Genomic DNA, 72089 nt, shown 5'->3' with positions numbered 1-72089 from the left:
TCAGCATCATGTGATAACTTGTTAAAATTAAAATTCTCAGGCTCACACCCAGACAACTGAATCAGAAACTTTGTACATTTCTCCAAAAATTACTAAAGGTAATCTTTCATAATAAAATGTAAGTGCACAGCATCATAAGTCATATGAAATTTTAAATATTTCTTGGCAAAAACAATTCTATTGAATTGTAATGATGGGTCATGAAACATGTAATTTTGCAATAGAATTTGAAAGATAAAAGCATTACAACAATACTGTTAATAGGCATATATACCTGTAACAAAAATATAATTTTAAAAGGACACATAAATATATTCAGTTTTTTAATAAAGTGAAGTCAAGTTGATACTCATACAAAGTATGAGAAGAAGATTCTTCATTTTTAGAATTTTTTGTTGGCAAATGCAAGATTATAAAATTCTGATCAAAACAAAACTTGGATATCTGAATTAACTCTAAATATTGCAACTGTAGGTAGTCTACAGGATATACTAAATCTAAGAACAGACACATACTGAAAGCAAAAGGATATAAGAATGACACATACAAAAGTGATCGAACAAAACCTGGGCTTTCTAAATTATAGTACACAAAACATAGTTTTACGACAGTTATAGGATATAGAAGACGTTTTAAATTAAAAAAAAAAAACTTTAAAAATAGGCAAAGAGAGAAAAGGACCCTTTCCCTAGGTTCTGAATTAAGAGTAAATACATTCGCTACGTACTTCATACTTCCCAAACACACAAAGAAAACACTGAGAGGGTTGAATGAAAACAAAGAATCACTGTCATACTAAGAGACATCAATCCCCACTTACTGAAAAGGGAAATACAGTGAAGCAAAATGGTAATTCCAAAGCATAATACTTTGAAAATATTTTGAAACTACTCTAGACTTATAGAATCCCTGTTCTTAATCACAAGTGGGATATTATGCTGGTTAGATCAATTTTATATATTAAAACAAAAGTTAATAAATATTTAAGTGATAGTTATTTTGTAACCAACATGGAATAAATATTTGAAATCAAAAGTGGTAGGGATTTTCAAAAATCCCTAAATATGTGTCAGTTGATTAAACACTCTTGGGCATGCAGTTGTTCAAAGTTGAAAGATTACATTTAATGATGTTTATATTACTTAAAGTTAACTAGAGGCTCCATGTAGTATTCATCAACCTCCCATAGTTATTTTTTTTTTTTTGCAGAGAAATCTATCCTTTAAATTGTATGAATATCCCCCGCCCAAACACAAATAAGACTATTTCCCTGCTAAAAAAATATACTAAATGTTACAGCATTCAATTGTGAATGCAAACATGGAGTCAGGTAGATGGAGTTCTTAGTGAGGGTGGCAATAAGCCCTCACATCAATGGCAAATTAGAAACATTGCACACCAGTGTTGTTACATTGTTATTCAACAGAGCCATCATGGGGGACACAAACCAAATATCCCTTGAAAAGAACGATGAGCCATATTGGAATATAGAAACTATAGAACTTTGAAGTCAAAGAATTTATTCTAATTATATATTTTACAAAATATATGTACACTAGGTTAACTGAAATGTCACAGAAAGAATACTCCAGAATTCTATGAACATGACATCTCTAAACTAAAAAAAGAACCTTTCTGAACAAAAGAGAATAGTTTTGTGATGAGGAGACAGAAATGAGCCCTTGCTTCCTAGGCATTTTTTTTTTTTGAGATGTAAACTTTGTGGAGATATATTGCATAACAATTTGAATTACTGTTACTGAACTGTATATTTAAAATTTTGGAGACAGAAGGTTTTATTTTGAGATTTTGATTACAATGAAAATTATAAGAAAGAGAATTGCAACATTTCTCAAAGCTACATTTAAAATAAATTGGACTTTATCCTATAAATCAGAACAAGCTCATCAATATACAAATGATGAGAATGCATGTAATCTCAGCTACTAGGAAGTCTGAGGCAATTGAATTGCAAATTCAAGACATCCTCAAAAACTTAATGAAAACCTCTCTCCAAATATGAGTGAAAAGGAGCTTGGAGTGTAGTTCAGCATGAGAGTATCACTTCCATCAATCCCCATTACACTTATACATAGAACACTTCAATTTCTACGTACATGGGCAGAATGAAAAGCCAATCAAGATATAATACAAAAGTCATGGACAAAAGAGGCTTAATATTTATACAAGCAAAAGCACATATAATATTATTGGCAATACAAATAAGAATCATACATATCTTAGTTTGTGAAGCATTTAACTGATATGAGGAAACCCAGTCCTTAACAGGGAACCTACTGTATAGAATTAAAAAAAAGAAAAAGAAAACAAGCAAATTGTAAATATCTACCAATGTATTATTTTACAAATCCTCTAACTCAAATAAAACTTACACCATCTCTCGAATCAGCAGTCTTTGTCCAACTTGACATTCATTCCATAGCAGATAATTTCACAGAATATCCATTACACATATCAGAAAGAACACTGATAAGGAAATTTTAGTGAAAAAAATGTACAAATAAGATTAGAGAAACTGACTTATGATAGTAATGTATTACAATCGGTGGACCTAGAGGTCTCCAGAATTGTGCAAACTTTCCTGCAAATAATGGAAGAAGGGCTGGAGTTGGAGAGTAGTGTTAGAGAGCTTGCCTAGCATGTGTGAGTTCCTGGGTTCAATTCTCAGCACCATATGGGGATAAATAGGAAATTCATTAACAACTAAAAATATTTTTTTAATTATGGAAGAGCTGTCAGATAATATGGACACTCACAAGGCAAGGGGACTGTTTTGTTGTTAATTTGAATATATGCAGACATTACTGGAGAAAAAGCAGGATACTACATAATTTTAAAGCACAAAATACAGGACAGGTTTGTCTAATAACAAGAGAAAGAATTCAAAGCTTCTCAAAAATATTTTCTGCTGGATAATTTCTCAATGAACCTTTTTAAATATAGGCTTCCTCCCCTACCTCAACTATGTCCTCTGCTATATGCGGACCACAGGATTTGACATCACTGCATTCCTCTAAGTCAACCATATGTCAAGTTAAAGATATATATCACACCACCAAAGGAAAACATTAAGGATGAAAATAAACATCATTAACATTTTCTTGTCAGCACCAAGAACTACCCATCTTCTTTATTGAAAGCATAAATCTGCAACACATTCTTGTGGAGAAGTTCCCAAAAGATATACTTCAAGGGAAGAAAACTAAATAATGATAATTAGGAATTTTGAAGGAAAGTCATGCTCACCCACAAAGACTAGGTTGCTGTAGTTCTCCAACATCACTTCTCTATATAAATTCTGCTGAGCAGGATCCAGGCATTCCCATTCCTCCTCAGAGAAATCAATAGCCACATCCCCGAAATTCAATGGCTCCTGAAACAAAAATTGTTAGATCAGTAGAACATGGACCAAACCACTATTCAGGTTTTAATTTGAATTAAGAGTTTCTAGAACTGACTGTCATGTAGGAGAGTGACTTTAATTATGTAATAAGATACTTTCCATTATCTAATTCAGAGGAATATACATGAGTCCAAAACCAGTATATATATATTCCATATCAGAATGATGTGAAGGATATATACCATAACCCAAGCACTGAATAAAAGCCCAATTCCTAACTTTTCTGTCATCAGTGAATGTAAAATTTGGCAGACATTCCAGATGCAAATCAGACTTGTCAAAGATATTCTCACAAGGAGATTGTGCACAAGGGAGACAAAAAGACTGGTAAAAAAGCTTTTGAAAACAGTCTGGTTCCTATTCTCTCTGCTTTCTATCCATGAGATAGATTGAGATCCCCAATACAATTAGTTTCAAGTATCATCCATGACACAGTCCCAATGTGTAAAATATTCATAAAATATTAATGTTTGGAGACATGTAAAGTGACACTTCCACCTTGTGAAAAGAGAAACTTGAAATATTTCAAGTTCTATAAGCAGTTCAATGAGTGAATCGATTTGGTAGAATAGAATGAACAATAGGTTACAGAAGACTTCAAGGAGGAGATTAAAAAGTTCTTAGAGGTAAACAAGAACATAGACACAACGTATCAAAATCTCTTGTACACTATGAAACCAGTACTAGGAGGAAACTTCATTGCATGGAGTTCATTCCTTAAAAGAATAAAAAGTCAATAATTGAACTCATACTTCATCTCAAAGCCCTAGAAGAACAAATCAACAGCAAAAGCAGTAGAAGGCAAGAAATAATTAAAATTAGAACTGAAATTGAATTAAAAGAAACAAAATTAAACCTTGACAAAAAATTGGTTCTCTGTCAGACCCCTAGCTTTGCTAATGAAAAGAAGGAGAAAGAAAATTCAAATTACCAGTATACATGATAAAAATGGCAATATCCCAACAGACACTACAGAAATAGAGAGGATATTTAGAAATTATCTTGAAAATGTATACCCCAATAAAATAGAAGACATTGAAGGCATCAACAAATTTCTTAAGTCATATGATATGCCCAGATTGAATCAGGAAACATGCACAATATAAACAGACCAATATTAAATGATGAAATACAAGATGCCATCAGAAGCTTATTAACCAAGAAAAGCCCAGGCCCAGATAGATACACTGCTGAGTTAAATAAGACCTTTAAAGAAGAAATTAAAAAATACCAATATTCTTCAATTTATTTCAGAAAATACAGAAAGAAGCAGCACTTCCAAACTCATTCAATGAGGCCAATATCACCCTGATCCCCAAAGCAGGCAGGGACAAATGAAAGAAAGAAAACTTCAGGCCAATATCTCTAATAAACATAGATGAAAAATTATGAATATAATTCTGGCAAATTAAATACAAAAACATATTAAAAAGGTCGTGCACCAAGAACAAGTGGGGTTTGTCCAGGAATACAGGGTTGGTTCAACATATGGAAATCAATAAAGGTCATTCATCATATCAATTGGCTTAAAAATAAGAATCATATGATCATCTCAAGAGACACAGAAAAAAACATTTGACAAAATACAGCACCCTTTCATGTTCAAAAAATTAGAGAAACTTGAGACAACAGGAACATACCTCAACATCATAGTGGCTCTCTACATTAAGCCTAAGGCCAACATCATTCTAAAGGGAGAAAAACTAAAGGCATTCCCTCGAAAAACTGGAACAAGACAGGGGTGCTGTCTCTCACCATTTCTATTCAACATATTTCTTGAAACACTGGCCAGAGCAATTAGACAAAAGAAATTAAAGGAATAATTACAGGGAAAGAACTTAAAATAGCACTATTTGCTGAAAATACGATTCTACACCTAGAAGACCCCAAAAGCACCACCAGAAAACTTCTAGAACTAAAAATGAACTCAGCAAAGCAGCAGGATATAAAATTAACACACATTAAAAAAGGCATTTCTGTATATCAGTGACAAAGCCTCAAGAGGAAATAAGAAAATCTACCCCATTTACAGTAATTTCAACAAAAGAAAACATAAGATACTTGGGAATCAACTTAACGAAAGAGGTGAAATATCTATACAATGAAACCTACAGAACCCTAAAGAAAGAAATCAAAGAAGACGTTAGAAAATGGAAAGATCTACCTTAGTCTTCCATAGGCAGAATTAATATTATCAAAACGACCATACAACCAAAAGCACTATACTGATTTAATGCAATTCTGATCAAAATCCCAATGACATTTCTGATAGAGATAGAAAAAGCAATCATGAAATTCATCTGGAAAAATAAGAATACCAGAATAGTTAAGGCAATTATAAGCAGGAAGAGCAAACCAGGTGGGTGGTATCACTATACCAGACCTTAAACTATACTACAGAGCAATAGAAACAAAAACAGCATGGTATTGGCAGTAAAACAGGCCAGTAGACCAATGGTACAGAATAGAGGACACATAGACCTACCCACAAAATTACAATTATCTTACATTAGACAAAGGTGCCAAGAACATGAATTGGAGAAAACATAGCCTCTTCAAGAAACGGTGCTGTGAAAACTTGACATCCATTTTCAAAAAAATGAAATTAAAACCCTATCTCTCACCATGCACAAAACTCAACTCAAAGTGGATCAAGGACCTAGGAGTTAAACCAGAGGCTCTGCATCTAATAGAAGAAAAAGTAGGCCATAATCTTCATCACATGGGGCTAGGCTGCCCCAACTTCCTTAATAAGATGCCTATAGCACAAGAATTAAAACCAAGAATCAAAAAATGGGATGGATTAAAACTAAAAACTTTCTTCTCAGAAAAAATCTGAGGTGAACAGAGAGCCTACATCCTGGGAGTAGATTTTTACCCCTCACACATCAGATAGAGAACTAATATCTAGTATATAAAGAACTCAAAATGCTAAGCACCAAAAAACCCAATAATCCAATCAACAAACTGGCCCAAGACCTGAACAGACACTTTTCAGAAAAGGATGTAGAATAATCAACAAATATTTTTTAAAAAGTTCATCATCTCTTGCAATTAGAGAAATGCAAATCAAAACCACTCTAAGATATCATCTCACTCCAGTCAGAATGGCAGCTACCATAAAGACAAACAACAAGTGTTGGCAAGGATGTGGGGGAAAAGGCACACTCATACACTGCTGGTGGGACTGCAAATTGGTGCAAATAACATGGAAAACTGTATAGAGATTCCTTCGAAATTTGGGAATGAAAACATCATTTGACCCCACTATTCCTCTTTTCAGACTGTTCTCAAAGAACTTGAAAACAGCATACTACAGGGTCACAGCCATGTAAATGTTAATGGCAGCACAATGAAGAATAGCAAACTGTGGAGCCATCACAGATGCCCTTCAGTGGATGAATGGATAAAAATATGGGGCATATATACACAATGCAATTTTACTCAGCAATAATAAAATCATGGCAATTGCAGGTAAATGGATGTTATTGTAGAAGTGAAGTTAGGCAAATCCAGAAAATAAATGTGGAATGGTTTCTCTGATATAAGAGGGCTGAGTATAGTGGGGTAGGGAGGGGGAGCATGGGAGGAATAGATGAATTCTACATAGGGCAGAGGGGTTGGAGGGGAGGGGAGGAGGCAGGGGATTACCAGTGATTGTGGATTGTGATGACACCATTATCCAAAGTACATTTATGAAGAACCAAATTGGTGCCAACATAACTTATATACAACCAGAGATATGAAAAAATGTGATATTATATATATATATATATATATATATATATATATATATATATATATATAAAGAGTTGTATTGCAGAAGGAAATGGGTACATATATAATGGCATAAATTAGCATGAATATACTTTCTATACAGAGATATGAAAAATTGTGCTGTATGTGTGTAATAAGAATTGTAATGCATTCCACTGTTGTCATGTATTTAAAAAATAAATAAGTTTTAAAAAAAGAAATGTATTGAAACCCATTGGGGACAGTATAAGCCTACATGGCTATATATCTTAAAAACACAGAGTTGGAAGGGAAGATGCATGAACAACAAGAGAAACCAAGAAAGAATATACCCCAAACAAGGATGCTACATTATTAGAATCCATGGTCAGAATAGCAGGATAAATGGGAGAATGTACATAATTTTCTGTGAATTAAAGGATGATATGAGAGAAAATACAGGCAGAAAAGGATTATTTTGATAAAGAGTTACATAAGCAAATACAGAAAGCATAATATTCCTTCAGTGAGGAGATAGAGATTTTGAAAAAAAAAAAAAACAAATACAGAGATCCTTGAAATGAAGGAAACAGTAAACCAAATTAAGAACCCAACAGAATAGATCACTTGGAAGACAGAACCTCTGACATTGAAGGCAAAATATATAATCTTGAAAAAATAAAGTTGACCCCAGTGAAGATGGTAAGAAACCATGAGCAGAAGATTCAAGAATTGTGAGATATTATGAAAAGACCAAATTTAACAACTATTGGGATAGATGAAGGCATAGAAGTCTAAACTACAGTAATGGACAATCTATTCAATGAAATAATACCAGAAAAATTTCCAAACATGTAGAGTGAATTGGGAAATCAAATACAAGGATCAAATAGGACACCACATGAACAGGATCACTACAGGTCTACACCAACACACATTATAATGAAAACACCTAGCATACAGGAGGAGCAGAGAATTTCAAAAGCCACAAGAGAAAGGAATCAAATTCCATATAAGGAAAACCAATCAGGATCTCTGATTTCTGAACTGAGACCCTGAAATCTACAAGATCCTGCAACAATATAAACTAAGCTGTGAAAGAAATGGATGCCAACCAAGAATCATACCCAGCAACATTAAATTTTGATTAGCAATTTGATTTTGATTCAGATGTTATTTTATGACAAAATGAAAACCTTCCATCATACACAAAATTAAAAGAATTTACAATGAGAAACCTGCACTACAGAACATCCTTGGCAAAATATTCCATGAGGAGGAAATGAACAACAATAAAAAATCAGAAGAGGGTAGTATCACTCTAAAGGAAAAACCTATGAAAGAGAAACTGACTTAGTTAAATACCAAAAATAAACAAAAATAACTGGGAATACAAATCTTGTCTCAATAATAACCCTGAAAGTTTAATTCCAACTCAGCAATCATAAGACAGGCAGATATGGATTTAAAAAAGACCAACAATATGCTGGCTCCAAGAGACTCATCTCATAGGAAAAGACAACCACAAACTGAAGGTAACAGGTTGGAAAAAAAATGTATCTCTCAGGCTGTGGCTGGGACTGCGGGTCAGTGGTAGAGCACTCCACTAGCACATGTGAGGCCCTGTATTTGATCCTCAGCACCACATAAAAGTAAATAATAACGGTATTGTGTCCATATACAAAAAATGAATATAAAAAACCTAACACTCACATGTACTGTGGAGGCAAGCAGCGGTTTCCATTCTTATATCAAAAAATGTGGAATTCAAGTGAAAGTTAATCAAAAGGGATAAAGAAGGACACTACATACTGCTTAAAGGAACCATACACCAACAAGACAGAACAATTGTAAATATACACACCACAAAAACAATGGAACATCCATGTTCAAACAGACTCTTCTCAAGTTTAAGGGCCAAGTAGACCACAAGACAATAATTCTGGGTGACTTTAACACACTTTTTTTACCACTGGATACATCTTCCAAACAATATCCAGACAGAAACTATAGAACTCATAATACAATCAACAACTTAGATTTAACTGAGATACATAGACTATTTCATCTTTCAACAGGCGAAGACACATTCTTCTCAGCAGCAAATGGATCCTTCTCTAAAATAGATCATATGCCATGCCAAAAAGGAACTCTAAGCAATACAGAAAAGTAAAGATACTACCCTGCATTCTTTCAGATCATAATGGAATGAAATTAGAAATCAATGATAAAAATAGAAGCTACTCCTATACCTGGAGACTAAATAATATGCTAGTGAATGAACAACGGTTTGCAGAAAACATCAAAGAGGAGATTTAAAAATTCTTAGAGGTGAAGGAGGACACAGATACAACATATCAAAATCTCTGGGACACTATGAAGGCATTACTAAGAGGAAAGTTTATTGCATGGAGTTCATTCCTTAAAAAAAGGAAAAGTCAAATAAATGACATAAAATTACATCTCAGAGCCCTAGGAAAAACAATTAATCAACACCAAAAGCAGTAAAGGACAGAAAATAATTAAAATCAGAGCTGAGATCAATAAAATTGGAACAAAAGAAGCAAATAAAAATTGACAAAGTGACTGGGAATGGAACCACCATTTGACCCAGCTATCCTACTCCCTGGTCTATACCCCAAAGGACTTAAAAACAGCATACTACAGGGACACAGTCACAATGTTTTTAGCAGCACAATTCACAAGAGTTAAACTGTGGAGCCAACATAGATGCCCTTCAGTGGATGAATGTATAAAGAAAACGTGGCATTTGTACACAATGGAATATTACTCAGCAATAAAAGAAAATAAAATCATGGCATTTGCATGTAAATGGATAGCATTTGAGAAGATAATGTAAGTGAAGTTAGCCAAATCCGAAATAAGAAATGCTGAATGTTTTCTCTGACATGAGGCGGCTGACTCATAGTGGGGTAGGGAGGGGGAGCATGGGAGGAATAGATGAATTCTATTTAGGGCAGAGTGGTAGGAGTAATAGGGAGGGGAAAGGGATTAGCAAGGATGGATAATGATGTCTATTATATTCCACTAAAGTACATGTATGAACACACAAATTGATGTCAACATACTTTATATACTGAGATATGAAAAATTGTGCTGTATATGTGTAATAAGAATTGTAATATATTCCGCTGCCATATATTATTAGTTTTTTTAAAAAATTTCAAAATGAAAAGTTGGCGCTTGAAAAACAAATACATTTGATAAAATTATATCCATGCTACTTTAGAGAAGGGGAGAAATACTCCAATTACTAAAATCCATGGTGAAAAAGGAAATATCACCATGAACACTAGAGAATTACAGAAAATAATTAGAAATTATTTTGAAAATTTGTACTGCAATAAAACAGAAAATATTGAAGTCATCAACAAATGTCTAGAATCATGTGACTTACAAAAACTGAGTAAGTTAAACAGATCATTTTCAAGCAATGAAATAGAAGACACCATCAAAAGCCTACCAACCAAAAAATAAATAAATAAAGCCCAGGACTCAATGGATACCAGACCATCAAAGAAGAACTAACACCAATACTCCTCAAATTATTCCATGAAATATAAAAAGAGGGAGCACTTCCAAACTCACTCTATAAGGCCAATATCTCCTTGATTCTAAAATCAGACAAACACAGAAAAGAAAGTGTACTTCAGACCAATACCACTAAAAAGCAGAAGCAAAGATTCTGAATAAAATTCTGGCAAATCAAATACAAAAACATATCAAAAAGATGGTTCATCATGATCAAGTGGGATTCAACCCAGGGATGCAAGGTTGGTTCAATATACATAAATCAATAAATGTAATTCATCACATCAGTAGATTTAAAGATAAGAACCTTATGATCACCTCAACAAATGCAGAAAACGCATTTGACAAAATACAGCACCCCTTCATGTTCAAAACACTACAAAAACTAGGGATAACAAGAACTTACCTCAACATTTTAAACACTATCTATGCTAAGTCTCAGGCCAACATCATTCTAAATGGAGAAAATCTGAAGGCATTCCTGCTAACATGGGAAACATGACAGGGATTCCTTCTCTCACCCCTTCTATTCAATATAGTTCTTGAAACACTGGCCAGGGCAATTAGACAGATGAAAGAAATTAAAAGAATATGTATAGGAAAAGAAGAACTTAAACAAGCACTATTTGCTGATAATATGATTCTGTACCTAGAAGACTCATATAACACCATTAGAAAACTTCTAGAAGTAGAATTCAGCAAGGTAGCAGGATATAGAATCAACACCCACAAATCAAAGGCATTTCTGTATATCAGTGACAAATCCTCTGAGAGAGAAATGAGAAAAACTACCCCATTCACAATATCCTCAAAAACTAAAAAGAAACTTGGGAATCAACAAAAGGCGAAGGATCTATACATTGAAAACTATGAGACACTAAAGAGAAATCAAAGACCTTAGAAGATGGAAAGATTTAACTTGTTCTTGAATAGGCAGAACTAATATTATCAAAATGGCCCTACTACCAAAAGCACTCTACAGATTTAATGCAATTCTGATCAAAATCCCAATGGCATTCCTCATAGAAATAGAAAAAGCAATCATGAAATTTATCTGGAAAAATAAGAGACCCAGAATAGCTAAAGCAATCCTTAGCAGGAAAAGGGAGGCAGGTGGCATTGCTATACCAGACCTTAAACTATACTACAGAGTCACGATAACAAAAACAGCATGGTACTGGCATCAAAACAGGCTGGTAGACCAATAGTACAGAATAGAGGACACAGAGACCAACCCACAAAACCACAATTATCTTATATTAGACGAAGGTGCTAAATATATGCACTGGAAAAAAGATAGCATCTTCAACAAATGGTGCTGGGAAAACTGGAAATCGATAGGCAGCAAAATAAAATTGAATCCCTCTCTCTCACCATGCATAAAGGTTAACTCAAAATGGATCAAGGGTCTAGGAATTAAACCAGAGACTCTCCAAATAAAGAAAAAGTAGGCCCTAATCTCCATCATGTGGGATTAGGCCATTACTTCCTTAATAACACTCCTATAGCAAAGGAATTAAAACCATGAATCAACACATGGGATAAATTAAAACTAAAGATTTTTATTAAAAAAATAGACTAGAGAGCCTACTTTCTGGGAGCAAATCTTTACCCCTCACACATCTGTTAGAGTACTAATCTCTAGGGTATATAAAGAACTCAAACATCTTAACACCAAAAAAAAAACCCAAATAATCCAATCAATAAATGGGCCATGGACCTGAACAGACACTTCTCAGAAGAGAATACACAATCAATCAACAATTATATGAAAAAATTCTCATCATCTCTAGCAATCAGAGAAATGCAAATTAAAATCACTCTAGGATACCATCTCACTCCAGTCAGAGGGGCAGCTATTATGAAGACAAACAACAATAAGTGTTGGCGAGGATGTGGGGGAAAGGTACACTCATACACTGCTGTTGGGACTGCAAATTGGTGCAGCCAATTTGGAAATCAGTATGGAGATTCCTTGTAAATCTGGGAATGGAACCATCATTTGACCCAACTATTTCTCTTCTCGGACTATACTCGAAAACTTAAAAACAGCACACTACAGGGACATAGCCAGGTCAATGTTCATAGCAGCACAATTCACAATAGCTAAACTATGGTGTCAACTTAGATGCCCTTCAGTGGATGACTGGATAAAAAAATGTGGCTTATATACACAATGGAATTTTACTCATCATTAAAAAAAGAACAAAATCATGGCACTTGCATGTAAATGGATGGAGTTGGAGAAGATAATAAGTCAGCCAATCCTCCCCCCAAAAATGCCAAATGTTTTCAGTGATAAAAGGAGGCTGACTCATAGTGGGTTAGGAAGGGGGAGCATGGGAGGAATAGATGAATTCTAAATAGGGCAGAGTGGTGGAAGGGAAAGGGAGGGCACAGAGGATTAGCAAGGATGATGGAATGTGATGGACATCTTTATACAAAGTTCATGTATGAAGACTTGAATTGGGTGTCAACATACCTTATATACAAAGAGAGGCGAAAAATTGTGATATATATGTATATTAAGAGTTGTAATGCAAAAAAGTTCATGTATAATGGCATAAATTGATGTGAACATACTTTATATACAGAAATATGAAAAATTGTGCTCTATGTGAAATAAGGATTATGATGCATTCCACTGTTGTCATGTATTTAAAAAAAATAATAAAAACAATAAAAAAATCATGATCTAAAAAACATCTAAAAAGAAAGAAAGAAAGAAAGAAAGAAAAAAAGAAAGAAAGAAAGAAAGAAGAAAGAAAGAAGCAAACAAACAAAGAAGCAAACAAACAAACAAACTGAGATAGGATGCATTTGGTGCTACATACCTGATATATCCAGTGGTCTGGAGGCTGAGGCAGGGGGATCAAAATTGTGAAGCTTACCCTAGCAACTGAGTGAAACCCTGCCTAAATTTAAAAAGAAATAGGCAGTAGTAATTTTTAAAAACTTAAGAAAAAATTAAATTTTTTAAATAAAAATTTTAAAAGGACTGAGGATAGTGTTCAGTAATAGGACACCCTGGTTCCAATCCCCAGTTTCACAAAAGGAAAAAAAAAGAACGAAAAAAAGTCCTTTTCAAAGTTGCAGAAAAAATATTTTAAATTTATAAATTGTATATATGAAAACAAAAATTCTATTCCTCAAATGACTCCATTAAAGAGAACAAGGAGAAGTGACAGATGAAAAAAAAAAAACAAATTGCCTCACCTTTAACCAAACTCTTCTAAGAAAGGAGAACAGAGACTACAAGAGAAACACAGGCAAGACCCGTGAACAGCCCCTTCAAATAGCTGGTATCTAAATGTCCCTTCATCACAAAGCAATCGACGTCTTTAGAAAGGACGGACTGAACATTAAAGTCACATTGAACACAAATTGAGACAGTGTTGAAGAACATGTGGGGTTATCATGAAGGTCCACAGAAACAGATGTGGACACTACAGCACCTCTTCATATGGGGATACAGCGCACTCCTCTAGGGCCTGGTGACAGAGGATGTCCATTTGGTAATAGATAATTAATAAGCTATGGAAAATAACCATTTCTGGCAATCAGCTACATTTTGTTTGCCATATTTCATACAGTTTGACAAATACTATGAAACACCATGTCAGTTTTATATAGCTGTCACGTAAATGTCACATTTCACATATAAGCATACTTAAATAGTACATCTGCAGAATTTGAAAAAATGCAAATACAGATCAGCACATAAAAGACTGAATTACACACCCTGCGTATAGATGATAGGACTCCTCATTATACAGAGGACAGCTTCCCTCAGGTTCATCTATGACAACACCCCATCAAAATTTCACCATGATTTCCTTTTCATTGTAGACAGAAAAAAAGCAAACAGTTTGAAAATTCTCCTGGAAGGTTGAATTGATATGAAATTAGCCAGGAATTCTGAACTCTAAGAGGAAAAGCAGGCGCTATCATTACCAGGCACTAATGCATGTTATAAAATTATCATATTGCAGTAATTTGAGGACCAAAAAAATCACAATGCAGAAATTTCATAGATGAGGCTACATGTATGTAAATGTCAATTTTATTATAAAGTGCAATGAAAAGGCCTAGCTAAATGCAACCATCTCCAGCAGAGGATTTAATGTGAATGAACAAGACAACCCAACATGAAGGGAGGTGTGGGAACTGGAGGCACAGAGCACTGGTAGGACTTGGGGCAGGACGTGTGTGGTACTGGATTATATTTCAGCACTCTGAAGAAACACATATTGAGGAGGATTATGTTTCAAAATTATACCAGAACAGGAGGCTCCTGGATTCTCTTCACACATGGATGCACCAAATAAACACCTACTTCTGTTTTGAGTCCCCCTTAAATAAAGTTATACACGGATTGAGAGACATATGCATTGGCCCACTGAGAAAATCTCTACCATTCGAAGGGCAGGCAAAGTTGAGGGACACATAGGCATTAGCCCTGCCTTGAGCAATGTGCCACATAATTGGGACAGAATACCCCAATCCAATGTCACCCAGGGTACAAGAAGACTGATTGGGGTTATAAATGGCGCACATTGAACACTAAAAAACTTGTAGCTGGAAATGCAATTTGTCTGGTGCTCATAGAAAAAAGAGCTGGATATACAGAAGTATCAGGAGGAAAGGAAAGGGGTGGTTTTCTATGGCTGTGGAGGGTTATGAGCTTTATCCTAGGGACGAGGGCAGAAGGGGAGTGAGGTCTCAAGGGTCCCAGTTTATCCCTAGAAGGGATTTACCAGCATGATCTGCAAACTGTGGTTGCTAACATCCCTCGTATTTTTTATGATTTATCTTGAGACAAAGGCTGAGTCTGGCTGTGAACTTGTGCTCAGCCTCCCGAGTGGCTGGCATTACAGTCACTCAGCAGCCCTGCCGGAGCCCTCTCCCCCCTACTTCAGTAATAACTCCAGGCCTGAACAGTTCTTTCTGGAAGTAGTATGTCCAGGCACTCAGAGTCCAACACTTTTTCCCATCTCATGAACTCCATCCTAACCCACCAAGCTTTGGGAGCAATGGTAATTGTGCATATGCAAATCTCCCCGGATCACAAAGGAGGTGCTTCACATTGATGACTGAGTATTTCCCTGTGCTACAATCCACACCAGGAGTGAAGCAAAAGGGGTCAAAACCCTGTTTCTTTCTAGAACAGGCTCACACCACCTTCTTGCAGTGAGCACAGGCAGCCTGGGTTCTATCCAATTGCATCAGGAATTCAGCCCCCAGCCAAGTAGGAGTGCTTCTGCAGCCTGAGTCCAGCTGTGGGAAAGGCTCCTATCAAACAGGCAAAGTAGCTAGTCCTCCAACGACATGGGTATGGAGAAAGAGACCCGCTCACATGGGGCTAGAAGACCAGTTTAGTACAGCCATTTTTAAAAATAGCATGGAGTTCTTTAAAAGCTAACAACCTCTCTGGACGCATTTCCAAAGGAACTTGAACCCATGTGTTAATAAATGGCTGCATGCCTACTGATGTTCCAGGATCCACAGGAGCCAGGAGGAGGGAACATCTGAAGTGGCTTCTGGATAAGGAGACTCCTCCCAGCCCCAGAGCTGTCACCTGCTCCCCTGAGAAACTACTTCCCCTAAATGCACCTGCTCATAGGTCAACAGGTGGCTGAGATTACCAGAGGCTCAGGAGACCTCAGATGTGCCAGGTGTGGGATCCTCATGTCAGGCAGAGCCAAAACAGGACCAGGAAAATATCACAGAGGGCATGAGACCCCTGGGACATGCAGTCCACAGGGGGGACCCTCAGCCCAAAGACATTCTGACAAGGTGTCTGGCCTGGGAGGGCCACACACACAAATTTTTACTGGAAATGGGGACAGGGGACTGGAATTTGAGGAATCATTGATACATGTGTACAGCTTTCGTCTGTGAGACGGGGTTCTGTATCTGACATTTTGCTTCCCTTACATTTAGAACATTCAGGGGGACCCATGAAGGAGGGCCTCATCTGTAATTCCAGCCACTTGGGAGGCTGAGCACAAGTTCAAGGCCAGACTCAGCCTTTGTCTGAAGATAAATGATAAAAAGTAAGAGGGATGTAGCTCAGTGGGAAAGGACCTCTGCATTCAATCCACTATGCCCCCCCATGTCCCTCCAAAAAAGAAAAGCTCAGAAGGAAGAAAAACCTGAGACCCCTGCAGATCTCAGCCCCCTTGGGTAGGAAAGGGGCCAGGATCACAACACTCTGAAATCCACCAAAGAAGAAATTCAGGGAGGAGACTTGAGCTGCCAATTTGCACAGGAGATACCCATGTGTTCCATAATAATGAGAATAAAAAGAATCCAACACCTTTAGAAACCCGAGAAATGTAAACTAAAACCTATCAGAGAGAAAATTAAATAGTACCAATGAAGATAGGAAACAAAATAATTCTAATAAACTCAAGGAGTTTAAGTCCTTCTTAATTATTTGTGGAATCGGTTTTGCTATTAAAGACACATGATAGTCCCCCACCACAGGGGCTTGCTGCAATCAGTTCATATGACCAGGATAATACATTAATAGTCATGGTACATTCATCTTAAAAATAGTATATAAAATACCATGGGTAAGTTTTATACGGGTGCCATATGCATGTGGCATTATGTATAACTCTGATGCACTAACAAACAATCCAGCATGCTTTACTCAATGGAAGCATCCAGTCCTAATATTCATCCACAAAGTTAAATATATGTAAACTTAACCAAGAATCTTTTGAATTATAAGAGAAAAAAAAAGAAGTTATTACCTAACATGTGCATTGTGAAGTGTTATTGTTACAATTGTCATCAAGGAATTACAACGTCAACAAAGTCCATCCACGAGCCCATGAGTGTGTAAAAATCATACACTTAATTGCAATGGAAAAGCCATTATCAATCAAACCTTAACCAGGCCAATCTCAGCAACTTAGCTAGACCAGCGATCAGAATAAAAACTAAAAACTACCAGGGACAGAGCTGAGTGGTAAAGCACCCTTCTGTTAACTACAAAACAAAAACAAACAAAAACAAATAAACTCCACAAACTAGCTCAGGAATAAGTCGGGTCCCTGTACACCGCAGCTCCCCTCCTGCAGGAAAACGGTGTTTGGAGATTTATTATTATTTTTTCTTTTGGTACCTGGCATTGAACTCAGGGGCATTTGACCACTGAGCCCCATCCCCAGCCCTATTTTGCATTTTATTTAGAGGCAGCCTCTCCTGGAGTCTCTAATTGCCTCACCCACTTGCTGAGGCTAGCCTTGACCTCGCAATCCTTCTGCATCAGCCCCCACCCCAGCCACTGGGATGACAGGTGTGCAGGATCCCCTGGCTTGGAATTGGATTCTTGTCCTGGTCCCACCTGTCAATCACCACAGCCTGGGAAGATGCCAGGCAGCCGTGCTCACTTGCCAGATAAATAGGACTCCAGCAGGGGCTGAGGCTGCCCCAGGGGATGGGGATGCTGTGAGGGGTCTCCGCCACTGTCACCCTCTCCACCTGGCTGGCTATGGGGACTGAGGGGTGCTGTCCACAATGGGCTCAGACCTGTGGACACAGAGAGCGCCCAGAGTCCGGGTGGGCCAACTCAGGTTCCCGCCACAGCAGGACCCGCTGGACCGCCTCCCTGCCCCATCTCCCTCCTGAGCCTCCCTGTCCAGGCACCAGGTGCCACTGCACATTCACCATTTCCAGGTGCCCAGAAGACAAGCTTGCCCTGGAGAGCTTCAGTCCCTGCATGGCAGGGCCACCCGGGATCCTGGGCACGAGCGAAGCCTGGAGTCCAACTGAAGGAATCCTAGAAGCACGGAGCGCGGGTCAGCAAACACGTTCCACAAAGAACCAAACAGCAAACAGATAGGATTTGTAGGCTCTGTGTTCTCTTCCACTATCCTACTCTAACCATACAGCTGGAAAAGAAGCAAAGCCAATGTGTAGAATCAGTAAATGTAGTCCAAAAACACTTACCTGGAAAAACAGGAAGAGGATAGTGGCATTGGTAAATTTGCCTATTGGGCACAAGTTTGAGTAGAGAATGAGTAATAATATTAGAGGTATTACAACAGTAGTAATAATTTTGATTTGCACCTGGAGTGGGTTGATTACAGTGCTGTTCTGGAAAAAAATGCAGTCTTAGAGAAAAGCAGAGGGAAAAGATGTGGATCAGCAGTGAGATACATGTGTCTTGGAACTGAGGCAGAGACAAGATACAAATTGATGCCTGTGAGACTCTAGCCTGTGCTTTCAGTCATGGCTTTATTGCCTCTAGAAAGTTCACCTCACAATCCAGGCATTTGGAACCAAGAATCTTGTTGACCTGTCATGTACTAAGACATATTGAGATTCCACAGAAGAAAACAAAGTTATGGAAGGCTAAGAGACTTTCTACAAATCACAGTTGTTGAAAAAAAAGAAGAAATATATCTCTTGGTTTTCCTGCACCACTACTGTACCTGCTTCCAATAATAATTGAAGAAAAGTTGGCATCTGCAGAGCACTCATAGAATGCATTCATTGTCTCAATGATTCTTCACATCTCACTTATGATAGAGACAAAACTGACTTCTCTGATCTCATCCTACATTTAAGAACTCATGCCAAAAACAATAAATGATTTGTCAAAGATTATACTACCCAGCGGAAGTAGAGCTAAGGCATAAGCCCTGGTGTGGTGTCTGATCCCAGGCTCTGCACCACCAGACTGTACTGACCACAGCTTCCTAAGAAATACTCAGAAGCCTCTACTTTTTGAAATAGTACTAAAATACTGAACATGGTGTATACAGCATCAAAACAAAATTAAGCAGTAGCTATGCTATCAAAACAATGAGTATCCATGGTCTCAAAGCTCTTAATACACTGCCTGTCCAGGAGCAGATACAAAGAATTTCTAAAGGAGTTTCCTTCTGGAAATCTTCCATACTTTGGGAATGAAACATTTTCCTTATTTTTTTGTAGTTGTACATGGACAGAATGCCTTTATTTTATTTGCACATTTATATACGTGGTGCTAAGGATCAAACCCTGTGCCCCACATATGTTAGGCAAGCTATCTTGCCACTAAGCCACTGACCCAACCTGAAAATAAAACCTTTTCTAATACTTTTTGCAGGTTTCACATTTCTCTTCCCATTCCCTGCATCTAAGCTCTTGAGATAACTACAGATTCACAGGTTTTTTAAAGAAATAGTAATTCAAAGATGATGCATTTCCTTTACCCATTTTCCTGAAACAATACCAGCCTAAAAAATAACAACTGGACACCTCACCAGAATGCTGCTGTGAAACAGTCAAGGCAGAGTATTTCCATGGCCCCAAGGCTCTATTTAGATGTCCTTCTCTAATCCATTCACATTTGTCCCTCCCCTACATCACTAACCCCCAACAACCTGTCATCTTCTAACTTTAATAATGTTGTATAAGTGGAATCTATAGTAAGTTCTGCTGTAGGGACAATGGTACATTACTGAGAAAAATACTTTGGAAATAAATTCAGTTCTGTTCACAAAATATTTCAGCATCAGTTAGCATTGAACTTTCCATAGTTCCTTGGAAATATAGAAACTTTGATAGTAGTAAAGAAAAGACAAATACAATAGGGCAAGTTATATAACCCCAGGAGCAGTAAACAAGAAGTGTGGTCAACCACCTTGACATTCCCAGGGACTAAAAAAAATATTAACCACTAAAACAGGGACAATCCAGGGCAAACTAAACTGATCTGGTTACCCTATACTCACATGTGCAACCTCTAGACATGTGGTCTAAATGGTCTCTCTCTCTCTTCAACATATCCTTTGGGGTAGTATAAAAATGCTAAGTATCAGCAGAAACTTCTAAGAGGACAGCTTCAAAGAAAGTAGAGCAACAAAACCATGAGACAAAGAGATATATCTTGAACCTAAATCCTACTTGTATAAATGTTTTTTTAATTAAAAATGTTAAGAGGACAATAGGTATGTATGAAACAAGATTCAGCTTTTATTCTCCAACTGAAACTACACCACTTGGAAAAAAAAACATGTATGTCCACTTCTCTGATGTGAGATATTTTATTTTCATTACAAATCTTTCTCTAGCTCAGGATATAGCTCAGTTGGTAGAGTGCTTGCCTTGCATGCACAAGACCTTGTGTTCAATCCTCAGCACACACACAAAAAAATCTTGGTCTAAAAATTCATATGATTTTATTTGAGACATGGACAAGAATCAATGCTTTTTACCCTGTAATAGTTTATAATATATGGAAATGAAATAATCTGATTATTTAATCATCAAATTGAAATTTTCAAGTCTAATTATTAAAGTTCAGAATGAAATAAAATGTGTATACTGGCTGTCTGATACACACATGCACATCTGTGCAGACACACACCCTTGCAGATACATTCTGTAGCTTTACCATGTAAAATGAGATGCATTTGGGGGATTCAGAGGGCAACATATTTGTCACTGTTCTGTGCACCTCCTTCTCTGACCTAGACTGTGAGGGTGGGACCCTCCCTTCAGCAGGCATTTTCAGCATCATTTTTTTTTCTCAGAATGACAAGAAAACAGGTCTGGATCATCAGTACCTTCTCTGTTTGCTAAAACAGGGTCTTGAAAGATGAACAGCATCTTTGAAAGGTTGTCCACAGAATGGGTTTTACTTTCAGGGTTAATGTGTAAGTTGAGAAAAGGAAGCCAAGAGAAGATGTGCTTTGCACTTCCAGTTTCATACCAAGAATCAAGCCAAGAATTTTCTGTAACCAAGAACAATGCTGTTTGAAAAGCACTGTGAGAAATTTGGATAGTAATTTTACAACTCGCATAACTAACGCGCAGGGAGGGTGCACCTCCTGGTAGAGTCCCAGCTGCAGCCACACGTCCCTCTACAGTCTGGGTAGCTTAGCATTCATGCCAGGGTACCCTGTCGCTCACTGCCTACTCCTCTCTCTGCTGCTCCTCTTGGCCCAGACCATGTGCTCCTTCTGGCATCTCTGGAACAGTTCGCTCCCTGCTTTCCAGGTGCACAGACTGCTTAATGGAAAAGAAAAAGAAAAAGAAAAAGAAAAAGAAAAAGAAAAAGAAAAAGAAAAAGAAAAAGAAAGAAAGAAAGAAAGAAAGAAAGAAAGAAAGAAAGAAAGGTTATGATGGTTTTTCTATCATCCGGGTATTATTTAAGGTCTAAAGATTTACATGTTTTTACATATTTTCTAACAGGTTATCCTACAGCAATCCTGATGCAGGCATTATTATTATGCCATCTTTACAGGAAAAAAAAGAAAAATCCTGGGATGTTGAGTAGTGTGCCCAGGCTACATGGCTGTGCCGTGTCAGAGCCAGGATGTGAGCCCAGGCAATCAGTCAGATTTCTAAGTTCACATTCTTACCTACCATTTTGTATTGCCTCTTTTCAATGTTTAACTATTACATATTCCTAAAGATGTTAATAGTAAGAACACAAAATTGTACTAAATGAAGGATGTTTTCTATGAAGAATTCAGGAATAGTTTTTTATTTTAATTACTAAATGCTTTTCAAAAATTACATGACTGCCAATATTCTTTATTTCTTCACAAAATCAAAGAAATTATTAATTTAAACCCAGGGCATTTACAATTTTTCAAATTCATAAACAGTCTAGTAGCTGAAGGCCAAGTACTAAATAACTAGATAGTCCACTCACAACCAAGGATCAGAGATCAGCCAAAGGCAGGTAGTCAATATCTTCTTTCACTTCAAATTGAATTGACACAAGTACTTTTCAAATTCATTTTTACAGACAAAATTCTTAAATTTAGTTATAATTTGATTAAGTAACTTCAGTCCAAATATGGTAGCTTCTATTCAGACTGAAATTAAGAAAAAATGTTAATAAAAGTATCATGAGTGAATTAATTTTCCAAAGTTCTTGGCATGATGTAGATTTCAAAATAGAAGGCCAAATTCAAAAAAGCACTGGTAAATGATAATTTAGAGTACTAAATTAGGCAATAATGGTATCTCAATGATTTTTATAGAATCAAAGGCAGTTGTTAAAAAGATCATGAACACAGACTTCATAAAGTTGAGATTCTAAATACCAAAAATTACTCAGCATAATTCAATCTCAAAACAGCTTCATGTATTAAGTTATAGACTCCAATTATAAAAATATACACATTGCACATATCACCAGAGGACATAATTTATCTCTCAAATAAAATATTTATTCCTTCTAATAATGAATGGGTAAGTCTAGACTAAAGGAAAGATTCATGACCTCAAAGATAAATAAGTTCTAAGAATTGAAACTAATTTATAATCTTCCAAGGGAAAACAGTGTAGTTTTGTGAGCAGGCACTTAAACTAAGCACTAAATCATGAAGAATAATTATACTGGGTAAAGAATAAACTAGTGCTGCTAGTGTTGTCTGATTCTAAATTTTCTAATGATTTCACAGCACATTTTACCGAGGGGGGCTTTCAAATTAATGATTGTGGTGAGATTAGAGCTGAACCTTTTCCCAACCATGCTGTTGAGCTGAGTCTGTTATAAGCAGATTTTATCCAAAGATGAGGGAAACTATAAAGACAGGCTCCCTCACCACTTGCTTTCTGCTTCTCACTTTTCTCCCTAATGCCTCCCATTCTCTGCTTCTGCTTTGCTCATCTATTATTTACTCAATTTTTACAAAATTTACTTCTTATTGAGTCAAGCCTCCTAAGCAATGATGGAATCAGCTGAAAAGGCTGCTTTCTGCTTGCTGCATGTCACCAAGCTCTTCTGATGCCTCCTCCCCATCTGCACTCTTTTGGCATTTTATCTCTGTCCTTCTCCAAATATGGCATATTCTCATAGCATGCATCTTTAAATCTGAAGCTTAATTTTGCTATACATAATGATCTTGGTTGGAATTCACTTTCTTTTAGAGCTTGAAATATACTATTCCAGGACCTCCTGCCATTGAGGGTTTGGGTGGAGAAATCAGCTGAAAATTAAATTGGTTTACCTCTATATATAATTTTTGTTTCTTGCAGGCATTAAAATTTTATTCTTATTCTGTTGGTTATTCACTCCTATTATAATGTGCCTTGGTGAGGTTTGGCTGTAATTTTATTCATCTGGGATTTTGTAAGGCTCTTGTAGTTGATTTTCCATTTTATTCTTTAGATTTGGAATTTTTCTGATATTATTATTTTTAAAAGGTTATGCATTACTTTGGTTTTTGTCTTTAAGACTTCATCTATTTTGGTCTTTTCATGTTATCTTTTATTTCTTAGAATTTATCTTCATAATTTCTTACCGTCCTCTTAGTGTGATTGATTTCATTTTCAAGAGTATATATTTTGTCTTCATTCCCTGTAGTTTTTTTTTTCTTCTAAGTGATCCAGTCTGTTAGTGAAATTTTTCATTGAAATTTTAATTTGGTTTATTGTTGTCTTCATATGAAGATTTTTGTTTGATTTCTTTTCATAATCTCTGCTTCTTTATTGACATGATCTTTTACTTACTGTATTTCCTCTACTGTATCACCCTTCATTTCAAAGTTCAGCCAAATTATGTATCTTCTAAATTCCTTTCTGATATTTATTCTACTCTGTCATCCACAGATTCCATTGTTGGAATTTGATGGCTTTTTGAGGCACTTTGATCTCTTGATTTTCATTTTGTTTGTGTTTTTTTTCCACATAGCAGTATGATTCTGAGGCAGTAGTTTCTACATTGAAGTCTTATAGTGTACCTGAATTCTCCCAACACCTCACATTTAAGGGGAAGGCTAATATTAATAGCACCAAATGCAAACAATATACACCTTTAATCTTAATAGCTCCTATTAAAGCATCCACAGTTTTGTCAAAATAAACAGAAATGGTGTATTAAATTATTGTCTACAATATAAATAGTAAGTTTGCTAAACCAGTTCACAATTTCTAATAACTGACAATGAGAGAACAGAAGTATTGTAAGATGTGGTGTTTTAAGAGAGAAAGAGAGGGGCTGGGGATGTGGCTCAAGCGGTAGCGCGCTTGCCTCACATGCGTGCGGCCTGGGGTTCGATCCTCAGCACCACATACCAACAAAGGTGTTGTGTCTGCCAAGAACTAAAAAATAAATATTAAAACTTCTCTCTCTCCTCTCTCACTCTCTCTTAAAAAAATGAGAGAAAGAGAGCATATAGAGATAAAAGTGAAAACAAAATTAATAAACATTTGCTTTTGTATGGGAGAAGTGAAAAAGAGAATCCAGGAAGACAGACAGGTGAGAGAAAATATATAAAGAGATTTAGAATATATATATATATATATATATGCATATATGCATATATATGTATATATATATATAACATATAACCTCATATTTATGGGTGTGTTAATGGTCACCATCTGGATGAGATATATATATATATATATATATATATATATATATATATATATATATATATATATATATAAGAGAGAGAGAAGGTAAATCCTTCATTAAGCTTATTTATAGGGCTGGGGATGTGGCTCAAGCGGTAGCGCGCTCGCCTGGCATGCGTGCGACCTGGGTTGGATCCTCAGCACCACATACCAACAAAGATGTTGTGTCCGCCGAGAACTAAAAATAAATATTAAAAAATTCTCTCTCTCGCTCTCTCTCTCTCTCTCTCTCTCTCTCTCTCTCTCTCTCCCTCTCTCTCTCTCTCTCCTCTCTCACTCTCTCTTAAAAAAAAGCTTATTTATATTCTTGCACAGAGTATTTGACAGAATCACAAAAAAAGGAAATTTCATGCACAGTGGATGAAGAAATAGAGGGGTCACTGAGCTAAGAGAATGTAGCAAGACAGGTTAATTATGTACAAATGTGAGCGTGATGGATTAAAAAGTGACATAATATACTGTCTCCAGATGCAGAGCAGAGGACAGAGCCATTTCCAGAGTGAAGGTCTTATTTGTTTTTTCTTGGAACCCTAGAAACTCTCTCAATCCCATGGAGTTTTGTATTATTCTAAATAATACTCTATTTATCCTTTCTGTCGGGGCTGGATCATCCTCCTACAATAAATGTGCATGGTACTTATTTGAATACTGGGAAAGGAGAAACTACATCAGTGACCAATATTACTCAATTTTTAAGACCCTTCCCTGTATATTTCCACAGATGTATATATTTGAAGACCAATTTTTAATATTTTAGTATAAGGAACAGTCCATGATCAATGCTAAAATATAAAGTGGGAGAAAATACTTTTAAAGTACATATATAGCAAAAAGTTGATATGACAGAATAAAAGTGGTGTTATATTTGTGAGGAAATGAAGGCATACCAAAAGAGTATTTTACAGTCAAAATATTTCTAAATTCACTTAATAAAAGAGAAAATATTCAACCATCACATAAATTTACAAAAACAAAAAGGAGTATATATCACTACTACTTAGACGAGTTTTCAAAAAAGTAAATTCACTATTGCATACCAACCAGGAAGAAAAACATGATATATAAAAGAAAAAAAAGACTGAAATTACAAACATAATAATTTATTGGAATTGACAAACCCTATTCTTTGCCATGCAAAACTTTAGAGCCTAGTAGAAAATTGATTTGGTACTGCCTACATAGGTAAACCTTAATGAGTCATCAGTTCTATTCTTGTACACCAAAATATTCTGAATGTTCCAAAAGATGGCTGCCACTACTGCTTTCACCATAAAAATAGACTGCATCTGCCAGCACCTTCCATTGTCCAAGTTCCCTAAATTAGGGCCCTTGTTCCTAAGATTCCCATTAGCCTGTGCCCAGTCCCACAATAATGTCAGAGTAAAGCATAAGGAAGTAGCATATTTGAGAATCAAGGATCTGAACATAGACACAATGGAAAGAAGGGCCAACAGGAATGAGTAGAAGAAAAAGTGGTGAAGGAGTAAAAGAATGGATCTGAGGAGGAGGAAGAAACTGTTAACTGTGTATCAGATGAGAAAAAGTTTCATCCCAAGTGGGAGAAGACAGGAAATATTGTGGCAGCATAATACTTACCCCAGTGGCCTCATATTTGGAAATTCCTAATAACCAGAACTTAATGGTGTAATGGTATAATCAAACAAGTATGCCACACACCTGGCTTTCTGCTCTTAGAGCTCTAACAGAGATGTCACACTCTGTTTTTTCAAGACTTCTAATTTGTTCCTATACAGGCACTGCTCCTCAAACTTAAATCTGCTGATGTTTCACTTCTGGATCTGTTCAATCTGAGCTTCCTCAGATCGTCCCCAATAACTCATTCCCAATCTTTTGTTATTCTTTTTGTTCAACTTATCCCACCAATCCTTATACTCACGTTACCTCTCATACCTGAACTCTTAATACTCCATCTATGACATTTTGAGCTGCCCCTCTTTTTTATGACTCCTGGATCATCCTCTGATTTTTCTCCACCAACAAAGCTTTAAGCATAAATGGTGTAAGATTCTGTCTTCTACACAATTAACTACATATTTTACTAATTTTTTGTATAATTAAATAAATAAATGGCAACACTGCTGTATATTTATTTACTTATTTTTTAAAAAATAATACATTAAAAGAATAAGTTGGAACAAAAATGTTGAAATTACCACTAGGGTGACTGGAGGGTACATTGAAAGCAAAGCTGTTCTCCATAGTTTCATTAATGGTCTATTTCTTAATAGAAATAGTAGTTACATAGTATGTTCCACTTGTAATAATTCATTGACCTATAGAGATTTGATGCTGGTCATGTATTTGCATTGTTAAATAAGATCAAATTAATTTCACAAAAGGTGGTGGGGAAGAGAATAAGAGAGAAACTAAAAAAGGGTACTAGAATATATTTGGAGTAATGGATGAATCAATTAATTATTGATCTGTTTTTTTGGATGTGTTTGTAGGTCAAATGCTAAAAGTATACACCTTAAATAGGTATAGTAATTAGGGTGATAGTAATTAGCACTCAATTGTGGTAGAGTGCTTGCCTCACATGCACAAGACCCTGGGTTCAATTTCAAGAACAAAAAAAGTTCAGTAACTATATTAATAAACCTGAAAAATATATCTAAGTTATGGTTAAAATAAAATTACACTATTAAATGATTAATTAAACATAAAACTAAGAACTCATTAGCTAATTATTCATCTCAATATTTTGAGACAGGAAATTTGTGTAGGTAGAGAATAGAGGTAAAATACTAACAAAGAAGTAATATTTAAACATATTAATAGTGAATATAGCATAGAAAGTATCAGTAATTACAAATTTTACATTGAGAATACAACTAAAATTAAAAGAATGCTGGTAAATTTCAGAAGTAACATTTTTATATTATTTATGTTTTATATACTTGTAAAGTGTATGGTATATATAATAATGCCTCATTTTATGTGTATGCATTCTGGAAAATGCATCATAAGGTTGTTCTGTTATTTTGCTAATGATGCAGAGTACTCACATAATTCTAGATGGTATAGACTAATATATACCTAGGTTATTATTTAGCCATTAGAGTACATAAAGTACCTCATTAATGAAAACATTGTGCCACATATGACTATGGGATTTAACATTATAGCAATCAATATAGATCTCATAAAGGAGGTGAATAATCAGCCCCATGGATCTAAAGACAGAATACTTAAAAAGATTCTGGTCATTTAGATAATGGTAAAACACAGAAACTGAACTACCATAAAGGGAAAAAAAAATGACAAACTTTCCAAAGAAAGCTGCACAAAAATGGAGTATCTTAATAAGAAAAAATTCCATTGTATCATTTACTGGTATGACTTAATAAAGCATTCAATGGCAAAAAAATCATAATTTAATAGAAAAGAAAAATATAAGATATGCAAAGTTTTTACAACAAAGAGTTTTATACAGTGTATCTAGTGGTGGGTGACCATAAAACTAGATACTTGGAAGGAAAAGAAGAAAAAATTGCAAAATCTAGATGAGCTTAAGCAGCTTAGTGAGATGCTTACTCAAAATATACTTTAGATAGGACTGTAAATGTTGTGAAGTAGTATGGTACACTTTTCTTTAGTCATCTAAAATAATAAAATAATAATAATAAAAGAGAGAATTATGGTTGTTTGTTTTCAAAGTTAAATGATACCTTTATAACAAAATAGAAAAATATTAAAATGAAATTTATATTTATGATATCATATCATTGAAGGGTACAAACTAAAATAACCAATTGAGAAAAACTAATTTCCTCATGTAGGACAAAATGTATGCCTCACATATGAAAAAGGAGGAAAATTAAAATAAAAAGAGCAGGGAATGTTGCACAGCAGTTAAGCATGCCTGATTTTAAAACTGGGTACCAAAAAAGTAAATAAAAATAAAAAAGAAAATTTCAAACACAGAGACTCAAAAAAAAAAAAAGAAGAAGGTAAGTGCTATTCGTGTTGGTACATTTGTATACTTCCAGCAACTTGGGATACTCAGAAATAAGAATTGTGAGCTCAATCCCAGTCTCAGGAATTTATTGAGGTGAAGAGTAATTAAGTAAAACCATATTTAAAAGATAATACTAAAAAAATCTAGAATGTTATTTAGTGGTAAAGTGCCTCTGGATTTAATCCCTGGTAGTAATAAAAGGAAGGGAATAGACGTCAATAGCCATATTTCAATAGGAAACATAAGTATTCAATAATTATAAAATAGCTAAATTTGAAAATGACAAATAAAATCATATCTGTGAGACAAAATTAAATAGTATCAGCAAATACATGGAGCAAATAAATTCTTACGAACAAAAGAGAGAGTAAAATGTGTTATTTCTTTTAAGAAACTAGCTATTGAAAATACATGTTCATTCCCCAGTAGAAGCATATGCTTATAAAAATTACTGCATGTCTGAACCACGATAACATAAAAGGATATGGCAGTATTTGTTCAAACAGATAAAATCCATGATATGCAGAAAAGGCAATGTACATTAAGAAAGATATAAAGAGAATAGAGTAAGAAAGACAGAGATTAGGGTGAGAAAAATAATTTTCAGAACCCATTTTTATCATAATATATCTAGTTTGATAAATGTTAGTCATTACATAATTTTATATAGATGTCACAAACGTAATATTTTGCATGCATGCATGTTTGAGAAAATAAAAGTATACAAAAGAACATAAAAGACTTATGTACATGATAAAACTCATCATTTCTAAGATGTAAAATTCCCCCTAAATCTACAACATCATCTCATTAAAATGTTAGCAAATTTTACTTTTAGTGGAAGAAGTTACCAGAGCAAATATTGTAAAATTAATTTGGAATGTTATGTATTATACATGATTTTCAGCCCCCAAATTCTGAATTAAAAGAAGAACTTATTTTACAATAATAAAAAAACAAAGAATCATAATACAAAAGAAAATCCATAAATAAGTGTATATGTACATAACACTTTATGTATATTTAATAGAAATTGAATATCCAACATAAATCTAAACGCCTCAAGAACAACATCACAAGTGAATGGTTGACATGGCCAAACCTAAGGAATTATTGACTGGGGGCAGAATTTACTGGTATAGTTTGTTTAGACAATCTGTAAAGCCAAAAGATAGAAGGCATATCTTAAGTGTGGGCAATGTGTGGAATATAAATGAATAAGAGATACTGACTTTCTCTCTATCCATGGATATCTTAAATGTAATTGTTATGTTTCATGTTCCTCTTAAGCAAAGTAAAAAAAAAAATGACTTGAGAGATTTATATAAACTGGACAACTGGGAAAATTGTTTGCCACTTGATGATTTTAAAAACCTAGGGTATACTTGAGACTTATTCCAGCCTTAGGCAATGTACTATGTAATTGGAACAGAATTACCAACAACCATTGTCACCCTGAGAAGGGAAATATTAAGACCATATATATAACATCCTACCTCTAAATAATTTCTGTGCTTTAGATCTTAATTTTGTTTGTGTTAAAGAAGGATTTTCACATTCATAAGTGCTAAGAACACAGAAAATGGGATAGTTATCTATGTTCATGAAAGTGAATCAATGGGCTTAAAACACTAGGATCAGGAGAGAGAAGTTAAATCACAAATAATGTGTTTTATGCATTTATGGGTGTTCAGCACACAAAGAGCTCCAGTCTCCAGCTTCCTCTTCTAACAATTCCATGACAGCCAACTTTTCCCAGCAAGATTTTGGTTTTTTCCACCAAACGTTGTTAATCTCTTAACATCTTCTAGTCAATGGAAGAAACTAATTATCTCATATATAGCAAAACACTGTGCAAAAAGAAATGTAGAAGGCTTAGGCAGGAGGACCTCAAACAGAAAGCCATTCCAAATGCTCAAGTTCTGGGAATAAAGCTGACTGATCATATGCAAGTCTCCCCTAGATCACAAACTATTGGTTTTCCATTGGTTGTTAAGCATCTCAATGGGCTGCTAAAATCCTAAACAGGGATTAGAAAGCACATACAGCTGTTAATTCCCAGAAAAGGTTTCCACACACTCTCTCTGTGGCTAATTAACAGACTGGACTCTACAATGTTCCATGACAGATTTGATACACAAGTCAAAATGTGGACATTTGTATACTGAGCACAGGTGTTAGAGTAACTTTTGTCACCAGGAATGGTTGCACATGCCTGTAATCCTAGCAGTTTGGAAAGTGGAGGCAGGCGGATCTTGAATTAAAAGCCCAGCCTCAGAAAAAGTGAGGCACTAAGCAACTCAATGAGACCCCATGCGTGTGGCCCGGGTTCGATCCTCAGCACCACATACAAAGATGTTGTGTACGCCGAAAACTAAAAAATAAATACTGAAATTCTCTCTCTCTCTCTCAAAAAAAAATGACATATAATCCACTAATAATAATTTTGGGGTAGCAGAGTAAGGCTGCCCATGCCTGTGCTCCCAGTGGCCCAGGAGGATAACTAGAGATGATCCTAAGTTCAAGACCAGTCTCAGCAATTTGGCAAGGTCCTAAGCAAATGAGTGACACTGTCTCAAAAAAGGGGAACAGGTAGGGCTATAGCACAGTGACAAAATGCCCAAGGGTTAATCTCTAGTATCTAAATCAATTAAAATAATAATCAAACTGGGTTTAAAATGACATACAATCCATTATTTCTCAAAGAAATAACAGTAGTTCCATTTCCATTGCAGCTTTATTCACAGTATTTAATAAAAGAAAAAAGAACTTTCAGTCAGTCATGGTGGGAATGCTTATAATCCCAAGGACTTGGGATTCTGAGGCAGGAGGATGGAGAGCTCAAATCACCCTCAGCAATAGTGAGGCACTAACAAACGGTTTCTGTCGCGAGCAGCTCCCGAAGCTAGAGTGGGCCTTGGTCTCGGAGGTCAACCGCAGGCGGGTCCCCGGCCGTGTCCTACCCGGACCAGTATCCCCGGCAACATGAACACACCGACTCACGGAGATGTCTTTCCAATGCTTCGTTTATTCTCACAGCAGTCCTCACACAACAGCAGCGGAACAGAGACTGGACGGACCAACCAGGCGGCCGGTGTTGGGGCCTAACCTGATGGTGCTGCCTGTCCTCCGTGCCTTATATTTATACTAAGTATAATTTGTTTACAACTTGTTTACATCTATTGGGTTTTTCCATTGGGGTTTTCCCCTTACATCATTTCACTATCTTATCCATACCTAACACACTTCACACTCGTCACTACTTTTATCTATACCTAACACACTGCATACTTGTCACATCAACATGTTTACTTAGCACAGCAGAAAAACATGTTTACCTAAAGCACATTTGTTATAGCTAATATCAAAGCATTTTTACCTAAAGCACATTTTTACCTAAAGTACCTTAATACCTACTACTAATACCTAATACTTATTAACTAATATTCACTCCATACAAGTACCTTAATACCTAATACTAATACCTAATACTTATTAACTAATATTCACTCCATACAGTTTCTAAATAAAATGTAAAATAGGATTGTTGATGTGGCTAAGTGGTTGAATATCTCTGAGTTGAATTCCTAGTTTGGTCCCCCCCCCCAAAATGAACTTCCTTTTAGATGAAAGGAATATCAGTAGATTCCTTCCATCTGCACAACATCCAACTACTCCCCTTAGAGGCTACACACTGATAGTTCAAACTGATCTCTAGAAGGCAAGACTCAGAAACTGATATTTTCTATATAGGCCAAGAGACTTTGGTATCTGTAGGCACCTTTTTCAGATTGTTCTAAAACGAAGGATTGAACAACTATTGAACGTTGGAATGAGAGCACAACACACAGTAAACTCTTCAATGGGGAATTTTAACTCATTCACTGTGATAACTAAAACCACATTCAGATAAAACTAGATTCTCTGCTTCACTGATTCCTGGGTTATTGATTCAATCTAAACAGTTATTGAAAAAGTATTAAAGTTACTAGTTAATATTAATGTAAACCAGTGAAGCCAGATCAAAAGACAGGTAGCTAGTGTAGTTAGTTAAATGGGTCTAATATTGAATAAGACAAAGAAAGTGGAGACCATTGTTGAGAATGGGGTCCAGGAAACCAGAACAACACCTGGGGATATGGAAATGTTAATGTTCCCAAGGCCCTGAACCCAACCTAAAGCACTGTTAATGACATAGCTCCCAGCAAACAGGGAAGTTGTGATCAAACCACCCCATGCACTTCCTGCCCATATTACTCCACCAGCCCACCTATCTCCCCTCTTTTGGCCTTCGCAGTAGCATTCTATCACTGCAGGATTCAGGGAAAACAAAGGACAGGAATGTGAAAGAACTAAAATAAGACTTTAACTACAAAAAAGAAAAGAGCACTCCCTTCCATGGAATCCACCTTTTGAGTCCCTTCTCTGGGAGAAAATCTTTTATGCTATTATTTAATAAAGCCTTCCACTTTCCACTCTACACTTGCCTAGGCATGCTTCTCTAGTGTTATATTTCAGCATTCAGGGAGGCAAGGACTACTCACTGGTAAACAGAAGTAACAACAGGTTATTAAAGTGTACCAGGATATTTACATGGCTTTTATCCTTCAAAGTCACTGTGTACTGTAGCCCTTTCCTAGTTAATAACAAGTCTAGTCTCATTATTCTTTTCTTCCACACCACCACAAAGATATTAGCTGGAATGTTCAGAATGATTCTACAGGTCATTTTAATAAAATGGTCTCAAATATAAGGGGAAAATATTTAATTAGGACACATTAACTATAGTATTTTATTTAGAAAAGAATCCTTATTTTTAATGTCGCCTAATTTTTTAATTTTTTCTTCTTTTTTATGTGAAAAACTCACATAGATAAAGCAAAATCTTTTAAAACAGCCCTTCAGTTCTTGGAGAAAAAAATTACAAATAGGGCATCTCTTCAAAATTAAACATGGGAAAAAAAATAATTAATCATGTTAAAACTGGAGTTTTGAGATGAAACTAAAATTTCTCATTTAAGCAATTTTCTCTGGGATCCTGTATCACAAATTTTGAAGAATAAAATCTATGGACACTCAGGGAAGGTAGGAGTAAAAAGAATAAAATTTATCTTAGCAAGAAAAAAATAGAACTCCATGACGTGGGAAAGGGTATAATAGAAGAAAAACCCATTTTGGTGTGCTGTTATGCTCAAATTCAGGACCCCCAAAAGACCACCAGAGACCAAGATCAATGTAAGCTGCAAAGAGGTGTTCATTGGAAGCTAGCTGGGTCCTCTGCATACACACAACAACTGGTGAAGCTGAGAGGCCACGAGCCCAGCGTTTACAGCAGTTTTATACACTCTTTGGGGAAGGCAGGGACTTCACATACATCATAGCATCTCTTAGCAAATCATAAAACAACTCTAAAACATGATTATCACATTCACTAGTGGGAACAATTGGGTAGAGTACAAGAGGGGGATTTGTTTTAACTGACTGGTTTAAACCAGGAGGGGAGTACATGCTGAACTTCATGGTTTCCCAACAAGTAATCAGCCACCATAAACTACTGGGAGGGTCATCTGGCATCCCAGGTATTTCCCTTTCTCATGCTGATTGGTGGCTGCTAGGGTCCCCACCTAGCCTGACTGAGTCAGAGATACCAGGCACAGGAGATCTCTCCTATTATTTGTAGATAAACAACTCAACAGGGTGGGTGTGTGCCTAGGAGTGCTCTGTGGGTCTTTCCAAGGACAAAGGTCATGCCCCTTCCTTGGACAGGCTTTGCTCTGAGATAGAGGCTGGTTTTTCAGTGCCAGTTTTGGAGTATATGTGTGGTTTTGGAAAGAGCATGAGACAAAATCTACTTAAATATTTAAAAAAGCATTCAGGCTACCACCTAGGTTTACATCTGTTCTTTCTGAATCCCATTCTGCTTCATGTAACTTTCATCTGGATTCACCCCAGGGACAAATAATTTGGTTGAAGGTATTCCCTCAAGTGAGCCTCAATGTGCTTTACATTTGAAATAGGCCTTAATGGTGCTCATTAACATATCTATTCATTAGCCTCCAGGTGTGGGAGAAAGCTCTCCATTATACTGCAGCCTGGTCATTTTGGAAACCTGGTTTTGGGAATTTGAAGTGAGAGCTGGAAATTTAGAGATTTATTCTCAGACCTAAGTATAGCTAAACTGGAGTTCTGGATATCAGATAGCTGTTCTGGATTTGAGATACTGCTAACCCTACATTTATAAAGCTCAAGAGGCATGAGGATGTCAAGTTCAAAGCTAGCCTTACAACTTACTGGGGCCCTAAGCAACCCAGTGTGACCTTGTCTCTAAATAAAAATATTAAAAAAAGACTGTGATTGTGAATCAGTAAATAAATATTTCTGGAATTAATTCCTGGTAACAAACAAACATGAACAACAACAACAACAACAACAAAAATCTTCAGGAGGAGCAAAACTAGGGGTTCTTAAAAACCACAGCTTCTCTCATGCAGGAACACAGCCAATGGAGTGGAGATCCTCTCTTGATGATTATCTTAGTCTTCACCACACAATCTGGGGTCATGCCAGGCTAGTGGCACACAGATTCCCACATAGGAATTCGGGAAGGCACTTAAAACACCATACAATGATGGAAAAGAATGTCAGAGGTACTTCAAATGCTGATCTAAGCTCCACTAGACTAGTCAGAGCAAACTGAAGACTGAATTGCCACAGAGAGACCTTCTGGCCACCAGACTCTGGAGAGAACTCTGAGGAGTCCCTGATCACCAATTCCATTTCTTGACATCCCTAGTCCCACTGGCTTCAAATAGACTACCCACCCAGTCTCAAAATGCAAACACACTCTTACCATTTCTTGGCTTTCAGTATGCTTACTTTCTTTCCCCTTGATATTTTTTTCCAGCTTGTGCATAGAGCAGAAACCTGGGGCTGATCTAGGACTGGAAGCATAGAAATGGATTCAAAGAATGCAGGCTCCATAAACAAAAGGAACAGAAGATTGTGCAAGCCTGCCCCCTCATCACTGGCTGCTGAGGATTGGACAGTTCTCACCTAAGACACAGATTGAAAAGGACTTCAGGCACTTCCCCCAAATAGAGCCTAGTAGGCCAATTGTTTGAGTGACAATAAATTGGATCCAACCCCAAAACAAATAATGTCAGGAAGACAGGTTCTTGGCTGCTCTTTTTTGTTGATAAAAGAATGGGGATCAACCATGTGCTGGGGTGCATGCCTGTAATCCCAGCAACTGGAGAGGCTGAGGAAGGAGGATTGCAAGTTCAAAGACAGCTTCAGAAATGATTAGGCATTAAGAAATTCAATGAGACACTCTCTCTAAATAAAATACAAATATGGCTGGGATGTGGCTCAGTAGTCATGTGGCTCTGAGTTAAATCCCCAGTAGCAAAACACACACACACACACCAAAAAAAAAAAAAAAAAAAAAAAAAAAAACAGGGAATCTGAACATGGGTACTTACTACAGAGCCCCATGACCACAGATTGATGGATAAATTGATGGACAGATTGAAACATTGATAGATAGATTGATTTCTGGGACAGGGTCTCTAATTCTCCCGAGGTTGATTTTCAACTAACTGATATAACAATAATGTTTCACATCCCTGGAATCTTTTATTTAATTTGCTGTGAATTGCGTTAAGTGTCTCAGGATGAAATCAGATCATGGCAGTATTTTCTCCCAGTACATAGACCCAGCCCAGACAGAAGTGCATGTAAATTTCTCACTGTATATTATGTTAAATCAATTTGTGAATACATATGTATGTATATATTTTTATAAAAAAGAAATATCGCAATTTTATAATTTTACTTAATACTTCTGTTCTATGGTCTTATGAGAAAATAGCCTGATATTTCTACTCATAAGTAATTCCTTGAGGCAGCAATGTTTCTACTTCCCTAAAAAAATGAGGCAAAAATAAAATTTAAATTTTCTAGTATTAAGGATAAAAAGGAAAAAAAGATGGAGGGTGCTAGATCTCTAGATCTGTCAGTATCCCAGACTCTGGAGTATAAGCAATTAAAAACAAACTTACTTGCAATTTTGCCTTGAGCATAGTGGTAGGATTATGATGTCTACCCCCCCCATTGGTGTGGGGTACTATGAGAATATGAGCACAAATCACAGATTTTATTTATATAATTCAATACAGCCCATCAACAAACTCAACATTAAATTTAAAAGAAAAATTTTAAATCTCTATTGTTTAGCTCAAGCCCTTGCTACCAGAGATCCAGGGATCCTGAAGAATGAGTAGCTTAGGTGAAAGAAGAGGAGAGAGGACTATAGTTGCAAGTTATGAACAGCCTTCAGAAGCACATGCTGCCCCTAGAGGGGGGTTTATTTCTGTACATTTTTTACAAGTGTTTTTTCATGTAGTTAATGGATAGCTTCAAACCTCAAAATTTCCTTGATTTACATAATTTTTAAGAGTTACAATATTTTCAGACATATATTAATTACCTATGATATTGAGTACATTGTTTAAAATATTTTTCTATAACCTTTGCCAATCACGATTAAGCTTTTACATTTTCACCTCAATCAATAAGTGCTAGACTACACAATTCGACTACATGTATCTTGACCAATTATTAACTTTTAACTTTAAAGCATACTTATAATTATATCATTAACCTTTAACTTAAAAGCATACTTATGATTATTGGTAAGCTTTCTTCTAAACTAAAGTCCCAATAAAACACTTAAAGTAGTTAAAGCCTATTACTTAAAAGCACTTTTCTGAAGTGCTTCTAAAATGTATGTATATTAATTTTATATTATTCTATTTTTAATTTCAAAGGTAATTTTCTTTTCCATATGACCTATTTAACTGCTTTCTTTAAGAGTTTCTTTCATACTTTTTCAAAATACAACTATTCTTATGTTTTTGTAATCTTTAACAAAAGAGCAGGCTCTTCAACACAACCCATTTACCATTAATATTAACAATGTGTTTCCCATTTTTATCATGAATTCCTGTGTAAGGCAAAGGAGGGCCTGTTAGTGGGGGGAAATGTATGTTGCACAGATTATAGATTTAGAATGTGGGGCTTAGTGCAAATTGTTAAGTTTTTCTCAAGAACCTTGAGAATTGTAAGATTTTCTTCATAAATTTTTGAGGAATAACACTATTGTTTGTATCCTGAGAGATATTAAAACACATCTCCAGGCATGTCTTAATTGTATCTTTAATCTCATTTTGGGAATTTTCCTGCCATTTCTGTCAACATGTACTTTTATTATTGATTGATGTATACCCTATTTTCCATATCATGAGTATCATAAACAATACATTTAACCTTCCCCATAGTTTCAGTTTCCAGATGGTGTAGCTCTGCCACAGCATCCATCATGCTGTGACCCTATCAGACAGAGGGTGCAGGAATAACTTAACCACACTATCTATAATACACCAACTCTTTTCCATATGACTTCTGTGGAACTTGTGATTGAATCTTGAGCTCCAGCCTATGGTGGGTCAATTAGTTGTCACTGGATAAAAAGTCATTCTAGAACGTATTGGCTCACTGGACCCCTGAGCCAAATCCCCAGCAGCATTTTGTATTTTATTTAAAGAAAGAGGTTTCACTGATTTGCTTAGCACTTCTCCCTTGCTGAAGCTGGCATGGAACTCATGATCCTTCTGCTTCAGCCTTCCAGGACCCTGGGATTACAGGAGTGCACCAATGCTCTCAGCTCTGTTCACAATTTTAATGCCAGCATTCCCTCTTTGCCTTATCAACTATTTTTATGCTATATTTCAAATGGATGCAGTATTTCTAATTTTTCCTCCAAGAACTGGATGACAGTTTATAGATTTTGCTTTCTCTTTGAGAGCATTTCACATGAGAAAAAAGCAGACACAATGAGTTTATTAGAAGTGATGTGAAGGAAGAAAAAGGTGACACTTTAAAGCGAGAGAATGTGTCCTCTCTGTAAAGAGAAGAGCATGGCTCTCTTTCTGTCCAATTTTACTAGAGATCCAAAAAAAGATTCTAAAGAATCCTGCCCAGGTACACTTCTTGACTTTGGACTGACAACAGGATAATATCAAACTCTCAAGTATCCAGTGCCATGAAACTTTAGGTTAATTAGCCTCATGTTCATGATTTATAATTGAATTCTTAATCATAAACTCTTGGAGATTTTATGGTTAGTAGGAATTATCTTTATTTCCCCGCATTCCAGAATCTGGTCTTTAACAAGATCACTTAAGTCTCCCCTTTAGTGTAACTTGCGTTCCTCTTACAAACATTATTTTCAAACTGCATTTCTCCTGCAGGTAATAGTTTGTTAAAGAATGTAACACATACTGTCCAGTTAATCCAGAAAGGGTACAAGTAAATTGCTTCTTGGAAAATAAAGCATAGGGTCAATGTGTTGAGCATATTTATTTATTTATTATGCTGTGTGTTGAAATCAGAGCTAGTAGACCACTGAGCTACATCACCAGCTCTTTTTTTATATTTTATTTACAGACAAGATCTCATTGATTTGCTTAGTGCCTGGCTGATACGTTGCTGAGACTGGCTCTAAATTCATGATTCTCCTGTCTCACCCTCCCAAGCTGCTGGGAATTATGCCCAACCTACCATTTACCTTAAAAGTACTTCAGTTCTTTTACCAGGTTCTGTGAAAATTACTATAATGAAAATATAAATGTAGTCTTTTCTATGATCTAATGACTCCAATTTTTTTAGATACATACCCAGAACTACTACTACTGAATCATATGACATTTTTATTTTAACTTATTGAAGAACCTTAATACCATTTTCAAAATAGCTTTATTCAATTTATATTCTCACCAGCATTTTTACAGGTGAATCTTTATATCCATGCTCATATGATCTGGAGTACCTACTATCTTTCAGATTTTTATTTTTTACTTCTAAATATTTTACTTATTTATTTACTATTCATAAATAGACAAATAACTTTTATTTTATTTATTTGTTTTTATGTGCTTCTGATGGTTGAACACAGGGCCTCCCATGTGCTAGGGAAGCACTCTACAACTGAGCCAGAACTCCAGCCCCTATTTTTTCAAATTTTTATCATAGGCATTCTGACAAGACTGCATAGGGTGAAGGAAAGTTTTAATTTGATGCATGAAATTTCTAAGGCAAGTGTGTTATATTCCAGGCTGTCAAGTAGCTAGAAGAAGAGTGTACTGTATTTTCTGTGGTGAAACAGGAATCTGTGATTTCTAACACATTTTTAATACGACTGCTGCAAATTTTAGTTTTTGGAAGCAGATACAAACAATGCAAATTCAACTATTTGTAATGTATGAATATTTGCACATGCTCAGTCTCTGTTGCTTATAGAAATTGGATGTTTAGGATATACTCCCTGGAACAGAAGTCACTAATTTTAGATGCTCAGTACATGGAGAAGCTACTTCTGAAAACAACTGGAAGGACTGGAACTATTACTGGGGTGAACAAGGGTAGGTCAGGGCTCAGAAAGTGCTCAAATATTATCGAGTCTATTGGTAGTTTGTTTAATTTTCCCCTTTGGTACCTATAATTGAGTTGAGAGAGAAGCAATTCTTCCAGCAACAGAAGTTAGCAAAACCACTGGAACTTAGGCCTAATGCAGGAAAGGGGCGCCCTTTCTATAGAAACTTCCAGATGACTGGGAGCAAAAAGTAACAATTAGCATTTTGAAAATCATTCTCAGAAAACACCATAAAGAGTAGCAGAAATATCTGAGGGGTTCACAATTTGGAATTCATTTTTAATTTGTTGATAATTTTATTATGGAGTTACTAGAGTTCCTTTTATAGCCTGAATACTATGAAAAAATTAAATATGTAATGTAAAAATGTTTTCTCCTGCTCAGCAACTTGTTTTTTTAAAAAATATTTTCACATGTATGACCTCCTCAGCAGCCACATCAATGTTTATAGCAGCTCAATTTGCAATAGGTAGACTATGGACCAACCTAGGTGGTTCTCGAAAGATGAATGGATAAAGAAAATGTGGTATATATGACCAATGGAATATTAGTCAGGTTGATAGTAGGCTAAAATTATGACATTTTCTAGTAAATGTTTGGAGAATATCATGCTAAGTGAAATAAGCAAGTCTCGCAAAACCAAAGACAAATGTTTTCTCTATTATGCTGATGGTAATTCAGGAGGGAGGGGGCACTGGGGCAGAATCACTTTACATTAGGTTGAGGGAAGTGATGGGAGGGAGGGGAGAGGGATGTGGGAATAGGAAAGATAGTAGGAGCTTGAAACCAACATCATTACTGTATGTATATATTTGACTACATGACTAATATGATTCTGCAACATGGACACTCAGAAAAATGAGAAATGATATCCCATCCATGTATGATATACCAAAGTGTATATATGTGCATTCTACTGTCATGGGGATGAAAGAGGGTCTGGGGATGTGGCTTAGTGGTTAAGAACCCCTTGTACTATAATGAGAAAATAGGGAAGACAAATCAGAAGGCAGGATGGATCCACACAATTCCAACAAGTTTCCCATAATCCCTACCCTCATTGCCAAGTACTTAGGGTCTGTGTGATATTGGTCCATCTGTGAAAATTTGAAAAAAAAATTTTTTCTTATGATCTGGAGACATAAAAATGGACTTGAAAATTTCTACCAGGCCTGGTAGAATGGGTTGGAGACAGTAGTCACATCCTATAGAATTCCAAAGTCGTTACTTTAATTGAACCACTTCACCTGAGTTCCCAGCAAATGTGACTGCCATTGGGGTAACGGTTCAGAGACCACATTGCTCCGGTTTTAGATGACTGTGAGGTCAGCCTGGGCAACCGAGTCCACCACTGTCTCAAGAAAGAAAAACGAGGGGGGGCCTTGGTGAGGGTGTAGCTCAGTGATAAAACAGCCTTGGGTTCAATCCCCTGTGGAGACCAGTGACAGTGATTGGGAGACAAGTGTCTGAGATGGAGGACTTTAATGATGTAATGGCAGTGGCATGCTTGGTGACTGGAAAAGTTTCTATGCAAATGTATAGGATGCTTGGTTGCTATGGCAATGGTCTCCATGGGGGAGACTCTGTTGTGGGAGACTTTTCAGCTTTGACCTTATTCTCAGGCACAAAGTTCCTTGCTAAGTCAACCATATGGTTCACCAGTTCCACTGTTTTAAAGGAAGCTTTAAAATAACTTTAAAGGATGGACTTTCTTCAGAGCTGCAGGGTGCTCTTAACATTGCACATTCCAACTATAGAATGTAACTGAGGAAATAGCTGCATACTGTTGCTAACTGTGTAACTTTCATAAATACAAAGAATAATGCTTGCATAGTCTTTAATATAATCAATGAAAGATACGCAATAAAGATCCATGGCACCTGAATAGGTTTTGGGTGAGGTTTTGCTCAGGAGGCTTTGAATCCTTAGAACAAGTAACTGAATCCTTTAGCATGAGCAGAAACAGCCCTCTACACAGCAAGTACTGCACAATATCACCTGATTGGAGGCTGTAGCTTTATTAGTGATGTAGGGCACACGAGGCTAGACACCTAAGGCATGTTCCAGGAGCACATTGATCAGCTGCAGGGTTCTGAGGGGTATTACTTAAAATTTTTTGGATCACTGCTTGGAATTTCATTGATCTTCATTTACATCCAGTGGGACAGGGATGGAGGTTTATATTTTTTGTAGGGGTATACATAAAGTTGTGATTTTTTTGTTGTTGTTGTCTTGATTAGTTCACAGAAAGTGCTTTGTGTACCAATTGTAAGATTGGTTAGAGGTCTTCCAAGCTTTGCCACAAAAGCAGAAGTCTGTGTTATAACCCACATTGAGATCTTTGCAAGATCTTTTCCTGACATTCTGTTGAAAGAAAATTTTGGTGAAGGTCTCTTGAGAAGTCTTTTTAAAGATTATTTGGTGGAGAAGGGAGTGCCACTGTATTAGGACATCAGACTGGGATGCTCCTTACCAAGCCTTTGGTCATGCAGTGTGTATTAAGAAAACCATCACACAATTTTCCCAGGGCTACTGAGGTACTCTAAACACAGAGAGAAATCAAGCCTGGGTTTTCTGGCATATTCCACCTAAGTATTATTCATGGGGAGAAAACCTAAGTTGAATGTAGTTTTTTTTTTTTTTTAAATTCACTGGTATAAAAGATCTTTAAGAAGGAAGAGATCAGCTGCAATTGTGGAGGAAACACCTGCAGAGCTGCATCTGCTGATGTGGTTATCAGTGGGGTCCACACTCACAGCAGCAGCAAACTCAACACCTGAGCTACAGAGCGCTCCATGCTAGAATGCCTGGCTAGCATGCACAAGGCAGGATTCGGTCCCCAGAACTGGGAAAAGAAAAGAGAAAGCAACTCAAGTATAGGGCAAAATATATTTTGAGAAAGTGCCTCTTCAAACAATATACACAAATGATATTATCTTATAATGCTCTTTAATGTGCCTACATACAGCACAACACATGAGCCTTAGAACAAGAACAAGTGACAAGTGTGATGGTCCCAGAGTCATCAATAGATCAATAAGCAATCAAGGAAAAGGAAGAGGCCAGCTGCAGGGTACACAGACACATCCCTATGGTCCCAGCTGCCAGCATCACCCCATCTCAAAAAATAACAATTAAAAGGATTGTGGAGAAACTCAGTTGTAGAGCACTCCTGGGTAAAATCTGAACAAAGAAAGAGAGGAAAGAAGTTCAGAAGAGCCATTTCACCAATCTGTACTAAAGGCTGGAGTGGAGAGGCCTAAACTAACATACACAATATGTAATGAAACATTAGACTCAAAAGACTTAAAATACAGGAAAATGGAATCTAACAATAAGAGAGATTTAACCCAGAAAAACATGTTGCTTTTAAATCTTCATGCTGATGCAATGCTCCTCTCCAACCCAGGGTGCAGTTTTGTTACCTCTGAATACATTAAAAAAAAAAGAAGAAGAAGAAAGAAAGAAATGAAGGTACACACCATTTTCACACACCTACAGTGGTTATCTCAAAATAAATAAATAAAATTAAATAAAATTAAATTTTCCTCAAGTCTGAACAAGTACAAATGAATCTGAAACAAGCAAAGTTCTCACCACATTTCTACATACAGGGCTTTTCTCCAGTGTGATTTCTTAAATGCTGTTCAAACGGACCTGGAAAGTTGAAAGTGTTACTGCAATTTTTAAAGATAGAAAAAGGATTTTTACGGATGTGAATTCTTTTATGCATTTGGAGAAAACTCTGAAAGCTGAATACTGCCCCACATGGCTTATCCTCAGCATTTTCTACAGTATGAGTCCTTTCATACAACTGAACAAAACTAGAACAGGTGAACCCTTTATATTTCTTACTTGCATAGGATTTATTCTTTTTATTCCAAAACAATATTCCCAGTCCTTAGGGAAAAAAAAATGAGAAAACTAGAAGATTTCCCACATTTCTCACATTCACAGGGCTTCTCTGCATGAGTGTTTTCTTATATAAGAAAGGAAAAGAAGCTGACAGAATGTAGCAAATCCCCCAAATTCAGAGGGTTTGTTTTTCAATGTGAGTGAAATGGCTTTGAAGGCAACAGGGAAAATGGAAAGATTTGTGATATTTTTCACATTTAAAGAGTTATTCAGTTGGATGTGGTGGAGTATGCCTTTAATTCCTGAGACTCGAGAGGCTGATTCTGAAGAATCAATGTTGGAGGCTAGCCTCAGAACCTTAGGAAGACCCTAAGAAACTCAAGAAGTCCCTGTCTCAAAATAAAAAAGTAAAAAGGAACTGGAATGTAGCTCAGTGGTAGAGCACCACCAGACTAAATCCCCAGTGGAACGATTGATTGATCGCTCTCTCTCTCACACACACACATACACACACACAAACACACACACACACACATTTTCACCAGTGTGAGCCTCTCTTCTCTTTGAGGATGATATGAAATGTGATTTACCATATTTCACATTCAAAGGGTTTTTCTCCAGTAAACTTCCTACATGTATATGAGTGAAACAGTAATAACAGAAGAGTTTACCAATTGTTTTCATGCATACGATTTCTATGCAGTATGTGTTCTTTCACATGTGTGAAGCAGACAAGATGTGGCAAAGGCTTCTCCACGTTGTTGACATTCATTGGGCTTTTCTCCAGTATACATTCTTCTATGTCTGTGAAGGTCACTGGATCTAGCAAAGGCTTTGCCACACTGCTTACATTCTTAGGGCTTCTCTCCAGTATGGGTTTGTTCATGTGAGTGAAGGTAAGAAGACTGAGTGAAGGCTTTGCCACACTGCTTCCATTCATAGGGCTTCTCTCCAGTATGAGTGTGTTTATGCATCCGAAGGTAAGAGGCAGTAGTGTAGACTTTTCCACATTGTTGACATTAATAGGGCTTCTCTCCAGTGTGTGTTCTTCCATGTCTGTTAAGATGATAGGATGTAGCAAAGGCTTTTCCACATTGTTTGCATTCATAGGGCTTATCTCCAGTATGTATTCTTCCATGTTTATGAAGCTGACAAGAGGTAGCAAAGGCTTTGCCACACTGCTTACATTCATAGGGCTTCTCTCCAGTGTGACTTCTTTCATGTTTGTGAAGGTCACCAGATCCAGCAAAGGCTTTGCCACACTGCTTACATTCATAGGGCTTCTATCCAGTATGAGTTTGTTCATGTGAGTGAAGGTAAGAGGACTGAGTGAAGGCTTTGCCACACTGCTTAAATTCATAGGGATTCTCTCCAGTATGAGTGTATTTATGCATCCGAAGGTAAAAGGCAGTAGTGTAGGCTTTTCCACATTGTTGACATTCATAGGGCTTCTCTCCAGTATGTGTTCTTCCATGTGTGTGAAGGTTACCAGATCTAGCAAAGGCTTTGCCACACTGCTTACATACATAGGGCTTCTCTCCACTATGAGTTCTTTCATGTGTGTGAAGGTTACCAGATCTAGCAAAGGCTTTGCCACACTGCTTACATTCATAGGGCTTCTCTCCAGTGTGAGTTCTTTCATGTTTGTGAAGGTCACCAGATCCAGCAAAGGCTTTGCCACACTGCTTACATTCATAGGGCTTCTCTCCAGTATGAGTTTGTTCATGTGAGTGAAGGTAAGAGGACTGAGTGAAGGCTTTGCCACACTGCTTAAATTCATAGGGATTCTCTCCAGTATGAGTGTATTTATGCATCCGAAGGTAAAAGGCAGTAGTGTAGGCTTTTCCACATTGTTGACATTCATAGGGCTTCTCTCCAGTGTGTGTTCTTCCATGTCTGTTAAGATGATAGGATGTAGCAAAGGCTTTTCCACATTGTTTGCATTCATAGGGCTTCTCTCCAGTATGTATTCTTCCATGTTTATGAAGCTGACAAGAGGTAGCAAAGGCTTTGCCACACTGCTTACATTCATAGGGCTTCTCTCCAGTGTGACTTCTTTCATGTTTGTGAAGGTCACCAGATCCAGCAAAGGCTTTGCCACACTGCTTACATTCATAGGGCTTCTCTCCAGTATGAGTTTGTTCATGTGAGTGAAGGTAAGAGGACTGAGTGAAGGCTTTGCCACACTGCTTAAATTCATAGGGATTCTCTCCAGTATGAGTGTATTTATGCATCCGAAGGTAAAAGGCAGTAGTGTAGGCTTTTCCACATTGTTGACATTCATAGGGCTTCTCTCCAGTATGTGTTCTTCCATGTGTGTGAAGATTACCAGATCTAGCAAAGGCTTTGCCACACTGCTTACATTCATAGGGCTTCTCTCCAGTATGAGTTTGTTCATGTGAGTGAAGGTAAGAGGACTGAGTGAAGGCTTTGCCACACTGCTTAAATTCATAGGGATTCTCTCCAGTATGAGTGTATTTATGCATCCGAAGGTAAAAGGCAGTAGTGTAGGCTTTTCCACATTGTTGACATTCATAGGGCTTCTCTCCAGTATGTGTTCTTCCATGTGTGTGAAGATTACCAGATCTAGCAAAGGCTTTGCCACACTGCTTACATACATAGGGCTTCTCTCCACTATGAGTTCTTTCATGTGTGTGAAGGTTACCAGATCTAGCAAAGGCTTTGCCACACTGCTTACATTCATAGGGCTTCTCTCCAGTGTGTGTTCTTCCATGTCCCTTAAGCTGATGGGATGCAGCAAAGGCTTTTCCACACTGCTTACATTCATAGGGCTTCTCTCCAGTGTGTGTTCTTCCATGTCTGTTAAGATGACAGGATGTAGCAAAGGCTTTTCCACATTGTTTACATTCATAGGGCTTCTCTCCAGTATGTATTCTTCCATGTTTATGAAGCTGATAAGAGGTAGCAAAGGCTTTGCCACACTGCTTACATTCATAGGGTTTCTCTCCAGTGTGAGTTCTTTCATGTTTGTGAAGGTCACCAGATCCAGCAAAGGCTTTGCCACACTGCTTACATTCATAGGGCTTCTCTCCAGTATGTGTTTTCTGATGTATTCTAAGTAAACTGGGATAAGCAAAGTCTTTCCCACATACCTTACATTTGAAATGTGCATTCCCTGTGTGTGTGATCCTGTGCTTTTGAAGACTTGTGTGTGAAATAAAGGTTCGACCATCTTGTTTATATTCATAGAGTTTCTTTCCAGAATGAGTTTTTTCATGTCTTCTAAATAAAGAGGATAAATGAAAGGCTTTCCCACATACCTCACATTGAAAAGGTTTACCTCCACTGTGTGTTATCATGTGTCTTTGAACACCTGGGAGAGAAGAAGAGGCTTCACCACATTGTTGACATTCATAGGGTTGCCACCCAGTATGAGTTTCTTCATGACTTGGAATGTCATTGGAACAACTGATGACTTTCCCACATACTGAACTTTCATTTGGTCTATCTCCAGTTTGTAACAACATTTGTGTGTGAACACTTTTGAGAGAAACCAGAGATTTCCTATATTGTTTAAATTCACATGGCTTCTCTTCACATTCTTCATGCTTACAGTATTTGTGTCCAGAGTGAGATGTGATGTGCCTATGAAGGAATGAAGGACATATGAAATCTTTTGCACACATAATGAAGTCACATGGATTTACTCTATTAAAATTTTTCTTTGTTTGATTAAGAATTGGAATCGATTTGAAGGTTTCCACTATTCTGTGGGGAAAGTTTTAAGTTTACCATAGGACTTCTTTGAAGACGAAGTGACCAGCACATAATTGATACCTAACTCATTCACAGTTTTCTATTTATTTATAGGTATTTACATTTCTACCAACATCATGTAAAGGCTAGATTTTCTGACTTGTTAAAGTTGCCTGAAAATAAAGAGATTGAAAGGAAACAATCCTTTGCAACACAGCTTCTCTATGGCTATTATTCACATAGTCATATTCACATATGCAATTTCATAGTACTTTTTGCATGTCAAATACTTTGAAAAGACTGAATACCTGTCACAGATAAGTACATATTTCTGGTAAAAAATATTATAAGAATAAATACATTTCAAATTATGCATACTTCTTCAGTTGGTTTGCTTTAAAAATTATATGACAGTTCTCAGATTCCCTCACAAATTCCTCTTGTGAGTAGAGTTACCTTAGGTTGCTTCCAGAGTTTTCAATCTGATCTTCAGTGGTCTTGTCTTCCCACTTGTTTCCTAAAATGAGAGAACATAACAATCTATGAATATTTAGGAGCTAGAAATGCTTTGCCAAATTGTAGGTGCCATTTATGCTTCAATAATTCATCAACTGATTTCCTTTTCACCTTCTACATAAATGACCAAAATAAACATGAGTTCTCAATTGGATTAATTTTAAAACCATCATTGTTACCTATAGAAGCCAGGTTTCTGAGGACTTCCAGCATCACATCTCTGTAAAGGTTCTTCTGGGAAGCATCCAGAAAAGACCACTCCTCCTTGGTGAAGTTCACAGCCACATCCTCAAAGGTCATTGAGATCTAAAATATCCCACAAATGTATAGTGGAGGCCAGGAAAGATTGACAGCATGAGAAATCTGCACTCAACATGCATGATGTTCACATGATTGCCTGGCCTCCTGATTAATTCCACGATTTGGTCCATCAAATCTTTACTGCACTCAATTTCTTACACCCATTCCAACACTAGAAATTGGCTACTCAGAAGGCAAACATTATAGTGATTTATACCCTTCCTTTGGTGAGTTCACAGGAAGTAAGACAGGCTCCAAGATCACTCCTAACTTCTTTAATGGTTGCACCTCTATTACGTGTCCTAGAAACGTCCTGTGTGGTACAGAGCTAATATAAGCACTTCTGATAGTATGTATCTTTAGAAAAGAAAGGTGATAAGTAGAAAAATGCAGGAATCATGAAACTAAGCATTTGAGAGAGATTCTGCCAACTACAGTGGCTCCCTGTACCTACAAGGTTAATATAGGCAACATGGTATTTACTGATGTCTTGTTTCCTCTGAAAGTCTATTGTTCCATACTTAAAGAAATGCCTAGGGGGCTGGGGATGTGGCTCAAGCGGTAGCGTGCTCGCCTGGGATGCATGCGGCCCGGGTTCGATCCTCAGCACCACACACCAACAAACATGTTGTGTTCGCCGAGATCTAAAAAATAAATATTAAAAAAAAAAGAAATGCCTAGGGCCAGCCCCCACTCCCACCCTCTGGGCATGGGGTCACTAAGGAGATTCCTTCATAGACAACATTTAGACAACATTTCACACAGGTGGTCACAATGTGTTAACTGGAAATTGAGCTCATCCTGTGTGATTACACTAAGAACAACTAGAAGTTTGCAGGTGCTTTACTCCAGAACAAATTTAGTCAACTAGCTTACTATTAAATGACCAAAACTAACATGAGTTCTCTATTTGATTAATTTAATTTATTTATTAATAAACACAACAATTTGATAGTTTCTTGTGGTTACAGTCAAAGCAGAATGGGGTAAGTGGAATGATGGCACGTGTCTTAGAAATAACTCAATGAGGACTTGGAAGATGGCGGCGGATGGAGTGCATCATCCCCGTGTACCGTGTCACTGTGCGGGTGAATGAGAAGTTAGAACGGCCAAAAGCTATCTTGTTAGGAATTTCCAGCAAAATTGGGGTGCACCAAAACCTAGAGGAAGGATTTCCATCGCCCGAGGATCGGTTACTGGGGCTCAACCGTGAGGGATTTGTCCGCACAGAGATTCAAGCTGCTTATTCAGTGACTTGCCCCGCTGCTAGACTGCGACGCTCGCCGGGAAATGGCGAGCTAGAAACGCAGAGATACGGCGCTGCTGATTCTGTGGGTGCCTTTTGGCTGTGCCCTCACTGTGCTCAGTGCTGAATTCTGGGTTTGAGACAGGGGAAGGAAGCGGTCCAATCCTCTCCTCCACACCAGTAAGACCACCAAGGAAGCCAGCGGCCACCATCTTGGAGAGCTGACATCACCATCGCCAGTTTTCGACTGATCACATCTCATTCAGTGATAGAACAGATCTGTGACATTAAAACCATTTTCTATACAACGGGGAAATCACATAAAATCTCTCCCCGGCTTTCCGGGGGTGTGATCAACAGAGGGAATGTGAGTAGAGGTGTGGGGGAAAGGCAAAGGCACCTGACCCCCAACTCCTCCCTCCCACCAGCAGCGAAAACAAAACCTGTTTCGCCAGCTCTAGGAGGAGGGGCTAGCGGAGAAAATCAAAACAATAAGGTGCCGGTTCCCAAAAGCCGCACTCCACATCCAGGAAACTGCAGGCCCAGAGTGTAGTTTCAACTGACGAGAGGTACCACACGGGGGTAGACCTGGCTGACAGGAGAAGCCAGGGGACTAGAAACCAGGAATTAACCTAAGCTAACAGGTTTTGAGAGACACCAGTGGGGGGAGGAGGGAGCAGCCTAATACGGACTGTTTCCTACAGCTGGAGGACAAAATCTTGGCCCGGAAGGCACAGCACCACCTGCTGGAAGTGAAGAAAATAGAAGCCTAACAGTGTCTTTTTTTCTTTTAATTTTTTTTTTAATTTTATTTTTTTCTTTTCTACAATTGTACTATTATTTTTTTAAATGTAATTTCTATTTTACTGCATTTTATTATTTTTTTATTATCATTTCCTTTTCTTTTCTATTCTTTTTTCTTTCTTTCCTCTCTCCCTCTTTCTTGGTTTGCTTCCTCACTTTTTCCCCATCTTTCCTCTTAAGCACGACCACCCAGATTATGTACAACTTACTAAATGCAAATAGATGAATACTACAAATCAGTCCATAGTCCGACTAAGCCCTTAACTACGCCCAAGTACTCCTGTCTATTCCTTGTTAATATCCGCCTGCATTTGAGCAACCCCCCAAAGAAGCTAACATATACTAACCTCCATACCATCAAAGCGCCCGACCTCATCATAAAATCCTAAGTTCAAACCTCAATTCTATACATGCCATCAAATTCTGTAGGCCTCTAATGAAACTAATGAATTTACCATAAAGCACAATTAAACACAACATCGCTAAACATTGTCTCCCAACACAAAGGAGAGATATTGGAACTATGAAAACCAAAACAAATTTAAAGAAGAAAACAGAAACACAGCAGTCAAACAGAGTTGGAAAGCAACGTGAGCACCATGAAAAAACAAGGGAAAAAAGGATTACAAACAATGCAGGAAAGCTTAAATTCACAGGAGAACCTAGAGGCTTCAGAAAAATGGACAGAGAAAGAACTCAAGGTACACGTAACTCACATGGAACGGAATCTTAGAGAAGACTTTAGGCAGCAAGTACAAACAATGAAAGTATACTTTGAAAATGAATTAAATAGGCAAATTCAAATGGCAAAGAATGACCTATACCAGGAGATAGAGATTTAAAAAAAAAAACAAACAGTAATCCTAGAAATGGAGGAAACCATAAACCAAATTAAAAACTCAAATGAGAATATTACAAATAGACTAGATCAAATAGAAGTCAGAGCATCAGATAATGAAGACAAAGTGTATCAACTTGAGAAGAATATAGTCAACACAGAAAGGATGCTAAAAAGTCACCAGCAATCTATCCAAGAAATATGGGATGTTATTAAAAAGAAACAAAAAAAACTTGAGAGTCATCGGGATAGAAGAAGGTATAGAGATTCAAACCAAAGGAATGAACAACCTATTGAATGAAAGAATCCTAGAAAACTTCCCAGGTATGAAAGATGGAATGGATTGCCAAATCCTGGAAGCCTACAGGACTCCAAACATACAAAACCCTAATAGACCAACTCCAAGAAACATAATTATGAAGATATCCAACATACAGAACAAAAAGACAATATTAAAAGCTACAAGAGAAAGAAGGCAGATTACATTCAGGGGTAAACCAATTAGGTTAACAGCTGATTTTTCATCACAGACGAAGAAAGCAAGAAGATCCTGGAACAACGTATTTCAAATGCTGAAAAATAATGGATTCCAACCAAGAATACTGTATCCAGCAAAATTAAGCTTCAGATTTGACAATGAAATTAAAATATTTCATGATAAACAAAACTTAAAAGAATTCGCAGACAGAAAACCAGCACTGCAAGGCATTCTGAGCAAAACAGCACCCAAAACTAACATTGGGAGGTAACCCAGTAAAGAGAAGGACAAAAAATATAACCAAAAGGAAAAACAAGCCATATTAAAATAAATAAATAAATAAATAAGCATGTCTGGAAGTACAAACAATATATCAATAGTAACCTTAAACGTTAATGGCTTAAATTCACCAATCAAGAGACAAAGGCTAGTACACTGGATAAAAAAACAAAACAAAAAAAACAAACAAACAAACAAAAAAAAAGAATCCAACAATATGCTGCCTTCAGGAGACTCATATGATAGGAAAAGACATACACAGGTTGAAAGTGAAAGGCTGGGAAAAATCATACCACTCACATGGTCCTTGGAAGCAAGCAGGAGTGGCCATACTCATATTGAATAAAATCAACTTCAAACCTAACTTAATCAAAAGGGATAAAGAAGGCCACTATATATATACTGGTAAAAGGAACCATCCACCAACAAGACATAACAATTATCAATATGTATGCACCAAACAATGGTGCTGCAACATTCATAAAACAAGCTCTCCTCAAGTTCAAGAGTCAAATAGACCACAACACAATAATTATCGGTGACTTCAATGCACCGCTCTCTCCATTGGACAGATCCACCAGACAAAAGCTGAATAGAGAAACTATAGAACTCAATAACACAATTAATAACCTAGACTTAACCAAAATATATAGACTATATCAACCATCATCAAATGGATACACGTTCTTCTCAGTAGCACATGGATCCTTCTCAAAGGTAGACCATATATTATGCCATAGGGCAACTCTTAGTAAATATAAAAGGGTGGAGATAATACCATGCATCTTATCTGATCATAATGGAATGAAACTGGAAATCAATGATAAAAGAAGGAAGGAAAAATCCTGCATCACCTGGAAAATGAACAATATGTTACTGAATGATCAATGGGTTACAGAAGACATAAAGGAGGAAATAAAAAAAAAATTCTTATAGATAAATGAAAATACAGACACAACATACCGGAATCTATGGGACACAATGAAAGCAGTTTTAAGAGGGAAATTCATTGCCTGGAGGACATTCCTCAAAAAAAGAAAAAAAAAACAACAGATAAATGAACTCACACTTCATCTCAAAACCCTAGAAAAAGAAGAGCAAAACAACAGCAAATGTAGTAGAAAACAAGAAATAATTAAAATCAGAACGGAAATCAACGAAATTGAAACAAAAAAAAAACATTGAAAAAATTGATAAAACTAAAAGTTGGTTCTTCAAAAAAATAAATAAAATTGACAGACCCTTAGCCATGCTAACAAAGAGAAGAAGAGAGAGAACTCAAATTACCAACATATGGGATGAAAAAGGCAATATCACAAAAGATACTACAGAAATACAGAAGATAATTAGAAATTATTTTGAAACCCTATATTCCAATAAAATAGAAGATAGTGAAGATATCAATAAATTTCTTAAGTCATATGACTTGCCCAGATTGAGTCAGGAAGATACACACAATTTAAACAGACCAATGACAAAGGAGGAAATAGAAGAAGCCATCAAAAGACTACCAACCAAGAAAAGCCCTGGAACAGATGGATATACAGCAGAGTTTTACAAAACCTTCAAAGAAGAATTAGTACCAATACTTTTCAAGTTATTTGAAGAAACAGAAAAAGAAGGAGATCTTCCAAATTCATTGTATGAGACCAACATCACCCTGATACCGAAACCAGACAAAGATACTTCAAAGAAAAAAAACTACAGACCAATATCTCTAATGAACATAGATGCAAAAATCCTCAATAAAATCCTGGCAAATTGAATACAAAAGCATATCAAAAAAATTGTGCACCATGATCAAGTAGGATTCATCCCTGGGATGCAAGGCTGGGTAAATATACGGAAATCAATAAATGTCATTCACCACATCAATAGACTTAAAGAACCACATGATCATTGATAGATGCAGAAAAAGCATTCGACAAAGTACAACAACCCTTTATGTTCAAAATACTAGAAAAACTAGGAATAACAGGATCTTACCTCAACATCGTAAAAGCTATATATGCTAAACCTCAGGCTAGCATTATTCTGAATGGAGAAAAACCGAAGGCATTTCCTCTAAAATCTGGAACAAGACAGGGATGCCCTCTATCACCACTTCTATTCAATATAGTTCTCAAAACACTGGCCAGAGCAATTAGACAAAAGAAATTAAAGGCATAAAAATAGGAAAAGAAGAACTTAAATTATCACTATTTGTGGATGATATGATAATATATCTAACAGACCCAACAGTGTCTACAGAGAAACTACTAGAGTTAATAAATGAATTCAGCAAAGTGGCAAGATATAAAATCAACACGCATAAATCAAAGGCATTCCTGTATATCAGCGCCAAATCTTCTGAAATGTAAATGAGGACAACCACCCCATTCACAATATCCTCAAAAAAATAAAATAAAATACTTGGGAATCAACCTAACAAAAGAGGTGAAAGATTTATACAATGAATACTACAGAACTCTAAAGAGAGAAATAGAAGAAGACCTTAGAAGATGGAAAAATATACCCTGTTCATGAATATGAAGAACTAACATCATCAACATGAAAATATTACCCAAAGTTCTCTATAGGTTCAATGCAATGCAAATCAAAATCCCAAGGGCATTTCTTGTAGAAATAGATAAAGCAATTATGAAATTCATATGGAAAAACAAAAGACCCAGAATAGCAAAAGCAATTCTAAACAGGAAGTGTGAGTCAGGCAATATAGCAATACCAGAGTTCGAACTATACTACAGAGCAATAGTAACAAAACCAGCATGGTACTGGTACCAAAAAAGGCGGGTGGATGAATGGTACAGAATAGAGGACACAGAGACCAGTCCACAAAATTACAACTATCTTATATTTGATAAAGGGGCTAAAAGCATGCAATGGAGGAAGGATAGCATCTTCAACAAATGGTGCTGGGAAACGCAAAAAAATTAACAATAATAAAACAAATAAGGGCTGGGGATGTGACTCAAGTGGTAGCACGCTCGCCTGGCATGCGTGCGGCCCGGGTTCAATCCTCAGCACCACATACAAAACAAAAATGTTGTGACCGCCGAGAACTAAAATAAATAAATATTAAAACTCTTCTCTCTCTCTCTCTCTCTCTCTCTCTCTCTCATATCTCTTAAAAAAAAATAACCCAATCAACAAATGGGTCAAAGACCTGAACAGACACTTCTCAGAGGAGGATATACAATCAATCAACAAGTACATGAAAAAATGCTCACCATCTCTAGCAGTCAGAGAAATGCAAATCAAAACCACCCTAAGATACCATCTCACTCCAGTAAGATTGGCAGCCATTATGAAGTCAAACAACAATAAGTGCTGGCAAGGATGTGGGGAAAGGGGTACTCTTATACATTGCTGGTGGGACTGCAAATTGGTGCACCCAATTTGGAAAGCTGTATGGAGATTCCTGGGAAAGCTGGGAATAGAACCACCATTTGACCCTGCTATTGCCCTTCTCGGACTATTCCCTGAAGACCTTAAAAGAGCGTACTACAGGGATACTGCCACATTGATGTTCATAGCAGCACAATTCACAATAGCTAGACTTTGGAACCAACCCAGATGCCCTTCAATAGATGAATGGATAAAAAAATGTGGCATTTATACACAATGGAGTATTACGCAGCACTAAAAAATGACAAAATCATGGAATTTGCAGGGAAATGGATGGCATTAGAGCAGATTATGCTAAGTGAAGCTAGCCAATCCCTAAAAAACAAATGCCAAATGTCTTCTTTGATATAAAGAGACATAAAGAGAGTAACTAAGAACAGAGCAAGGAGGAAGAGCAGGAGGAAAAGACTAACATTAAACAGAGACATGAGGAAGGAGGGAAAGGGAGAGAAAAGGGAAACTGCATGGAAATGGAAGGAGCCCCCAATTTTTATACAAAATTACATATAAGAGGTTGTGAGTGGAATGGGAAAAAAAAAACAAGAAGAGAAATGAATTGTAGTAGATGGGGTAGAGAGAGAAGATGGGAAAGGATGGGAGGGGGGAATAGTAGAGGATAGGAAAGGTAGCAGAATACAGCAGTCACTAATATGGCATCATGTAAAAATGTGGATGTGTAACCGATGTGATTCTGCAATCTGTAATTGGGATAAAAATGGGAGTTCATAACCCACTTGAATCTAATGTATGAAATATGATATGTCAAGAGCTTTGCAAGGTTTTGAACAACCAATAAAAAAATGAAAAACAAAAAGGAAAGAAAGAACTCAATGACCTAAAAATGTCACCATGGGCTGGAGATGGGGCTCAAGCGATAGCGTGCTCACCTGGCATGCGTGCAGCCCGGGTTCGATCCTCAGCACCACATACAAACAAAGATATTGTGTCTGCCGAATACTAAAAAATAAATATTAAAAAAAATTCTCTTCTCTCTTTCTCTCTTTAAAAAAAAAGAAAGAAAGAAAGAAAGAAAAAACAAAAATGTCACCATCTCCAAACAACAGCCTTACAAAGTTTCATAACTCTGAAAACAATCTTCTGAATAAACAGCAGGCACTACTTTTCTAAGTCTCACAGCAACAATGAATGTCCAATGATTGTCAAACTCTTCTTAACAGCAGCTGGTTCACTACCATAATATACAGTCATGAGACACATACCAATGTTCTGTTCAAGGACATTTTGATCAAGGTTGGGCCACATATGCAATGATTGTCTGTTGTGAAAGAGATTCATCGTGCCTGTAGCAATGGTGGTGCAAACAAACCTAAGGCAGAAGTTCTTCCAGAGTGTGGTAAAGCAACAAGTTTGTAGCCCAGAATTCTGAACTATCCCACACAGTCTGCGTGTGAAAGAGGCCACCATTCACATCTGTAAGCATGCTATGATGTCTGCACAGTGATGGAACAGACAAAGAAAATGTCCCTGCCACTTACACAGAAGCATACTCAAGGACTGAAACCATACAGAACCACCCCAAACAATGAAGAATCCACAATTACACTCAGAGACATCAGCCCAACTCTGTCAGGACAATGATGCAGACAGGAGGGCTTCATGGACCTTCAACCAAATGGGAAGCACACTGAGGTCTCAGGGTCACAGCAACACTCCACAGGACATAAACCACACCCCTACAAGTGCACCACCAGTGAAATCCCATGTATGCTCAAAGAACATGAGAGCTAAAGCAGAAATCAAATCAGAAGAAACTGAACAGCCTCCAGGGAAGGGGACATGAAACACAGGGCTCTGAACAGACACAGGACAAAGAGGTGACTCAAGAGAAAAGGTGACCATTTTGAAAGAAAAAAATGTAAAAGTCCATCATAGGAAATTCATAGAGAACACCAGAGGTGGTGCTGAATGGGTATCTAAGTCATCCAACACACATTTCAGAAAAGAAGAGCTAAAAGCAACCAATGAAACTGCCGCTTCAGAAAACCAGAGAAAGAAGAGCAAGGTAAACCTAAATTAACCACAGGTAGGTTGCCGCAGTCTGGCTGGGCACAATTCAGAAGCCACTTGTCAAAGGAAACAAACTTCATTTCTAGAACCAAACATGCCAAACAAAAAAGCTCCTCAGGAAAAAGCTTCAGAGCCCAACTGCCACCACCAGCTTCCCACAAGCCTCTCAACCTCCCCCACTCCTCCTGCTCTTGAGGCTGATTGGCTGGGTCGTGTGGGTGGAGCCAAAAAAGTCCCCCAATGAGCAGCTCCGTAGTCTGAAAGGGCGGGGAAACAGCCCAATGAGCATCACCGCAGAGGAGCCAATCAGCTAGAAGTTGCTGGGGCCGCTGTGAGCCAATCATCAGCTGGCAGTCTGAAAGTTTGCTGGGGCCCCTTCGGCTGTGGCTCTCAACAGTAGGTAACAGAGAAAGTGTTGATGAAACCACAATCAGGAAATCCGCAGTCTGCAAAATCAAGTTCTTCATGAACATCAGCATCACTGATTAACTGACAAAAGGCTAAGAATACAGAGGACAGGGACTGGGGTTGTGGCTCAGTGGAAGAGTGCTTGCCTAGTGCTTGGGAGAAACTGGGTTCAATCCTCACTGCCACATAAAAAGAAAGAAATAAAAAGTGTAAAATATACAATATTATTAAAGAAAAAAACAACGAGGACTGAAAACCTACTAACAGATTTAAAAGTGTCATCGTCAACAATGCATTGGGACTTCAGATTATCATAAATGTGCTTGACACAAATTAGACAACTTACAGAAACTGGACCATTTCTTTGAGAGAGACAATCTCCTACAACTTACACACAAGGGGAAATACACAAAACAGATGAGCCCATGGCTGCTGAGAAAAACAGACTCAATAACTAATTACTTCCTAAAAAGGCAAGGCAAGGCTCTGACATCTCAAACAGGCTTCCATGAGACACATAAGAACTGCCACCAGTTTTCTACGTTTTTTCCAAAACATAAAAGCTGAGTTAACACCTCCTAAGTCTTCCTGAGGCATAAGTTACCATATTATCCAAATTAAATAGATGAAGAAAAGTATTAAATAGAAAAGACGACTATGAATGATGCTCATAATCATAAATGCAAAATTTAATCATAAATGCAAAAAACTGTACAATTAAGTCATCACACTCCAGGTGTCTACGCAATTGATGTGAAAATTATGGGCACAGGAACCCTCAGTGCAGTGACTACAGCAGCCATATCCAGAACTGCCCAAAGCTAGATGCAAGGAAGATGCACCTTTCAATACTGAATGGACAAGCTGAAGTTAAACCACACCAAAGAGCATCACTCAGAAAATGAGCTCTGCAGCCTGGAAAGACAGCACCCTTAAAGGCAGACTGGTAAGTGAGAGAAGCCAGTTTGAAATGGCCAAGTGCAGCAAGATTCCAAGTCAAGAACATTCTGAAAAAGACAACATTATAGATGCAATAGCAGAACTGATGGGTGCCAGGGACTTAGGGAGCAGAGAGGGAGGAAGGAATGAGGAGGAGTGATGAACAGGTGGAACATTGGATTCCCAGAGCAGTGAAACTCTTCTGTATGACATTATCTTGTATATGATGTGACACACACAATCACATCAGAAGGAAGAGGAACCCTAAAGTAAAGGATGAACTTTGGCTTATCCTAAATGTTGCTTCATCCATTCTCCTTATCAAATGTTCAACACTGGTTTAGTAACTAACAAACACCCTACACCAATGCAATATGTTGAAAACAGTGGAGACTATCAGCTGGAGAGAAGGCGTATTTGATACTATGAGTAATGGCACATTTAATTGTCACCTTGATTGGATTAAAGGATGCCGATGATTAATGAGCTTCTGTATGTGTCCATGAGGGTGTGTCTACAAATGATGGGCATATGGGATAGTGAGCCAAACTGGAGAACCTCTTTAAGCTAGGCAGCACCATCCAATAGGACGGTGTCTTGGGTGGAACAAAATTCTTCACTCTCCCAAAGTGGACTCTGCCAGTGATTCTCTAGTGAGTTTCCAGAATCTTTGGTCTGGACTAGGGCAGCACCATTGATCCCCCTTGTTCTGAGACTTCAACCTCTGGGACTCTGCAGCTACTACTTCTCAAGCTCTCCAGCCTGCAGATGGCCACTGTGGACATCCACCTTCGGGTCAAGTAGGCCAATCTAATGAATCCCCTTTGATAATCATACTTCCTCTTGATACTTTTCCTCTAGAGAACACTGACTAAAACTATGTAAGCCTAAAATTGCTCATAAAAACAAAGTTTATCTAATAAAGAAGTAAATAAACTACCAAGCCATGAAGTTTTAAAAATGTATACATAAGAAACAATATGATATGCTAAATAACTTTTTCATAATAATGCAAAAAAATAAAGCAAAGAGGAAGAGTCATAGTTACAAATTTCAAAAGTATGAACAAAAGCAAGAAAACTGATTTTCAATACTATTTTCATCTGGAAAGAAATTGGATGATAAGTCTTCAAAACTCATTCCAACTGCTGGTGCAGTTGTGTGCACCTGTAAATTCAGCCACTAGGGAGGTCAAGGCAGGGAAATGGCAAAAGTTTGAGGCCTGTCTCAGCAACATAGCAAGACACTCAGAAATTTAGTGAGACTGGTCTTCATTAAAAATAAAAAGGGGGTCTGGGACTGTAGCTGAGTGGCAGACCACTTGCTAACATGTGTGAGGCACTGGGTATGATCCTCAGCATCACAGAAAAATAAATAAAATAAAGGTATTCTATCCATCTACAACTATACAAAATTAAAAAAAAAAGAAATAAAATAAATAAATAAGAAGGGCTGAGGATGTGCTCAATGGTCAAGTGCCTGTAGGTTTATTCCCCAGTAAAACACCTGTCCACCTCCAGAACGTTGCTCAGAAATTGAAATTCATTTCTGGGAGATAACTAAGCATGAGCAAGTCCATGGCATCAATTCCCAGCACTCAATAAGTAAGCAAATAAATAAACAACAGTCTACAATACTCATTCTCTTGGGCTGGAGAGTGGTGCTTGGTAAAATACATGTAATAAGAGATAAAAATGATTATAATACAAAAGGTACACAATTAGAGGCATAAAAACACAACAATATCAGTGGAAAGACACCACACTTTCTCACAAAGAAGATTGAATGTTCCCATGATCTAAACTCTCTGAAAAAACACTGAGTGTTTCAGTAAATTCTGTGAAATTTTTAGGGCATGGTTTACTGTATTTTGGAGGTAAACTTAAGAAAAAATACATCTAAAAATGGAAATAGTTCGGTTGGGATTCTGGCTCAGCAGTAGAGTACTTGCCTAGCACATGAGAGGCCCTAGGTTTGATCCTCCGCACCACATAAAAATAAATAAATAGATATTGTGTCCAACTACAGCCACAACAAAAAATACTCTTCAAAAAATTGGAAAAGTAAACTGTATCTAAGACCAGCCAAAATGTTGTACAAGACAGAGAGAATAGAGAGAGCATTTATGTTACTCCCAAGTTTCATAAGATAAAAGGCTAGCTCCCAAAGTGGTGGCCCTATGAGGAGGCAGTTGGGAGGGAACAGGAATTAGGTGACATGATGAGGGGATCAGCACCCTTATTTAGACACATGGATCTCTCTTTTGCAGAAAACAGGTGTCATTTACTCTTTCACTGATATTCAGTGATTAAATGATTACAGTTGGGTATTCAAGGTATTTCCAAAATTGTCCTTAAAATTTACAATGAGACAGGTGCGATGGTGCATACCTGTAACCCCAGCGGTTCAGGAGTCTGAGGCCCTAGAAGATGTAGCAAGACTCTGTCTCAAAACAAATAATGTAAAAGGGGCTGGTGGTTAAGCACCTCTGTGTTCCATTCCTGATAACAAAAAACCACACAGTTAGCATGAACCTGCCAAATTCAGACAACAATGGTGAAAAACTGTCGTCCTCTGTCAAATTCATCACCTTGTGAAGGACAGATACAAGTTTCATGAAATCACATTCATAAATTTATCCACCACTATTTTTGTAAAATTGGACTCAAATTCTGCAGCAATAATGCAAGACAGAATTTCTCTGTATCTTATGTGGTATTTTGGAATCGAGGGTTGGATTTCAATTTGAAACCACTGAAAAGACAAATCTGAATCTTACAAACTTTCTACACATGCTCAGGGGTAGCAAAAGGTAAATTAGGCAATTAGATGTTTTCTTTTTCTTTATTTCTTTTTTGTTTGATGCCCCCGAGATTAAACCCAGAGATATTACTACTGAGCCCCATCCCCAGTCATTTTTATATTTTATTTTGAGACGCAGTCTCACAAGGTTGCATAAGGCCTCGCTAAGTTGCTAAGGCTGTCCTCAAATTTGCAACACTCCTGTCTCAGCCTCTGGAGCAGGAAGGATCACAGGTGTGCACCACTGTACCTGGCTGTAAGCAGGGATTTTTAACAACAACAACCAAAAAAAAGGTGGATTTTAATCCGCCTCTCTCTTGCCTCTTTACTAATAAATGGCTCTGAATAAATAAACCTGGGCCTCAGATAAGTGAGCACATCATTTCAAAGTGATACACAGAAAGCTTTGGTGCTGAGGGAGCACAGATGTGTCAGGCTCAAGGGGCAGGGAAGGTCCCTGACAGCTGGGACATGCTTCCTCCTGGTCTTGCTCATGGAAAGCATCCAGGATCACCCTCCCAGGCACCTGGACCATGACTCCAGTCTATAAGGCTTTTCAGGTTTTCACAGCTCTGCACTGGGGTGGGTGGTTTTTATATTCTGGGAGAGGTTTTGCTCCTTCACACTGTGAGAGACTAAAAGGGCAGGAGTCACTGCTGACCTGGCCCCTCAGCACCAGCATCCACAGGCTGACTGTCCACCTGTCTCCAAGAAATGGGAACAGAGCTTCGGGAAAACTAGGTCCCAAGGAAGTAGCTGTTTAGATGAGGCCTTTTCCAGGAGATTCCTCAGCCCAGGGCCCCTAGCAGCTTCCCTGAGAGGCTGTACCCCACACCTCAGGCTGTCCTCTGGGAGCAGCTGACCCAGGGCCTGAAATTCTGTTCACCCTGCAAGGCACAGGGCAGCTGTGGGCACTTTGTGGCAGCTCCAGGAGAGGACAGTGGCTGAGGACATGGGACTCTGTGAGGTGTCCAAAGGGAACCTCTGTCCAAGAAATTTGATATGGTGTCTACATCTAAAAAAGATAAAAGAAAAAGCACAAGATTTTTACAGCTGTGAACTCAAGTTCTCTATACAGTTGCATCTACATCAAAGAACCTTCAGAGTACTTGACTTTGGCTAACTAGACTACCATGAGGGTGGAAAGGCAGGGTTCTGTATGGAGAACAAACATTATCTCGGGCTATCTTAAGCCCTTTAATAGTCAATCATCTTAATTTCTGTATCAGACCACAATCTCAAAACTTCTCAGAATATATCACTAATTGGACCAGATGTCTCCAAAATCCATCAAAGCTTAGAATGCAATAACAGACATACAGAAGAATTTTTTTTTATTTTTTTTTCTGTACCCCACCAATCTGATGTTCCTACCAATGCAGTGATACACAGTTTCTTTCATAAAAGTCCATGGAGGCCAGGCACAGTGGCACACAACTGTAATCCCAGCAGCTTGAGAGGTTAAGATGAGAGGATTGCTAAATTCAAAGCCAGACTCAGCAACTTAGTGAGACCATCATGAACTTAGTGACATGATGTCTGAAAATACAATATAAAAAGGACTTGGAATGTGGATCAGTGTTTACGTGCCCCTGGGTTCAATCCCTGGTATATTTAAGAAAGAAAGAAAGAAAGAAAGAAAGAAAGAAAGAAAGAAAGAAAGAAAGGAAGGAAGGAAGGAAGGAAGGAAGGAAGGAAAGAAGAAAGAAGTGATGTAATCTCTTCCAAGCAGGGTCACACACATCATTCAGGGTAACTTGAATCCATGTTTCTTAGTATGATAATTAATATTTGGGTTAAAATGAACTATTTTCTGTAGCTGGGATTGTCGATGCCTTTAAACCCAACAGATTGGGAAGCTGAGGCAGGAGGATCACAACTTTCAGGCCACGCTGGGCACCACAGCCAGATCCTTTCTGAAAATCATACTGAAAAAAGCTAGGGATGAAGGACAGTCAATGAATCAGACATTATGGTAGTGGCATCCCCTTTTTTCACAGAAAATTGTAACTGGGTTTCTCCAGAAATCTTCACCATGGCTAATTTTAGGACTGTCAACAAAAGAGTGTCCACAAAAAAGTTCAGTGTAGATAAACTTCCTATTTTTGTGTTGCCCTATTTTACTGGGCTGCTAGTCTGGAAGAAATCAGCACTCCTGGGCTGGGGATGTGGCTCAAGCGGTAGCGCGCTCTCCTGGCATGTGTGCGGCCCAGGTTTGATCCTCAGCACCACATACAAACAAAGATGTGTCTGCCGAGAATTAAAAAAATAAATATTAAAAAAAAATCTCTCTCTCTCTCTCTCTAAAACAAAAATTAAAAAAAAATGAAATCAGCACTCCAGGTGCTGGACTTTCCCTTACTAGTTTTTTACACACTTGTATCCACTATAGTAGTTTGTAGAAATGTGCAAACAAGGCCTCTGGCCTTGAGCTGGGATTCACAGACAAGTCACCTACTGGGCTCCATGGTAACAGCTGGTGGGGGAGGAAAGAAAGGGGAGAAGAAGCTCTCCCCTCCTCAGGTGCTCTCCTTGAAGGGTTAACTTGGCCAGAACAGAGAAAGAAAAACGTGCTTTTATGTGTGTGATGTGACAAATTGACTATGGTGACTCCATTTTGTGAACTCAGCCATGACACTCTAAAAGCTCATGACTGGGGCAGTTTGGATTCTTTTGTTCATGAAAATTCCCCAAGAACACAGAATGATCTATGGGGCCAACTGGAGACTAACTGACCACAACTTTCAGGCTTGCTTATGTTGCCTGAACACCCAAACTTCCCTTTTGTGGTTTTTGTGCTTAAAAAAGGAGCCAACTGAAGGCAGGGGCACCACTCTGACCATCTCATTCTTTCAAGAGCAGAGTGTCTGACACTGGCCAGCAATAAAGCCTTAACTGGAATGAGACTGTGTGGTCTGAGAATTATTTGGGGGTCCCGGTATTACAATGTGAACTTCTGAGCCCCTCCCCTTACATGCTGGGTATACAATTCTGAAACCACCTGAACTCGGGGTTCAGGGGATGGATGGATTGATTACAGCAAAACAGTGCCCTCTGAGACAGGCTGCAGCCAGATAAAACTGTTTCCAGCTACCTTCAGTGCCTTGCCTCCTTCATCCCTACATCATTATTACCCTGTGTGCTTACCTAACTACAGGACTGGTGTGACTCTACATCATGGACTCTCAGAAAAATGTAGAACTTATACTCTATTGATGTAGCCCAGAATTCCATATCCCTGGGATCTATAAACAACCCCCTTATTCCCTTTAAAGCAGTTATTTTGACCAAACACAAGGAAGTGTTAAGTGATCATTCTTTCCCCTCAAGGATAATATTCACAAATAGAAAAAAAAAATGCTTTCAAAAGTGTTCTTCTTGCCAGGGACATTGGCACAGGCCTGTAACCCCAGTTAAGTGGGAGGCTGAAGCAGGAGGATCACAAATTGGAGGCCAGCCCAGATTCCAACACAAGGGGAAGGGAGGAAGGGAGGGGAGAAGGGAGGGGGGAAGGGAGATTGATCGATTCTTTCCAATATTTCACTAAGCGATAATGACAAATAGCAGACAGTGTCTATTTGAAATGAGTGGGAATAAGGAATGTCTGGCTGAGCTGTGAGGTGGAGGGAAGGTGGCCTTTTTGAAGGCAGGAGGCGCCTGCAATTTGGAGGACCTCCACTGGGTGGAGCTCCACTGAAAAAAGGAAGGTGCATTTATGGTCCTGCTTCCTACACGTTGGGAAAAGTGAGTGCGGGCCACCGGTAGGGATCAAAGGGGACACCTGGGACCTGAGCCTCCCTTCCAAACCCAGGGAACCAGGGGATAGGGCCCAGGGATACCCGACAGCGGCAACTCCACGCGCCACTCAGCACCTTACCCGCGCACCGGGCCCCAAGGCAGGTGCTGACCGCCTACCTTCAGCGAACTCACCATTTTTGGCTTCTCTGGTAACCTGGCGTCCTCTGGAGGAACCTCCGGGCACCCGAGATCCCCGGGAACACGGGCAGCACAGTCACCTGGGTCCCTGGAGCAGAGAATACGGGGCCAGGAGCAGGAGTAGCCCTGTCAGTGAGGAAGAAAACCCGCCGAAGTTTCGGAAGCCCACCCTTCCCTTCCCTCTGCGCACTGATTGGACAGTTCCCCCCAGCGACCCGGATGGATGGCCTCCAGGCCCGCCTCTGAATTGTGACTGACGGCTAACATCAGCCAATCACTGGCTGAAATTGGGTAGAGTGACAGATTCTTGGCCCCAGCCCTTTTCAGGAGGAGCTTCCCAGCTGTGCTGGGAATGAATCCAGGTGGGAAGCCTTGGCTTAGCCTCTGCGACAGAGGTGACACCTGCCGCTGAGCTAGGCTTCAGCCATAGAGTGCTTTCCCAGCATGGCGAGGCCCTGGGTTTAACCTCAACACAAAAACAAAGCACAGCTTCTCCAGGAGGCAGAGGCTGGAGGAGCCCAAGGTCAGGTCTGCATCTGCAAACAGTGAGACCCTGTCTTAAAATAAAATGAAAAGGGTGGGGATGGAGCTCAGAGGACAGGGTCAAGCCCCTTTGGGTTTATTCCCCAGTACCTTAAAAAAGAAAGAACGATATTTTATTATATATTATATATAATATATAGTTTATATATTTTTGTATATATAAAATATATATAATATATATTTTATAAAATATATATAATATATTATATATTTTTCTATAAAATATGTATTTTATATAATATAGTATATGTATATAAAATATATATTTTATATATAAAATATGTATTTTATATAATATATTCTATATATAAAATATATATTTTATATATTAAATATGTATTTTATATAATATATTCTATATATAAAATATATACTTTATATAATATATTCTATATATAAAATATATACTTTATGTAATATATTTTATATATAAAATATATATTTATATATATATAAATACATATTTTTATATATTTAAAATATATATTATATATATAAAATATATATTTTTACATATATGAATATATATTTATATATATAAAACATATATATATATTTCTCACACCAAGTACATCTAATCAGAATATTATATATAATATATATTATATATAATATATTATATATATAATATATATGTAAAATGTAAATATATTTTCCCCCAGCTGATGCGACCTCAAGTGACTTAGAAAGACACAGTCTCCAAATTTTTGAAACACTTTTTAAAGATATCATATATATGACCCATATATAATATCTAAAAATGAAAACAATTTGAAAACTATTCAGTAATTCTCCTCACCTCCTGGCCTCTGTTGCTTTGAGGAGGCTCCTGATCTTTGAAAGGAAGCAACTGGGGTTGGCTCTGATGCCCAAGGCTCCCTCCCCAGCAGAAAGGGTGGGGGAGGAAGGAAGGCGATCCTCTAGGGCAGCAATGTGCTGTGGAAATAAAATGGGTGCTTTGGGCTTAGTGTCGATGTTCTACTTCGACTGTTAGGAAGTCTTCTGCAGAGACGTGACTCTGTCAACTGCACAGGTCTGGTCAGGTGTTCACCCAAAACCAAACAGAAAAGGTTATGATTCAAAGCAGGAAAGAAACTTTGACCAGTGCAGCTACACCAGGAAGACAAGGAAACCCTGTCCTTACCCTGTCTTCAGATGCTGACAAGGACTTTGAGGTTTTGTAGAATGGGTAATCATAGGCATGTATGGATAGGGGAAATCGTATCTAGATTTAGTATTATCTGTAGGATTTAAGGTTCAGGCATCTGTGGTCTTATAACTTGTCTGTGAGCTCACACTCACTTGCCCCCTGGATGCATGTCACTCTATTGCAAAGACTGACCTCACTTTGTCAGGAGGAAGTCCCCCTCCAGTGTATTCTTTCCATGTCAAGGTTTTCAAGAAAAGCCACAAGCCCTAGGAAGCAACATACCCCCAGTAGCTGACCCAGCACTCTCAGCATCCTGGGTTTCAACTGATAGTCCAACCAGAAAGAAACCAAATCCCTGCTTCACTGGGCCCATTAACTCTGCATATAAACCATAAAAAATTGCCACTTGGGGCTAATACTGCCTGTCATGTCTATCCCCCTCTTGGAAATTAAGTACAACTTTATTCTCTACTCTTAAGTTGGGCTTTGTGAAGTCTTTCACATCCTGCTCACTGGCCCAAGTTCATTCTACCTAACAATATTGTCCAAGGCCAAGGGGGCTATTGGGTAAAAAGTCATATTTCCACAGGTGTGGAAAAGTGGACACATAGCTGCCCAGGGCTGAGAATTGAATTCCAGGTGCCTTTATTGTCCCCCATTGTGGTGAGCCATTTTGCTGCGCTGCCTTGTGTGGGTGTGGCTTAGTTCTTGGACAATGACTCAGTTCTTTGTGGTCGGCCAGTTCCGGAGCGAGCCGATATGATAATGTGCTGAGTGTTCTAAGAACCAGTAAAAACTGGTAAGAACCAGTTGACCTGTACTTCCTGGCTCTGGGCGCCAGTGCTGAATTCCTTGCCTTATTGGCTGCTGCTGTGTTGCTATGCGCTTTTGTCCAATCACATGAGACTGAGGCCGCGGCTCTAGTATATTAGGGGTGGTCTTTTCGGGCTCAGGGTCCTTTCTCTCAATGAACCATAATGGAAGCTCCCAATAAAGCGTGCTAAAGAAGAATCCTGTTTGTTGTCGTCATTCCTGCCGGCGGGTAGACGCGACAAGTGGTGCCGAAACCCGGGAATTGTCATCTGTCGGCTACGAGGGGACCCCCGACATTTTTCGGGAGGATTCAGAACTTTACACGCGGAGCGGTGGTGCCGGTAAGTAATCCCCTGATCCGGTGGCTCTGGCTTAGTATAGTGCTCTATCATGGGTTAATATCAGTCTGTTTTCCTGAAACCACTAAAAAGGGGACAGGATATTTTGATGGAGCATCAGGATACTGGGTCAGAGTCAGAGGAATCTAAGCAAGAAAGACATGAAACAAAACAAAAAGGGGGATCTAATGCAAAGTTAAGTGAAAGTGCACTCAAGGAACAAAAGGATGTGACTCCAACATTAGGAGCACACCCGAAACTTTATCCAGATTTATCTGCCTTCCGCAAATTAAAGACAGTTGATTCAGATGAGTCTGAATTGGAAGGCGAGTCAGAAGGTCTTGCCCCAGAAGAAGAACAAAGCCTAGAGAAAATGGCGGCTGAATATGAGCATGGCCGCTATGACGCGGCAATGGCCGCCGCCCTTCTTCCTCCGAAACCTCCAGCGTATCCTGTAGCCAAACAACGGTTGCCATGTAATGGGTCTCCACCCACTGCTCCAGGCGAAGCTTGTGGCTTCATAAAACGCAGTACTTGGAGGAAGCTGGAAGAGGAGGGTGCATATCCTGTTGGTGCATATCCTGTTTTTGAGGATGCACAGGGACAGAGATATTTTGAGCCCATTCCTTATAAATTAGTTAAAGACATAGCTGAATCTGTCAGGACTAATGGTGTCACAGCATCTTTTACAATTGCATTGCTTGAACGCTTACATCTTAATGCTATGGCACCAATGGATTGGTATCATTTAGCAAAGGCTTGTCTCTCCATGGGACAATATCTTGATTTTAAGGCATTATACTTGGATGCCGCTATACAACAGGCTCATGCGAATGCAGCTGATGGTCAACAAGCCTGGGATGTGGAGATGCTGACCGGGACAGGTCAGTGGGCCCAAAATCAAAATGTTTATCCATTAGTAGTATATCAACAGATTAATACCTTGGCCTTACGTGCCTGGAAGGCCCTCCCTAATAGAGGTGAAACAATGGGGAATCTTACAAAAATTATACAAGGCCCTACTGAGCCGTTTTCAGATTTTGTCGCCCGTATGCTTCAGGCAGCCCTCTCACAGGTCATCAATGGTCAACAGTCTGGTTCAGGAAATTCCTCTGACGGAGGGTGTGTCCCTGTTACCACCCTGCTTATGGTTAGTTATGTAACCGTTCCAACATATCAGGGGACACCAAATACTACCAAAATGAGACCTGGGCCTCGGTGCTCACCTGATTTTTCCTTTCCGCCAGAGTTTACTCCTTGCCAGAGTCCTCTGGTTCCAGAAAAACAAGTTGCCCCAGGATTTCAATTATCCCCTCCCCTTAAGGGATTTTCTTTTAATATTACTGGAAATTCTACTAAGACAAATTTGACAAAATGGCCTATAATTATAATTGATATCAAAGACTGTTTCTTCTCTATTCCTTTATGCAAACAAGATTGTCAAAGGTTTGCATTTACTTTGCCTAATATTAACCATAAAAAACCTGATGAAAGGTATCAATGGAAGGTTTTACCTCAGGGCATGACAAATAGTCCCACTATGTGTCAACTTTTTGTGGGAACTGCCATACAACCTATCAGAGACAAATTTCCTAACCTAAGAATATGTCATTATATGGATGATATTTTGCTTGCAGCACCTAATGATGCTCTATTAGAGGAAGCTTTTGCCTCTATGATTAAATATTTGGAAGGAGCTGTCCTTCATGTACCACCCGATAAAATCCAGCAGGGGGCTGTTGGACATTTTCTAGGAACTACAATAGACTCTAAAGTTGTTAGACCTCAAAAGATCACTATACGTACTGATCACCTACAAACTCTTAATGATTTTCAAAAATTGCTTATAGATATATATTGGATAAGACCTTATTTAAAAATATCTACACATGAATTACAACCTCTTTTTGCCTTGCTAGAGGGTGATTCACAGCTTTCCTCTCCACGAGAGCTGACGCCTGAGGCTCGAAAGGCTCTACACCTTGTTGAGCAAGCTCTTCGCTCTACACAATTACTCCGAGCAGTGCCCAACCAACACATTCAACTATTAGTTTTGCCATCAAAAAATGCTCCTACTGGAGTTTTGTGGCAGGATGGGCCACTGCTCTGGATTCATCATTCTTCTACTGCTCATAAGACTATAGGTCATTATCCAACCATGGTGGCTAGTATTGCTTTACAAGAAATCAAATTGTGTGTTACTCCTTTACGTTATAATATGACTGCTTCTGTGGAACAAAGTAACAGATTGTCTAGATTTTTACAGGGAAACTGGACTAAAGAAGGAGAACGGCTCACTCAAGAATTGCTGTCTCAGATTGCCAACTTGAATGGAACACGTGTGGAGCCTCTTTCTGTTGCAGACTTTGCCTCCTGGGCCTCTTCTATATTTTCCTACTTTAAAGAGTGGGTAGGGGTTGGGTTATTCGGTATTATGCTTCTTTTTGGCCTTGTCTTATGCCTTTGGATGATTTGTCGTATGCGGCACACGCAGCAAAGTGATAGGGTCAAGGTGGTTCAGGCACTCGCTGCATTGGAAGCTGGGGCCTCCCCAGAAATTTGGCTTGCCAGCTTGGCAAAATCCTAAAACCCCTGTTTTGATGTGGATGGCCTTTGCACACCAAGTGACCTTGTTGTCATTGCACCTTGGAAGGCTTCCATGTCTAAGGAAGACAGCCTTTGCACTCTGAAGGGTAAATGTTGCCCATTGCACTCAGAAAGGTGACTTCCTCGTTTGGCCTTTGAATGCCACCCTTGATCGGAGGGGTCATCATGAGGACACTTCCTAGATCGGGTGAATTTTAAATGGTTCAAACAAAATAAAAAAGGTGGAACTGTGGTGAGCCATTTTGCTGCGCTGCCTTGTGTGGGTGTGGCTTAGTTCTTGGACAATGACTCAGTTCTTTGTGGTCGGCCAGTTCCGGAGCGAGCCGATATGATAATGTGCTGAGTGTTGTAAGAACCAGTAAAAACTGGTAAGAACCAGTTGACCTGTACTTCCTGGCTCTGGTCACTCATAGCCTCTGCTGATTCAGGATCTGCTCTTTGGAGGTTTTCTTTCCCCTGACCACATCCAAATGGCCCCGGGGTTCTTTGTCCCAGGCAACAGCATGTGCCCTTGGTGTGGCTGA

General features: G+C 38.0%; 1 long non-coding RNA gene across 1 annotated transcript; it reads right to left on the bottom strand.

Annotated features, from left to right (window-relative positions):
- Positions 1-47917: 47917 nt before the first annotated feature.
- LOC308640340 lies at positions 47918-48902 on the bottom strand. Its single transcript, XR_014020250.1, has 3 exons — positions 48828-48902; positions 48589-48649; positions 47918-48021 (listed from the first exon to the last, which is right to left on the bottom strand). It is a non-coding gene; the product is annotated as an uncharacterized lncRNA (long non-coding RNA).
- Between the last annotated feature and the right edge of the window lie 23187 nt (positions 48903-72089).

The sequence above is a fragment of the Spermophilus citellus genome (assembly GCF_964194105.1).
Source record: "Spermophilus citellus genome assembly, contig: SCAFFOLD_250, whole genome shotgun sequence".
NCBI lineage: Eukaryota > Metazoa > Chordata > Mammalia > Rodentia > Sciuridae > Spermophilus > Spermophilus citellus.
This window is presented reverse-complemented; position numbering and strand designations above follow the sequence as displayed.